Source organism: Triticum aestivum, chromosome 1A, assembly GCF_018294505.1.
Source record: "Triticum aestivum cultivar Chinese Spring chromosome 1A, IWGSC CS RefSeq v2.1, whole genome shotgun sequence".
In the NCBI taxonomy this organism is placed as follows: Eukaryota; Viridiplantae; Streptophyta; class Magnoliopsida; order Poales; family Poaceae; genus Triticum; species Triticum aestivum.
This window is the reverse complement of record NC_057794.1, coordinates 125576997-125649085: the sequence shown is the minus strand read 5'-3', so window position 1 is coordinate 125649085 and position 72089 is coordinate 125576997.

The window sequence follows — 72089 nt, the reverse complement described above, 5'->3', positions numbered from 1 at the left end:
TCCTTTCCAGTTTATGGCTCAATTTCAAAATCTCTCCAACCAAGATAGACGGTGAGTGGTCGAATTAATTTCGTAGTTTGCACAAGTAATTAGTACGCTCGTTTTTCTCAAGAAGTTATGTTTACCGAGGCATTAATTAGAACGAATGCATGAATGACCACTAAATTTCCATGAACTTGTACATGCATTGGTCAGTTTCCTCTTGACACTGATTGCGTCGGGTGATCTAACGCACCTCAAAATCCAACATGTAATGGTACTACTACTAGTATAGTAGAATTGAGACTTATCAAACGGAAAAAACGAATGTTTTTAGATGAGCCCTATAAACCCTAGTGGGTACGTACTCCGTAAAAACAGATTTTTCCAAAACTAAGTCGCTCCCTTTCATGAATTCTGTAGTATACTCCTCCATCGATGCTCCCTTTCATGAATTATGTACTTCCTATCGCCGACATGTGGGACATATAGCAACAGGGTCGACGTGTCAAGCACCAAATAACAATGCAAAATAGCAGGGGGACGCACCCCACTCGTACCGGCCCAGTAGTAGTAATGAGTAATGAGACGTCAGATCACAATGCCGCACCTTCCCAGACGGACGAAGCAACCATTATTTCACACTTTGGTTCGCCATCATCTCAAACCACGTAGTATTGCTTCTGCCTCAAGAGGGACACGCGCATCGCCTTGGTACATCATGACACGTGGGACCGCATGACAGGCCATGCTCCCCCGCCGATCGCTCGGTAAAATCACCTCATTTTTACTATACTTCCTCCGTATCGGTTTACTACATGGCATGCACGTCATTCTAGGTTGAGAATTTAACTGGCTATATATGTGATGAACAGTACTCTAGCCTTTTAAAAAATGTATACTTTTGTACAGTAGTACTATCGATGGATTGCACCATGGAGAAAAATTTGAAATTAAAAAAAGGTGGTACATATAGAGAGCGCTCGTCACCAAATTATGCATATAGTACTATTAAAAAAGCTAGTACGTGCTAAATTGGGGTGCTAAATTCTATTAAAGAAATACTAGTAGTATGTACATACTGAAGAGTTAAAGTAACGAGAAGAAACATAACATAGTTCTGCTGGGGGCTCAGCACAACACACCCCTCAAATTAAACTAAGCACACCTGAAATTAAACTATGCAACTAATCCGGTAGACACTGCATTAGAAGTTTAGAACCACCATGAGCAACGACACTGCCACCTTACTCGGAGTCCTCGTCCACGTCCTTGACTTTGTCCTTGTCCCTCTCTCTCTTGGCCGATACTTCTTTGCTTGAACCGCACACTTGGCTGTTGCTCTTCATCCAACCCTTGTAGATATTGAAGCAAAGGTAGCCATCCATTGCATCGTAGTGGATGTGGTCTATATCTAGTACATTCCACTGCCATGCATGACGATGAAATGTGTATGGAGGTTTCTCCAGTTTACCATATGAAGGATGAACCATGGCTCCTGCCAGGGTCAGCATTGAAGGCTGATGAGAGGACACCAGCCGATTCTTCTGGAGGTCGAAGGGGTTGCCTACAACGAGACCTATCCGACGCAGGACATCCCTGTCGTTCTTAAAGTCTACAGTAACGAATTTCACTGTTTTGTCCTTGAGGAAGTTCTCAAAATCCTGGCACTCAACGTCGGCATGGCATATGTGGTAGACCAAGCAAACGTTATGTACGCAAACCTGGATCACGGCGGGCTTCTTCCTCTCTTCGTCCTTTAGATCCTTCTCTGGTCCCAGGACTATGGTGTACTCAACATCTATCCCAGCGACCCACTCATCATCTGAGTTTTCGAACATGTGTCTGAAGCGAGAAAGGCATCCTTTCACCATCGCGGAAGAACGGGTGTAGATGACATCGAACTCATAGTCGGTGATCGTTCTAACCTTGTACTCACCGCCAATCGTGGAGATTTTGGACGCCATGGATTTGGGAGGAGGGTTAGGATTAGTGGAACTGCCGTAATGTGAATGGACGGCATGACTAGGAGCGAACCGCCGTAGTATTGAAGGACGTGCGGGGACGAGTAGGAGCAAACTGCCAGCGTGCGAACGGCAAGGTAGTGGCTTTCCATTCTCCCATGATTCGGGCTTCCGAGAGCCCTTGGATCTGAGATCAAATGGTTGCATGGCGTGATTCTAGACCTATGGGTGAATATCCTATCCTGGAGGGTTATTCTGCAAATTTTCAACAACTTACCATGCGACCGTTTGATCTCAGATCCAAGGGCTGCCAGCAGCCCATATCATGGTCGCGCCTACCATGACCGTCACGTCGCTCGCGCGGTCGTGCCCTTGGAGATTTAACACAGTGCGTTAGGCTATCTGATGTTGGTATGTCATACATAGTCATCACTTAGTTACTCATACTACACAAGGTTGGCTATAAGGTTGCCTATAAGTGTATTTTTTTACTCCTTTCTATCTCTTTCTTCGTAATGGAGGTGGTCAGGAATCGGGAGACTCACGCCGGTCGTAGTGCCACAGTTAAAATGATAATGGCAAGTCAAATCACGAGGCACCACCTGTCCAGCAATAACTCGCTGTCAAATCACACAGCCCTACGTTTGCAGTAGCCTACTCCCTCGTCTTCTCGCGTCTCTGTCGAACCGACTAGGCGGAACTGCCTTGCCTACCGCGCAGTAAAAGCCCCGCCCTCGACTTTTAAATACAACTACATCCGCTTAAGAATCCAATGATATACTTTTTGTGACATAGTAACTAATATTTAGTTAGTCAAATGGATGACCTAGAACTACGTGCAGGCCCTATAAACCGAGATGCCTAAAAATAAAAAAACCAAGACGGAGAGGGTAGTTCAGCACGCATTTTTAGATCAATATAGTCGGGATTCACCAAGGAGCAAAACCAAGTGGTAGGCTGCTCCTGTCGTGTTGGCGTAGCAACTCAAGCAGGGTCAGTCCGCACACGAAATGGCGACACACTTAACAGGACCCCTTTGGCCGACATGTGGCTCATCCACTATCTTGTTCCACGTGTGATGCACCAAATTACAGTTCGGAGCAATGGTTGGAATTGGAGGCACCCCGGTCGTAGCGCCGCAGTAGTAGAAAATGAGCGATGAGGGGTCAAATCACAAATCCCCACCTTTCCCGCATTAAGCTGGACGGACGAAGCAATCATCATTTCACTCAAGGGCGCAAGAGCATAAAGAAAAGAGAAAACAATGATGCGTGCAGCAGCTACCTAGGGCAGCCTAGGGTAGGGGTCTCCACTTCAGATCCTTTTTTTGAAAGCGCCTCCACTACAAATCGGCTTCTCCCTCGTCCTCTTGAAGAAAACCGATGATGAGTGCGGCGGTAGGGTTTGCAGGAGTACTACAGCATGCGGGGCCACGTGTAGTAAATAGGTTCGAGTCGACGCCTTAAATATATGTGGGCCGCTTGGTTTTACGAGAACGAGGCAGCATTTTGGGTTCGGGGACTAGTGGAGATATAGTACGTACAAAAAATTGTGGACGTAGGTTTGACCGAAAGGCAATGATGCATGGGCCCTGCATTTTGATATACCCGGGGCCGCACGAAATTTGCTACTCTACTCAAAACTAGTAAGGTACACATGAGGTTTCGAAACCAAATTATGAATAAATACACACTATAGCATGTAAAGCTTTGAGTCATATATGCATGATGTAGATGTTCGTTTAGTTCCTATAGTTATCTCATTCAAAATCAATTAGTTTTATAAAAATGTTAAGATTCATGGGGTTGTGCATTGTAAATCATAAAGTAAAAAACAAATAATGGCAATTCATTTAGAAAAAATAATCAATTATGATACAGAAGATTCTAGAACAAAGGAGAAGTGCTTGTGTTTTGATGTTTGTGCATTATGCTTAAGTTCAACCATGGAGTCTTCTAAATTGTACATGTGGCAGATCTGGTGGAATGTTGATGATATCCAACGACCAGTAGTGCTCGAATTTGCCTATCTCTGCACTGTCGGGTTAGCTTCATCCATCGACCATCTTTCAAAGTTATTGGCACACTATATAGTTCTTGTGCCATAGTTGCATGTTTTGGAAAAAAGCTACTAATGGGTTGTACTATCTATTTAGGAATAGAAGATGTATACATGGAAGTTGTAGGGAAAGAGATGACATGGAGCATCTCAATTCCTATGAGTAGGGATTGGAAAAGAGATGTCATTTGGTTCACATCATAGGAACTTTTCTATTGAATCTAGAGATGACATGTATCTCAATTCCTATAAGGAGGGATTAGAAAAGAGATGTAATTTGGTTCATATCATAGGAACTTTTATATTGAATATACGCTAATGTTTATTTTCCTTTGAAATTAAGGGAGTATAGGAATCCATTCATATGAACCAAGTGGCTCTAAAGCTATAGAAATGATATCATGTTTATTTCCTTTGAAATGTGGAGTACATGAATCTATTCCTATGAACCAATTGGCTCTAAAGGAAAAAATCCTATAAAAATCATATCATATAGAGTTCCTATGATATTCCTCGACACTAAAGGATGCTTGAAATTGCTGTGGGTGATACGATGGTCTTTCTTTGTAGACTCCTCACCCATCTTTATAGTTACCTCTCGAAGATGAATGAAATGATATATACATGGTATTCTACATGTGCAATTTGGTACACGAAAACTCGGTAAAAGTTTGCGAGGTTCGAATTTTCATTAAAGCTATATGCACTGCATTTTAGAACGGAGGGAGCATACGACAGTTGCTAACACTCACGTGGAAGATTTGTGTGTAGGAGGAGTGGCTGTTCTGTTAAATGACATGGCAAAACTGACACTGTCGGATGCCAATCTAACAGTTCTTACGGCGTTCATCAGGAAAAGGCTTGTGGAAAACGTTTGTTGGATAATGATTTACGGACACATGCATTGCATTGATACGTGCCCCCCCTCTCTCATGCACACGCACCCTCACGAGTCACGACTCTCTCGAGTCCTCTCGCAGACTCGCACGTCGCACCCACCGTCTATCTGCAGGTAGACGTCACACACATATGTGCTCTTCACACCCTACCCTCAGAACTTCTAAAAAACAAAAGACAGTGCGCACATTTTATTTTAGCTCACATGTCACACACTTATACTATTACTCTTGCGGTGAACGTTCTTTGGGCATAGTATATTGTACTCTCATGAAGAGAAGCGGTGCACACACGCACTAGTTCTCCCACACCCACTCGCGGGTACACATAGGAGCGCATTTTTTTGAAGCTGGTACAACAAAATCACTCCACTATATATAAAAGCAGGAGCCTTAGCGCTTGCTTTACTAGGGTTCCTCTTGTTCACTCTCTCATGCTCTCCAGATCTAAGCAACACATAGGTGGCCACACTCTCTCTCAGCTCACGGCTGGTCACAAATCCGGCCGGACAACCTTGACCGGGGCAGGGGTGTAGGTGCATCATTCACGCTGTCGTCGGTGGCGAGGGAGGAGACCAATGACTGCCCGCGCGTCCTGATCAGCGGCCGTGCCGTTCCCTCCAAGAGAGTGCCGGCTCGGGAGGGCCTCCGACCCTGTTGGGGATATTACCACTAGGCATAAACCAGCCTACTTGGGCCGGGTTAACTTCCTTAGTGGCATAAACAGATGAAGGCCCAAGGCCTGTAGTCGGTTAGAACATATAGCCGTGAACCGGCCTGATGTACGACTTGTATTGTAAGTAAGGAATAGAGAGATACCAACCGGAATACGAGTATGAACCGGTTAGGACTCTATGGACCAACGGGTGTCACCCGTGTATATAAGGGGACGACCCGGTGGCGGTTCAAGGGAGACAACCACAACTCGAGCCTAGGCGAAGCTTGTTTGCTCCCTAGCCATCGAGATCATATCAATTCCATCACAACTAGACGTAGGCTTTTACCTTCCTCGAAGGGGCCGAACTAGTATAAAACCCTCGTGTCTTTGTGTCCGCTTTAAACCCCTTCAAGTAAACTCGTAGCGATGGCTCCACAACTAAGTCCTTTCGCTAGGACATCTGCCGTGACAAATCCACGACAGTTGACGCCCACCGTGGGGCTATCGCACGATGGTTTGACGATCTTGGAGGGCAAGCTCAAGGGACTCGAAGGCTATGTTGTGGGCCGGATGACCAAGAGTCGTCGGGGCAAGATCTACATCGACGACGCAGGATGGGGTCCCGAGGCCGATTCGATCGAGTACGGGTACCGGGTCCCCTTTGGTGGCATACACGTTTTCATTGGCAAAATCGGTGAGCCTGGGCCTGAGCCGGACATCTGCACCAACCTCATCGAGACGGCTCAGCGTGCGAGATCTACCCAGGTTAAACCGGCCGTGAAGCGTGTCTTCGTTGGAGTCGTCCACGAAGGAGAGCGTGAGGACGAATCAGAACACGGTAATGAGACCGTCGTCTATTCCGATGACGAGTCCTCGACCGGAGAGACCGAATCGCTATACCAGTTGCAAGACGACCAGATTAGGGGCTGTTCCGATGGCGACAGTATTCCGGACCCCCCGGGCCAGGTCAATCGGGTTGGGATATTCATGGCCGGCACACAGGCGGCGAATCACTCTTCAACCACCGCAGCAATGCTCTCCGGATCAGCAGCGGCAGCCGCAGCAGGGGCAGGAGGCCTTGTGCACCCGCCGGTCCAAGTTCTATCTGAGCTGTTTGATGCACTAGCCGCGCTTATGGCAGAGGACAATCCGGCAGATCAGGAGGCCCATAATGCAGAAATTGCGAAGGTGAGAGAGCAGATTGTGCAAGCCAAAGTGGATCTGGCAGCAGAAAAAGACCGGATGGCTGCAGAGCGGGCCGCTTTGGACGCCCAGGCCTATAAACTCATGCTTGACCAGAACGCATCACAGGAGGTTTTGAAGCGGAAGCACAGATCACGCCTGCAGTTAGGGTTGGACCCCCGAAATCTCTTTCACACTCCAGGAGCTGGACTCAGTAATCCGCCGCGGTACCCGGAGACAAACCGGATTGAGGCACCAGGGCCAGGAGCGACGGTTCAACCTCGCCTGATCGAACCTCCTCACCAAAACATTGCGGTTCCTCCGCCGGTCCAGACACCCCCGGGTCATTATTCGAATCCTATGGACAACCTTGTTGCGGCCACTGCACGGCTAGAGGCCATCCCAGTCGAAGGGGATTCTCCGCAAGCGATAGAGACGCGCCGGGTTAAGGAGCTTCTCCGGACCGCGCTGATTCAGCAGGAAGCATACTCGTACAGCCGTGATCGGATTCACTCTACGCCCCGTCCAAGCCGGAGCTATAGCAGGCGCATGGATGAACCGGCTATATCGAGCAATGCGCGAGGCTGTGAAGCAGCACATGGCAATAGCCCAGCAGGCGGTGTTCGCGAGGCTCAGGATGTGGTGGACCGGGCCCGGACACGGAGGGAAGCCGAGTTAGCAGCGCAGGATGGTGCGGATCAACTTACGCCGGTTCGCCCTACCACCTTTGCCAGACTGGGAGTCGCATCCGCTTTGGGAGTGCCTTGTTTAATCCCCGCTTTACGCAATGTGCGCCTGCCCAAAGATTTCAAGGGTCCACGCAAGGTGCCGAATTACACCGCTGACTTACCCCCCGAAGCATGGGTAGAGAGTTATGAGATGGCCATGGAAATGCTGGATGTGGATGAGGCCGCATGTGCAAAATACTTCACCATGATGCTTGAGGGCACGGCTCGTACTTGGTTAAAGAGCCTACCACCCAATTCTGTCAGCTCATGGGCCCAGTTGCGGGCCTGGTTTATACAGAATTTTAAGGATACATGTAAGCAGCCCAAGTCCATAGTGGACCTGGCGGCTTGTGTCCAGGAGGAAGGAGAATCAACGACCCGTTGGGTGCGCCGCGTTTCGGAAATTTTGCACTCGTCTGACAGGATTAATGCTGACTCTGCGATCTTAACTCTGGAAGGCAACTGCCGGTTTGAGCCTCTAAAATTGAAGTTGGGACGCATGAAGCGGTTCTGTAATGACATGGGAACCCTCATGGCCGCTTTAGTGAAGTATGCTGATTCGGACAGTACCAAGGATCCCGAGCCTAATGATGATGAGGCAGGGAAGGGAAAGAAGAATAGCAATTCCAAACAGCAGCAGTACAAACTAGCGGGTCATGGAAACGGTGGCAAGCGCAAAGCGGATGGCAGCATGGACTTTGTGGCCAACACTAATGCACAGGACAGGGGGCAGCGGTGCAGAGGTAAAGCGGCAAATCGTAATGGGGCTCCCAATCCTAACGCAAGCCGTTTGAACTATTTGTTGAATTAGCCTTGCCCGAAGCACGAGACGAAGGAGGCGCCGGCTAACCATCTTTGGAAAGATTGTTATATCATGCAGGAGTTTAAAAACTCTAATACCTTCCGGTATGACCATGGGTCAGGTGGCGTTTCAGGATCCGGTTTACACGGTCCGGGTCACGATGGAGCTTCTGGTTCAGGTTTCAATCAGGGCGGTCACAATAGCCAGAATAATCGGAACGGCCAGCAGCAGCAACAGTCAGGTTATCAGAGCCAGCCAAAGCAGTTGAGCAATGGGCAATATCATGTTTTCACAACTAGTTTGGATAAACGCGACTGAAAGCTCCACAGGCGAGCGGTGAATTCTGTTGAACCGGCCTTACCACATTACTTACGCTGGTCGGAGCAGCCTATCGTGTGGAGCAGAGAGGATCACCCGCCCCGGATAGATAATCCGGGCCAGCTAGCATTAGTGGTAGACCCTCAGGTGGGGGGTTATAAATTCACCAAGGTACTCATGGATGGAGGAAGCAGTATTAACATATTGTACTATGAGACATTTCGCCACATGGGTTTAACAGACAAAGATCTCAGACCATCGAATACGGTGTTCCATGGTGTGGTGCATGGCAAATCTGCATATCCTGTTGGTAAGATAGCCCTGGATGTGGCCTTTGGGGACGAGCACGACTCCCGGTCAGAAAAGCTGACTTTTGAGGTGGTGAAGATCCGGAGCCCGTATCACGCCTTGTTTGGCCGGCCGGCTTACGCCAAGTTCATGGCGCGGCCTTGTTATATCTACTTGCAGCTCAAGATGCTGGGTTACAAGGGGACCATAACGGTTCATGGGAGCCATAGGGTCGCTTTGGAATGTGAGGAAGGTGATGCGGCTTATGCAGAGTCAGTCTGTGCCATGGAGGAGTTGAAGTATTATAAGGACAATGTTGATCCGACGGATATGACCCCTTTAAAGAAGCCAACTACAGAGCATGATTCAGATCTGAAGTTCAAATCGGCAGCTGAGACCAAGCTTGTTGACTTTGTGCCCGGCGATTCGTCCAAGCAGTTCACTATCAGTGCCAACCTGGATCCCAAATAGGAAAGCGCGCTCATCGAGTTCATCCGTGAGAATCGGGACATTTTTGCATGGAAGCCGTCTGACATGCCAGGTGTACCGAGGGAACTCGCTGAGCACACTCTTAATGTGGATCCTAAGTACAAACCGGTGAAACAGTTCCTCCACCGGTTTAACGAAGAAAGACGCAAAGCCATTGGAGAGGAAGTGGCCAGGCTTCTAGCAGCTGGTTTTATTATTGAGGTATTCCATCCAGAGTGGCTTGCTAATCCGGTGCTGGTTCTTAAGAAAAACGTCACTTGGCGTATGTGTGTGGATTACACCGATCTTAATAAAGCCTATCCGGCAGATCCTTTTGCCCTCCCCCGTATTGACCAGATCATTGATGCCACGGCGGGTTGTGAGTGTTTGAGTTTTTTGGATGCATACTCTGGATATCATCAGATCAAGATGGCGGTTAAGGACCAGGAGAAAACAGCATTTATTACTCCCTTTGGAGCCTTCTGCTATGTATCTATGCCTTTCGGGCTCAAGAGTGCCCAAGCCACCTATCAACGATGTGTACAGAATTGCCTGCATGATCAGATCGACCGCAATGTGCACGCCTACGTGGATGATATTGTAGTAAAATCAAGACAGAAGGAGACGCTGGTGGATGATTTGAAGGAGACCTTTGACAACTTGCGAGCTTACAGGATGATGCTTAATCCGGCCAAGTGCGTTTTTGGTGTTCCGGCAGGCAAGTTATTGGGTTTTCTGGTGTCTAACAGAGGAATTGAGGCTAATTCGGAGAAGATTACGGCTATTACATCCCTAGCTAAACCGAAGTGTATCAATGATGTTCAGCGTTTGGCGGGCCGAATTGCTGCGCTGAGCCGGTTTATCAGCCGCCTCGGGGAGAAGGCTATCCCTTTGTATCAAATGTTGAGGAAGACAGATAATTTCGTCTGGAGTCCAGCTGCTGATGAGGCATTTGAGGACCTGAAGCGGCAGTTAGCCAATCCGCCTGTTCTTGCAGCTCCGGTCGACAAGGAGCCACTATTATTATACGTAGCGGCCAATGCTCGGGCAGTTAGCGTGGCTATTGTGGTGGAACGCAAAGAGGCAGGCAAGGAATATCCGGTTCAGCGGCCGGTTTATTATATCAGCGAGGTGCTTATTGAATCCAAGCAAAGGTATCCACATTGGCAGAAGTTGGTCTATGGAGTTTTTATGGCCAGTCGGAAGTTGAAGCAGTATTTTCAAGGGCACCCCATCACAGTGGTCAGTTCAGCTCCCTTGGGTGATATTATACAGAACCGGGAGGCGACTGGCCGGATTGCCAAGTGGGCTATAGAGCTTGGGCCACATGGACTGAAGTACGTGCCTCGGACGGCAGTGAAGTCTCAAGCACTTGTTGATTTCATCAATGACTGGACGGAGTTACAAGCACCAGAGGACAAGTCGGATCACACATATTGGACTATTCATTTTGACGGGTCCAGGCAATTGGAAGGCTCGGGGGCTGGAGTCGTATTAACTTCCCCACGAGGTGATAAGTTTTGTTATGTTCTCCGCTTAATGTTCCCTTGTACTAATAATGCAGCTGAGTACGAAGCTTTACTCCATGGTCTCCGGATGGCTAAAGAGATGAATTTAAGCCGGGTTAAGTGCTTTGGTGACTCGGACCTAGTGGCTCAACAGGTGTCTGGCACTTGGGATTCTAAGGACCCGCTCATGGCTGCATATCGTCGGGAAGTAGATAATATTGCAGGTTGTTTCAAGGGTTTTCAAGTGGATCATGTGGACCGTCGGAAGAATGAAGCGGCGGATGCTTTAAGCCGGTTGGGTTCTCAGCGTAAACCGGTCCCGCCTAACGTCTTTTTGGACGTGTTGCACAGCCCGTCAGTCAAGCTCCCAGGTGAGGTGGATTTGGCTATCCCTGATCCGGAGGCTCAATTGGTGGCAGCCCTGCATGTTATTCCGGATTGGACAGTTCCTTATCTTGCGTACATGAACCGGGGAGAGTTACCAGAGGATGAGATTCTGGCCAGGCAGACAGTCCGGCGATCCAAGTCTATGACAATTGTCAATGGTGAATTACATCATTGCAGTGTATCGGGGGCGTTTCAACATTGTGTTTCTCGTGAGGAAGGTTGTGAAATCTTAAGAGAAATCCATGAAGGGGATTGTGGACACCATGCCGGTTCAAAGTCTCTGGTGGCAAAGGCGTTTCGTCACGGGTTCTACTGGTTGACAACGCATGCTGATGCGGAGGACTTGGTTAAATGGTGTGATGGATGTCAGAAATTTTCAAGGCGTGCTCATGTGCCGGCTCAAGAATTGAGGATGATCCCAATAACATGGCCGTTTGCAACTTGGGGGCTGGATATGGTTGGGCCTTTTAAAAGATCCAAGGATAAGAAAACCCACCTTTTGGTGGCAGTTGACAAATTTACCAAGTGGGTTGAAGCGGAGCCTGTCAGCAAGTGTGATGCAGCAACATCGGTGCAGTTTATCAAGAAGGTGATTTTCCGTTTTGGTTTTCCACACAGTATCATTACTGACAATGGTACCAATTTATCCAAGGGCGCTATGAAGGAGTTCTGTGAACGTGAGCACATCCGGCTTGACGTGTCGTCAGTGGCACACCCCCAGTCCAATTGACAGGCAGAACGCGCTAATCAGGAAATCTTGCGAGGCATCAAACCCTGGCTCTTGGTCCCATTGCAAAGGACACCAGGATGTTGGGTTGAAGAGCTACCATCTGTATTATGGAGTATCAATACTACGCCAAACCGATCCACAGGATACACGCCATTTTTCATTGTTTATGGAGCAGAGGCAGTTCTCCCTAGTGACATCCGGCACGATTCGCCTCGTGTGGCAGCTTATGTTGAAGCAGACAATGAGACAGCACGACAAGACGCTTTGGACCTATTGGACGAGGAGCGTGATATAGCGGCTGCCCGTTCGGCGATTTACCAGCAGGATCTTCGTCGCTATCATAGTCGCCGGGTTAGAACCAGAACTTTTCAAGAAGAAGATTTGGTGCTTCGATTCATCCAAGATCAAACGGATATGCACAAGTTATCCCCACCTTGGGAGGGACCTTTCGTGGTCAGCAAGAATTTGCACAACGGATCGTACTATCTGATTGATATTCGAGGGCATCAAGACTCACGTACATCAGAGGAGGAGACCAACAGGCCGTGGAATATAGCTCATCTTCGGCCTTACTATACTTGAGCCATCGGCTCTATCTGTGTACATATCATGACAATGTATATATTATCTTTGATATATCAAACCGGAGCCTCAGCTAAAGCGGGGTCTCTGTCTTTCTCATCATGCGAGGTTACACGGAGTGGTTCTGTTTAAAGCAGCCTCCGGTTTACCCCTTGACATTTGTTTTTTATATATCACTGGGGGCCTTGGTCGTGTCCGAACCAACGAACACCCTTTGATAGGCGACAGCCACCAGATCATTTGGGGACATGGTCAAGTCTAAACCAGTCACGCCTCTTGGTCGGCCTAAGGCCACAAAATCACTTGGGGGCATGGTCGAACCCGAACCATTGTCACGCCTCTTGATCTGGCATATATGCCATGAGTCATTTGGGGACCTGGCTGACTTGAATCATTGTCACTCCTATTGGGGGCCTTGATCCTGTCCGAACAGCTGAACAGCTCAGTATAGCATATTTTTGCAAATGGTTTTTATCATTGCCTTTGCTTCCATGTTGTTTTCATGGTTTGTTTGTTCTTTGTTTTTGTTGGATTTCTTTTATGTCAACAAGCATATTTTTCTCCGGTTCAGCCAATGATTTTGATCCCCCTTTAAATCCGAGGAGTCTGCCTGATTTACCTTTTCCTTGTTAACATCACGGAGTAACCAGGGGGCTCGTATTAAGTCAGTACGGTTTGTATGGGAGCTACTTTCTCCCTTTTTGACGGTAATGGTTTATAAAACCACCGCTTCAGGCTTGGCTAAAGCCAGCTTTATGCTCAAACGTGGCAGGTATTTATGTATCATCTATTTGTTGTATTACTGATATACACAGATCATAATCTGGCTGACGATATAACCGCCACCGAAGTTCAAATTTTTCTGATTGCAGGAAATATGAATTAAAGTTTTTCAAGCAAAAAAGCTTCAGTACTTATGCACGAAGGCATATTACAGGCAGAAGTTTTAACTATCCTATTACAAGGCGGCATGGTGCTCAAACAAAATCATTGTTTGGTGGAAGGATGTTGCAAATAGCTCTTCAAACCGGCTTCCGGTTCAAGCCTGCTCCTCATCCTCCGCCGTTTCAGCTTCCTCGTCTCTACCCATTGGCTGGAAATCAACAGTGGTCCAGTCGATTCCCATTAAAGCTTGGAAAACAGCCTCTTCATGGATCAGGGAAGACGGTTCAATATCAGGGGCGTAAGTGTGCTTACGGATTGGAGGAATCAGATTCTCCGCTTCAACAGTTGGGGCCGGAACTCGCTTGTTTTGACTATTATATTCCGCTTGATAATGCGTCAAATCTGCCTCTTCAGCTAGCTGGCAAGCCAGCGGGTGCACTGCACGGTTTATGGCCCTTAAATCCTCTTCGTTGAATTCAGAGCCATCTTCTTTCAGACTGGGATAGCCTTGAGCTGCTTCCACAGGATCAAAGTCGGGCACCCATGCCTTTGCCCGGATTAAGGCATTGATGGCTCCGTTTCGGGCAGCGGATTTTTTTAGCTCCTCAATCTGGGCTGGAAGCATTGAGAGCTTGCTAAGAGTGTCCTGGATTAAAGAGGGCGCCGGGTTGTTGTGAGAAGCTGTGGTGATGATCCGTTGGGCTCCGGTATACAATTGTTCCACCAAGGTGTAGGCAGCTTTCAGTTTCTTCCGCACATCATTTCCTAAATGCCCAATACGTGTGCCTACAAACAAAATTGGAACGGTCTCAAACCGGATTTACGATACAGCAGATTGAAATTTATCACAGAAGTTACAAGGAGCTTACCAAAGATTGCAGCAGTCATGGAGTGTATTTGCCGCTATACGGTCGTCAGTTCATCCACCACCGGTTTAAGGGCCGCTTCAGCGTTTTCTGCTCTTTTGGTTAAATCGGCCTTCTCAGTGGCCCAGTCAGCCCGCTCTTTCTTGAAGCCTTCTTTCAGCCGTTCAACAGTGCTCAACGCGTTGGTTAATTCTTGCTTTGCCTTATCTGTTTCAGCCTGCTGGGTCTTCAGGGCTTCCTGCAAATCGGCAATCCGGTCCTCCCTGATTTTCACCTCAGCCTGCATAAAGATGGCATTTTAAAGATTTGTACAGGCGATCCAAGAAATGGAAGTATCAACCACATAACAAAGTTATATGCCTGATACTTGGGGGCTAATGCACCTTCAAATTTTTTTGTATATTGCTAGCTTACAAAGTCCCAAGTTCAATACAAGTATTCAACTTGGCACTTGGGGGCTAATGGCTATTTGATCAAATTATGTTCTAAGGACAACTTTTTATTTTTGAGCCCCAGTTTACTTATGCTAAGTTAGACCGGCCCTCGAGGGTTATGCCGACGGATTTCAAAAAAAAAATGTTCAGGATCAAGTCCCGGTTTGACCAAGGTCACAAACCGGCCCTTGGGGGCTACAAGGATGAATGCAATGGCAGAAAGGAAAAAAGGAATTTACCTCAAATTTATCCCTCATCATTTTGACCAGGCCAGCTTCACAGTCACGGCTAGTGTAAAGCCGGTTTAGATAGCCAAAGTGAAGATCTTGAGCATTCAGAGCGGCGTATGTCTCTAATTCAACATCCCATTTTCCTTTGTTCAAAGGGGAAGAATCCTCTTTGATGGTATGCCTGGTAAGGGTGGCAGGATTCCCGGGTTCAGAGCGGCCTACGCCGGTAATCACAACATCATCATCTTTTGACTCGCCGGTTTGGGTTGGCGTGGCCGTTTTGTCAGCAGGAGTTTGGGATTTCTCAATCTGAACAGAGCTGGCAGGCGGATCAGTAGAGGCTGGAGTATGAATAAGACCTTCTTCAGGGATAACGTCGTCTTGCAGAGGAGGATCATTGGGGATATCTTCACAAGTAAAAACTTCATGATCCGGTGCTTGGTCATGTTCTGGGGCCACATCTTCTTCAGCCGCTCTATCCAGGCGGGCCTTCTTGCTTGGTTTCGGTTTAGCCCTGAAAGAAAAATAAAAAGTCAAGGAAAAGCGTAAGCCATTGCGCAGTATACTGGAAGCACATGTTCGGTTTAACTTACCCAGCAACTGTTTTCAAAGGTGGTAGCTGGGTGGCCGATGATTCACCAGACGATTAATGAGAAGTGACCTGGTAATCGGAGTTGGATGGATTAAGAGGTTGACGGAAGAAACCCGCTTTAGGATTTAAATCAATAAAAAGGTCGGAGACCTCGGAGCGGCATTTTCGAACCGGACTGTTTGGTAAACCGGCAGAGGTAACTACCTGGCCACTGTGCCGGGTTGTGCGGCGAGCTTCGTGTTGCTGGGTCTTCATAAGAAATTGGGAATCCAGATAAGCAAAAGGATGAGAAAATTTAACTTTCCGGTTTGCCCGGCGAAATTTTGGCAAAGGCAGGATTTCTGAATCGGAAGAGAGAATGGTTACCTCAACAAAACCCGCATTGCTGGCTTCAGCGTCATCCTGACAAGCATTATCATCAATAAGGCGTGTAAAAAGCAAGCCAAGTGAATCAAGTTCTACCTCAAGATCCGGATTACCCACATCATCGTTAATGGCTGGGTCAGATGAAGCGGTGGTTTTTCACTTATGAGCTGGCTTCTTGATAACCTTGGTCTTGGGCCGGGTTGGCCGTCCAGCCTTCTCCGTTTTGTCTTGAGGAAGTTTCTTGCTCCAAAATGGATTATCACCCTGGATCAGCAGTAATTAAATGTTGAGCATATAAAATAGTAACCGGTTCAACAATAGAGCAATTAAAATATTACCGCTGGCGGTTTGTTGGTGGTACAGTAAGGAGGCAGACCGGTTTGAGCACAGAGGTGCTCCGGTTCATTCAGCATCTTTTTCACAGATTCTATGACTTCGTCATCAGGGAGTTGGATTTTAGTGTGTCGGAGTGGGTCATCGACACTATCAGTATACTCACACATCAAATTTGGGCGCCGGCTTAGAGGCAAAATGCTCCATGATATCCAGCAGCGTGCAAGGTCTATTCCTGTTAAACCATTGGCCATGAAGGCCCAGAGCTTGGATAGTTGAGGAGCGTATTTAATTCTCTCCTTGGCGCTTAGCCTTTGTGGAAAAGGGTGAGTGTTGCTGAGCCGTTCCGGACGGAAGCCAGGCAAGGGATTTTCATTGTCAGGAGAGGTATCCTTGCAATAAAACCAAGTTGCGTTCCATTGCTTGGGGTGAGTATGGAGTTTGACGTGGGGATAGGTGATTTCTTTCCTTTTCTGAATGGCCATACCGCCCAGTTCGGTATTAGGGCCGTCAATGAATTCAGTATGGCGGTTCAGATGAAAGAGATCTCTAAATAACTCGACTGAAGGCTCCTCTTGAAGGTATGCCTCAGAAAGTACTTGAAAGTGACATAGATTGGTGACGGAGTTGGGGCCAATATCCTGTGGACGGAGTTGAAAGTTGGCTAACACATCTCGATAAAATTTGGAGCCGGGCGGTTTGAAGCCCCAGGTCATATGATCTGCAAAGACCACGACCTCTCCTTCCTGGGGCGTAGGAGGACATTCATCTCCAGGAACCCTCCAGTGAATCGTGTCTTTGCTATCCAAAGCGCCGATCAGGACTAGATCGTTCAGCTGTGATTCTGTGACACGGGAGGGAACCCAGTTGCACTCGTACACTTGTTTGGCCATGACGAGATCTACAAGAAATAAGTGATCCGGTTCAAGGTCATGCCGGATAAAAAGGTGTTGATCTAATTACGGTAAACCGGAGGCAGTACCCATAAACCGGTCTTCTACAACGCAGCATCAGATGGATTCTGGCGGTTCAACCAGGGGACTAATGACATATATGCCGGTTTAGCAATTTTTTCTCTATGGTGAAGTTAAACCGCCTGGCCTAAGCATCGGAAGCAATTGAAACTATGGACAACTAGTTATGCAGAAACAAGTTTCACAAAATCATGTTACAGCCGCGGATCTACAGCAAGCTCATAAAAACAGGAAATATTTCGAAGACTAAGGCAGAAATAGAAGTGAACCATTGAGCGGATATGTGCGGGAGATCTATGCGCTTGGATGAGAAATAGCAGGCGGATGCTAAAGGGATCGCTACTAAGCACAGCAAGAGTCCACAGATGCATTCAAGGTCAGAGAACAGCTATGAATGCGCAATGAACATAGCAAGAACATGGAACCCTAAGAACAGATCTAGGTTAAGAAGGAGAGAAGACTTACCGGGAACGGAGGAGATGCGGAAAGACGCCGCAACACTCTGGTACGTTCAGGTTGATGCAGCGGCTCGAGACGAGGCAGAGGTCGATGGTGGTGGCGGAGCTCCAAAGCCGGCGACGTGAGGAAGAAGAAGAAGAAGGGACGAAGGGAAGAAAAAGGAAATGACCCTTCGGTCTTATTTATAAGGCAACCGAGCTAGGTCAAACGCGCGAATCCAGGAGCTGTCATTAAGAGGGCGTTAGGAATTTCACAATGACGTCATGCCGGTTTACAGTAACCAAAAGTGATGACGTCATGCCGGTTTACAGCAACCAAAAATGATGACAACATGGAGATTCGCCAATTAACAGAAGATATCCAAGACGCAAGATGGTGTGAAGGATTGACATGAACCAGTTCAAATCAATCTGGGGCCAATGTTGGGGATATTACCACTAGGCATAAACCGGCCTACTTGGGCCGGGTTAACTTCCTTAGTGGCATAAACAGATGAAGGCCCAAGGCCTGTAGTCGGTTAGAACATATAGCCGTGAACCGGCCTGATGTATGACTTGTATTGTAAGTAAGGAATAGAGAGATACCAACCGGAATACGAGTATGAACCGGTTAGGACTCTATGGACCAACGGGCGTCACCCGTGTATATAAGGGGACGACCCGGTGGCGGTTCAAGGGAGACAACCACAACTCGAGCCTAGGCGAAGCTTGTTTGCTCCCTAGCCATCGAGATCATATCAATTCCATCACAACTAGACGTAGGCTTTTACCTTCCTTGAAGGGGCCTAACTAGTATAAAACCCTCGTGTCTTTGTGTCCGCTTTAAACCCCTTCAAGTAAACTCGTAGCGATGGCTCCACGACTAAGTCCTTTCGCTAGGACATCTGCCGTGACAAATCCACGGCAGACCCCTTCTTCCTCCCTGCGGTATTGTGGCCAAGATGCGGCCTCCCGACACCGTCTTTGCCACATGCCGACGACCCTCAGGTATATATTCCTTCGAAACCTGCCTTGCTCTATTGCCCCAGCTCCCTTTGTGTGGATCCTTTTCTACTTCTGTCCGCTGTTCCAAAGCCACCTAGACTTCTACTATTATTAGAAGTAAAGCTAGTTCATACAGTCGACTCAAAGCGTTGGTTCAAACAGGGAAGAAAGTGGGAAAGCTATAGCATGAATCTAGGACTTGGTTCTAAGAGGAAACATGGGAAAGTAGTAATATCTGTCACTGTTTAAATAACCATATTTCGTATTTGCGCAAACAGGGATGTCTATCTCCATATCATTTCGGGATGTCTGTCTCTGTACCGTTTCTATCCGCGCAATCAAAAGCACACACCTTAGTTTTACTACAACTGCGCAAAATGAGATGGCTATCCCTCGTTGCCGTCGTCTAACCTCCCATCCTCAAGGTATCCCTACATTGGTAGTAACTAAGGTAGAATGACCAACGGAATCTAAAAGAAGCTGATTCGTACATTTTACTTCCTGATTGCAGTGCAGGGACGAGCGAAAACAACTGCATCCTAGTCCAGAATGAACTTTCTACCAATTCATCCATGGACCGAGGACTAGCTGGCACAACTGCACGGCGGTTTTTTGGACAGGTGCACGGACAAGAGGCATTGTGGTCTGCTTATTTCTGCAAATAGCGGTGCTTAAATTTAGTGGAATGCATAAGCATTTCAGCTGGTCAGTACACTGCATGGTTCAGTTCAGCATTCCAGCTGAGACCACAATTATAATTGGTTATTCTGGAATGAGAGAACCTAACCTTGAATGGTGGCAACAAGAAAAAACCAAAGTGAACTCCAAGAAATTTAAGCCTGCCGGGAGGCCCTTTGCCCAGAGAAGCCTTGCTTGTTTTTTTCCTGATTTGTAAACCTTCTCACAACTTTGTCTTTTGCTGTGAACTAGTATATGTTTGTTATGTTCTATGAATCATTGAGATGTATAAAATTGCTTAACTTATGCTTTTCAAGGTTTTTATGAAGACGAGTTTAATGTGAGTGTTCCACATGAGCGCTGGACTAGCGTGTGAACGTTTGGAATTTATTACATTGTGGCCTCAATTAACTGCATGAACCACTGTAACAAGATACATAGTTGCTTATATGTCAGACATCAAATTGTTGATTGTTAGCTGGTCGATAGCCTAGTGTTGAAGCGAGCTGAGCCAATGTGCCGTGTTTCACACAATTGCTTACAAGTGGGGTAGCACCAATAGTGTTTACAAGTACTTATGTATACGTCGGCACACGGTTCTCAAACGAGTGCTCTATTTCGTCAAAACACACACTGCTCGTATGATAAACCATGACAACTTATGTCTTACCATGCCATATTCATGAAAAAACTAGTGAGGACGCATCTGTTTCGGCAACAATTATGATGGTTCTCACATGATTCATGGGCACACAAAAGTAGCAGCAGTTCCCATAGACGGATTCAAACAGAGTACTAGCCCCAGAGGGGTCGATAACAGGCAAGGTTCAGATAATTAGACACAATCCAAACTACTATTAAACACTAGCTGGGGCAACTATTTCATGCCTCGATCTAATTTGGGCTGGACACAAGACGGACCTTGCCATGAACATCATCGAGGACGTCCCGCAGCAGCTCAATCCTGTGAACCTTCATGAAGACAACCTTGTGGCCTTGCCACTGATAAACTTGTTTGTGGAGGCATGCCACGTCATCTTCCTGCGTAAGCTTGACAAGAACAGTATGCCTCACAAACGAAGGAGTAGCTTTGAACTTCTTGTGCTTCAGTACACCCTGGACAACACACCTGACAACAGTGAGGCTGGAATACAACTCTTCATTGGTATAACCGCAAATGGCTTCCAGGATCCAACAGCCTAAGAACTCTGTTTTCCCAGTGCGTATATTCAGGTCGTCCGCCTCATAGAGAGTGACATGTACAACCACACAATCCTTGTCTGCATCAGGGCTCTAATTGAAACAGAAACAAATTCTGAATTACTTTTCAGTATAAGAAACACAAGTTATTTAAACCACTATGTATAGCATGGCATCGAAGCTAATAAAATTTTGCACTATTAATCACCACATACTTCCTTTTCTAAAAAAATCACCACATACTTAGATGAAAAACCACAATCGAGATTGGCAAAGAAGGAAATCACCTTGGGCAGCTCAGCGCGGGGGGGGGGGGGGGGGGGGGCACACATTCTCGAAGGGGGAAAACTGCTCCTGCAGTGCCACGGGGGCTGTAACCTCAAACGGGGCTTTGACCATCTCAGTAGTGGCCGTGAGCGTATCTGTGGTCGGCTCGGTGGTTGCCTCCATCTTCTTGGAGCTCTCTGTCTCGTGGGGATCAGCCTCCCGCGTCTGCTCCAATATCGGCAGATCTTTGCCTGGTTCTCCTTGGTCCATCATGAAACTGACGAATACTAGGAGACCACTGAAAGGAAAACACAATCGCAATGACAATGAAACAAAAAAGAGAGTGAGGATCGGTTACTGCTTTGCAAAAGTTCTTTTTTTTCTCTGAACAAAAATATACCAACATCACGGATCTGCTTACCTTCCCTTCATTCGGAGAGAAGAACAGTGGCAGATGCGAGTGTTGCCTTTCTTGAAGACGGTGAGGGAGAAGGGGATTCAACGAAGAGTGAAATGATGGTTGCTTCGTCCGTCAAACTTAGACTGCGAGGAGGTGGGGTTTTGTGATACGACAGCTCATTACTGTCGCGCTACGACCGAGGTGACTCTCCGCCTGCATACTGCCTTCTAATTTGGTGGATGGCATTTGGGCCCGCGCGCTGCATGGCCCGCATGTCGGTGAACAAAAGTATAACGACATTCAGTAGAGGGAGACGTTTCAATGACCTAGGAGGAGCCAGAAGCGGTAGAGTGTCTCCACTATACTAGTAGTAATTGTTTTTCTGGGTAGCTGTAGAGTGTCTCCACTGTACTAGTAGTAATTGTTTCTCTGGGCCCAAGACAAAACAGCCCATCCACACTAGTAAATAGTAAAATCAATTCAAAAGCCCATATATTTACTGAATTGACGGATGGGTATGTCGAAGAGCAAAAAAAGGAGTTTCAGGTGGGCAAAAGAGCTTCTGAACGTGCCGGGCTTCTATTTACAACATATTGTGGTCATAATCCAGTAAATTTTACGACCCAGGATGTTCATTCTATGGACCTGACCGATCCATTTGACTGTGACTACCGAAAACAGTGTTGGAGTTAGATGTTGTTGCCCTTTTCAATCTGGTTTTTTTGTAAACCAGATGAACAATTAACCCTCGTGCTTTTGTACAGTTTGTAAGCTGGAGTTAGATGTTCCTGCCCTTTTCAACTCGTTTTTGACTGTCATATTTTCTTTGAAGCAAGGCAAATGGCTTGCCATTCGTTTAATTTAGAGTGAAATATTGTAACAAATCCCAACCAAGGGAAATAACATCACTCTCGCCGGCTGCTTGAGCTCACTGTGCATTACAGAAGCCAAGTGATTAGCCCCCACCATCACCCACAAACTTTTTTCGAACTAGCACATCAAATGGGCTGTAAATTTTCATAGGAAAGGCTGCATGACCGTGACAGATTTGGATTCTGACATTTGGGACCCACGAAGAAATAGCCTATCCAAGGTGGTGTCAACTTACTAGCCAGTCAACAAACGATTCTGCCTACCAGCCGTTGGATTGACATCCAACATCTGTCGTGCATCTTCTATCTCTTGTCTTCTTCTTCCTCCAGCCGCCCAAACCAAACCACCCCGTCGGCTCCGCCTGCTCCCGCCTCCCATGGCTGGCTGCGCCTCCGCCGCCCTACCGTACGTACCCTCCAATGTTGGCCAGTCCCTCCCTCTATTCCCCCACATGTCCTGTTATTCTCTGGCGACGTCAGCCCCAACACACACCCGCGCCTGAACCAGTCAACCCTCGTACTCCCCTCCGCCCGCGACTAGACCGGCGCATCTTCAACGGCTCCTGTTCATTTCGTCCGAGGCCTCGCCGTCGTCCTCCGCCTTGCGGCCTTGGTTCGCTCGCCGTGCGCGGTGCGCCGCCCTCTTGCGTTGTCAACGTCGTCAACAATCGAGAGGAACAAGGAGATGACTGTACGTGGAGAGGATGACAGTAGGGACCCACCAGCATCATGGCAGTACGCAAGCAAGTGCCTGTATAGTACAAGCCCAAAAATATGGTTCCCCCTAATGGTTGGACATCTGGGGCTCACGCCATTGTCAACATAGTCAATAAAGGAGAGAATTACACTACGAGCGGCGGACACCAGGGACCCAGCAAGTCACGCACTTTTTTGAGGAACAAGCAGTTGTTATTTATACTAGTTTTAGCGACGGATCAGGGTAACAACAGGGCTGTGCGGGGGCTGTGGCCCATCTAGCCAGGGTTTTATTTATGTTTACCACATCATGAGCCCAGTTGTGTTTTTTTCTTACTGAAAATGGCTAGCCCAGTTCTATTTTTAAAAGAAATACCCAAACAAGGCCTACTTGCTTTATCGGCCCTGCTGGGCTGCAAATCTTTCAAGACGAGGAGAGTTTCATTCGGTTTGCCTAGAAATGGGCTGTACATTTTTAAAACACATCAAACTGGGAATTAGTTTCAATTTTTTCATTACAAGATCTTAAATTCCATTGATTTTTATGCGTGGACAATTATTTGAATTTTATATTTATATAAATTATTTTTCAAAATAGTTTGAATGTGAATCGATGTTTCTGGATTAAAAACAGTTGACCGCACCGAAATATGCAAAATTTCGTATACTTTTTAACTGTGGCCACAATATGGGGTGTAATGCTAAAAAAAGATGGGCTCCAAAAAAATTCTTAAGAATTAGCAAATGGGATGTACATTATTAGAAATAATGGCAGATGGGCTGTATGCTGTTTTCCACAGATTTGAGGCTGACTTGTGCGCCTACTACAGGTTGACGCGTATGCTTTCATAAAAAAAAGGTTGACGCACACGCAATGCCCTGTCAACTTAGTCAACACACGAGAGCAGTGACTGTTGGATGTCCATCCAACGGCCGTCGTGCTTTTTCAATCTCTGCTCTTCATGCTCCAGCCACTCAACCAAGCGCCGACGGGACTATCTGCTCCCTTCTCCCGCGGCCGGCTATGCTGCCGCGCAGGCCTCACGGCCCCACCGTGCTCCCATCGCTGGCCTAGCCATCCCTCTACTCACCCACACATGTTGTTATTCTCCAGCGACGGCAGACGAACGAGTAAACCCTCGTACTCCTCCGCGTGGGAAACAACTGCCGAGTATTCCCTGGCTCCGTATCGTTCCCTTCCTAGGCCTCGCCGTCGTCCACCGCCCTGGTGCTCTCGGCATGGCATGGTCAACATGGTCAATGAACGACATCCATCGGATGTGGACTGTACGTGGAGAGGCTGACAGCTGGGTCCATGGCCGCACGCAAGGAAATGCCTCCTTATTACGTGAAAAATAATGATTCCTCCACCTGACAGCTAGGACCCACAGGAAGGGCCTCCGTATTTCACGAAAAAACGTTCCCCCCGCTGACAGGTCGGACCCACCAGCTATATCTTCGAACGCAAGGAAGTGCCTCCTTATTACGCCCAAAAAATGAATACCCCCTACTAGCTGGGACCCACCATATTGTTGGGCTGACTTGTGGACCTACTAAGTTGACGAGGACGAAGGGCTTTGTCAACTTAGTCAATACTCCAGTGACCATATGATGTACATCCAACGGCCATAGTGCTTCTTCAACCTCTGGTCTTCTTGCTCCAGCCGCCCAAAGCAGCGCCGGTTGTGCCGCCTGCTCCTGCCTCCCGTGGCCGGCTGTGCTACCGCGGAGGCCTCACCGCCCCCATACTACTCCCACAACTGGCCAGGCCATCCCTCCACTCACCCACACCCCTTGTTATTCTGCGGTGACGGCAGCCTCACACCGCAGCCGAACCAATGAACGCTCGTACTCCTCTCCGCGTGGGCATCCACTGCTGCGTCTTGCCCGACTCCAGGTCATCCCCTTCCTAGGCCTCGCCGTCATCCACCGCCGTGGTGCTCTCGGCGCGGTGTGGTCAATGTGGTCAACAGCTGACTTTCATCAGAAGAGTACTCTACGTGGAGAGACTGACAGCTGGGTCCACGACAGCCGCAAGGAAGTGCCTCCTTATTACGCGGAAAATAATTATTCCTCCACCTGACAGTGGGGACCCACCAGACGGACCACCAGTATTTTGCGAAAAATCGTTTCCCCCTGACTGCTGGGACCCACCGGACGGGCCACCGTATTTTGCGAAAAAAACGTTCCCCCCGATGTCAGCTCGGACCCACCGGAAGTGCCTCCTTATTACGCACAAAAAAATGAATACCCCCCGCTAGCTGGGACCCACCTTGGTGGGAGGCTGACTTGTGGGCCTACTAAGTTGACGGGGACGAAGGGCTTTGTCAACTTAGTCAATATGAAAGATTCTAGCTCTAGTGACCGTATGATGTCCATCCAACGGCCGTAGTGCTTCTTCAACCTCTAGTCTTCTTGCTCCATCCGCCCAAAGCAGCGCCGGTCGTGCCGCATGCTCTGCCTCCCGTGGACGGCTGTGCTGCCGCAGAGGCCTCACCGCCCCTACTATTCCCACCGCTTGCGAGGCCCTGCGGCGACAGCAGCCTCATACCGCAGCCGACCCAGTGAACCCTCGTACTCCTCTCCGCGCGGGCTTCCACTGTCGCGTCTTCCCCGGCTCCACGTCGTCCCCTTCCTAGGCCTCACCGTCATCCACCGCCGTGGTGCTCTCCGCGCGGCGTGGTCAACATGGTCAAGGAACAACTTCCATTAGAAGAGTACTGTACGTGTAGAGGCTGACAGCTGGGTCCACGGCCACAGCCCAGTTTTTCTGTGATTTGCCAAGTAAGTCGCTTTGTCAGGCCTGTTGGGCTGCAAATCTTTCAAGACTAGGAGAGCTTTCATTCGGCAGGCTGAGAAAATGGCCCATCAGTAATGAGAAATGGGTTGTACATTTTTAAAACACATCAAACCTGCAATTAGTTTCTATTGGGGAACGTAGTAATTTCAAAAAAAATTCCTACACACACGCAAGATCATGGTGATGCATAGCAACGAGAGGGGAGAGTGAGATCTACATACCCTTTTTGATTGACAGCGGAAGCGTTAGCACAACGCGGTTGATGTAGTCGTACGTCTTCACGGCCCGACCGATCAAGCACCGAAACTACGGCACCTCCGAGTTCTAGCACACGTTCAGCTCGATGACGATCCCTGGACTCTGATCCAGCAAAGTGTTGGGGAAGAGTTCCGTCAGCACGACGGCGTGGTGACGATCTTGATGTTCTACCGTCGCAGAGCTTCGCCTAAGCACCGCTACAATATTATCGAGGATTATGGTGGAAGGGGGCACCACACACGGCTAAGAATATGATCACGTGGATTAACTTGTGTCTAGGGGTGCCCCTGCCTCCGTATATAAAGGAACAAGGGGGAGGTGCGGCCGGCCAGGAGGAGGGCGCGCCAGGAGGAGTCCTACTCCCACCGGGAGTAGGATTCCCCCCTTTCCTAGTTGGAATAGGATTCGGGAAGGGGGAAGAGGAGAGAGAAAAGGAAGGGGGGGGCGCCGCCCCCTCTCCTTGTCCTATTCGGACTAGGGGGGAGGGGCACGCGGCCCAGCCCTGGCCACCTCTCCTCTCTTCCACTAAAGCCCACTAAGGCCCATATACCTCCCGGGGGGTTCCGGTAACCTCCCGGTACTCCGATAACATCCTGATTTCACCCGGAACACTTCCGATATCCAAATATAGGCTTCCAATATATCAATCTTTATGTCTCGACCATTTTGAGGCTCCTCGTCATGTCCGTGATCACATCCGGGACTCCGAACAAACTTTGGTACATCAAAATGCATAAACTCATAATATAACTGTCATCAAAACCTTAAGCGTGCGGACCCTACGGGTTCGAGAACAATGTAGACATGACCGAGACACGTCTCCGGTCAATAACCAATAGCGGAACCTGGATGCTCATATTGGCTCCTACATATTCTACGAAGATCTTTATCGGTCAGACCGCATAACAACATACGTTGTTCCCTTTGTCATCGGTATGTTACTTGCCCGAGATTCGATCGTCGGTATCTCAATACCTAGTTCAATCTCATTACTGGCAAGTCTCTTTACTCGTTTCTTAGTACATCATCTCACAACTAACTCATTAGTTGTAATGCTTGCAAGGCTTATGTTATGTGCATTACCGAGAGGGCCCAGAGATACCTCTTCGACAATCGGAGTGACAAATCCTAATCTCGAAATATGCCAACCCAACATTTACCTTTGGAGACAGCTGTAGAGCTCCTTTGTAATCACCCAGTTACGTTGTGACGTTTGGTAGCACACAAAGTGTTCCTCCGATAAACGGGAGTTGCATAATCTCATAGTCATAGGAACATGTATAAGTCATGAAGAAAGCAATAGCAACAAACTAAACAATCGGGTGCTAAGCTAATGGAATGGGTCATGTCAATCACATCATTCTCCTAATGATGTGATCCCATTAATCAAATGACAACACATGTCTATGCTTAGAAAACATAACCATCTTCGATTAACAAGCTAGTCAAGTAGAGGCATACTAGTGACGTTTGGCTTGTCTATGTATTCACACAAGTATTATGTTTCCGGATAATACAATTCTAGCATGAATAATAAACATTTATCATGATATAAGGAAATAAAATAATAACATTATTATTGCCTCTAGGGCATATTTCCTTAAGTTTCAAATATCTTTTTTTTTCATTTCAAGATTTTAAATTACATTAATTTTTATGCATGGAGAATTTGTTGGATTTTATATTGATATACATTTATTTTTAAAATCAGTTTGAATGTGAGTCAAAATTTCGGGATTAAAAACAGTTCGGACCGCACCGAAATATGCAAAATTTCGTATAATTTTTTAACCATGGCCACAATATGGGCTGTAATGCAAACAAAAAGAATATGGGCTCCAAAGAAACCTTAAGAATTAGCAAATGGGCTGTAAATTATTAGAAATAATGGCAGATGGGTTGTATGCTGTTTGGCACAGATTTGAGGCTTTCCTAAAAAAAGGGTTGACGCACAAGCACTGACTGTTGGATGTCCATCCAACGGCCGTCATGCTTCTTCAATATCTGCTCTTCCTGCTCCAGCCGCTCAAACAAGCGCCGGCGGGACTGCCTGCTCCCTCCTCCCCGCGTCCGGCTGTGCTGCCGCGCAGGCCTCACCGCCCCACCGTACTCCCATCGCTGGCTTAGCCATCTCTCTACTCACCCACACCTGCTGTTATCCTCCGGCGACGGCAGACGAACCAGTAAACCCTCGTATAGTCGTACTCCCGTCCACGTGGGAAACAACTGCCGAGTCTTCCCTGCCTCCGTGTCATCCCCTTCCTAGGCCTCGCCGTCGTCCACCGCTGTGGTGCTCTCGGCGCGGCGTGGTCAATGTGGTCAACGACCGACTTCCATCGGAAGAGTACTGTGCGTGGAGACGCTGACAGCTGGGTCCACGGCCGCAGCAAGGAAGTGCCTCCTTATTACGCACAAAATAATTATTCCTCCACCTGACAGCGGGGATCCACTGGACGGGCCACCGTATTTTGCGAAAAAATGTTTCCCTCCTGACTGCTGGGACCCACCAGCTACACCTTCGCATGCAAGGAAGTGCGTCCGGGCAAAAAAAAACAAAACGATTCACCCCCTGACTGCTGGGACCCACCAGCTACATCTTCGCACGCAAGGAAGTGCCTGACAGTCAGGACCCACCTGGTCGAAGCATACGTAGCATTGTCATTCTAGCCGCGAACGTGTATGTACATATATAGTGGTGGATGTAGAGGCGCGCACGTGTCGTAGTAGAGGCGCGCACGTAGCATGTACACGTACGTACAGCGGCCAGGGTGTGATACGTCCATTTTGCATCATTCTTTTATATCGATATTTATTGCATTATGGGCTGTTATTTCACATTATGTCACAATACTTATAGCTATTCTCTCTTATTTTACAAGGTTTGCGTAAGGAGGGAGAATGCCGGTAGTTGGAATTCTGGGCTGGAAAAGGAACAAATATTAGAGACCTATTCTGCACAACTCCAAAAGTCCTGAAACTCCACGGAATACCTTATAATAAATAATGAAGAATCCTCGCCAAAGATGAAGACCAGGGGGCCCACACCCTTTCCACGAGGGTGGGGGGCGCGCCCCCTACCTCGTGGGCCCCCTGGTGGCTCTCCGATGACCATCTTTTGCTATATGAAGTCTTTCGTCAAGAAAAAAACAAGAAGCAACCTTTCGGGACGAAACTCCACCGCCACGAGGCGGAACCAATCTATGGCTCCGGCAGAGCTATTCTGCCGGGGAAACTTCCCTCCCTGAGGGGGAAATCATCGCCATTGTCATCACCAACGCTCCTCTCATTAGGAGAGGGAAGTCTCCATCAACATCTTCATCCGCACCATCTCATCTCAAAACCCTAGTTCATCTCTTGTATCCAATTCTTGTCTCCAAGTCCGGGATTGGTGCTAGTAGGTTGCTAGTAGTGTTAATTATTCCTTGTAGTTGATGCTAGTTGGTTTAATTGGTGGAAGATCATATGTTCAGATCCTTTATGCATATTATTACCCCTCTGATTATGAACATGAATATGCTTTGTGAGTAGTTACGTTTGTTCCTGAGGACAAGGGAGAAGTCTTGCTATTAGTAGTCATGTGAATTTGGTATTCGTTCGATATTTTGATGAGATGTATGTTGTCTAGCCTCTAGTGGGTGTTATGTGAACGTCGACTACATAACACTTCACCATTATTTGGGCCTAGAGGAAGGCATTGGGAAGTAATAAGTAGATGATGGGTTGCTAGAGTGACAGAAGCTTAAACCCTAGTTTATGCGTTGCTTCGTAAGGGGCTGATTTGGATCCATATGTTTCATGCTATGGTTAGGTTTACCTTAATACTTTTGTTGTAGTTGCGGATGCTTGCAATAGAGGTTAATCATAAGTGGGATGCTTGTTCAAGTAAGAACAGCACCCAAGCACCGGTCCACCCACATGTCAAATTATCAAAGTACCGAACGCGAATCATATGAACGTGATGAAAACTAGCTTGACGATATTCCCATGTGTCCTCGGGAGCGCTTTTCCTTATATAAGAGTTTGTCCAGGCTTGTCCTTTGCTACAAAAAGGATTGGGCCACCTTGCTGCACTTTATTTACTTTTGTTACTTGTTGCTCGTTACAAATTATCTCATCACAAAACTATCTGTTACCACTTATTTCAGTACTTGCAGAGAATACCTTGCTGAAAACCGCTTATCATTTCCTTCTGCTCCTCGTTGGGTTCGACACTCTTACTTATCGAAAGGACTACGATAGATCCCCTATACTTGTGGGTCATCAAGACTCTTTTCTGGCGCCGTTGCCGGGGAGTGAAGCGCCTTTGGTAGGTGGAATTTGGTAAGGAAAAATTTATATAGTGTGCTGAAATTTACTGTCACTTGTTACTATGGAAAGTAATCCTCTGAGGGGCTTGTTCGGGGTATCTTCACCCCGACCAGTAGAGCAAAGAGTTGCTCCTCAACCTACTGAACCTATTGAAAATGAAATTCCTTATGAGTATCCTTCGGGTATGATAGAAAAACTGCTAGCTAATCCTTTTACAGGAGATGGAACAAAGCATCCTGATGAACACCTAATATATGTGGATGAAGTTTGTGGATTATTTAAGCTTGCAGGTATACCCGATGATGTTGCTAAGAAGAAGGTCTTCCCTTTATCTTTGAAGGGAGACGCATTGACATGGTATAGGCTATGTGATGATACGAGATCATGGAACTATAGAAGATTGAAATTGGAATTTCATCAAAAGTATTACCCTATGCATCTTGTTCATCGTGACCGCAATTATATATATAATTTTTGGCCTCGCGAAGGAGAAAGCATCGCTCAAGCTTGGGGGAGGCTTAAATCAATGTTATATTCATGCCCCAATCATGAGCTCCCAAGAGAAACAATTCTTCAAAAAAATTATGCTCGGCTTTCTGAAAATAATCGCACCATGCTCGATACTTCTTGTGCTGGCTCTTTTATGATGAAGACTATTGGATTTAGATGGGATTTATTGGATAGAATTAAACGCAACTCTGAAGATTGGGACCTCGACAATGGTAAGGAGTCAGGTATGACACCTAAGTTTGATTGTGTTAAATCTTTTATGGATACCGATATTTTCCGTAAGTTTAGCACTAAATATGGACTTGATTCTGAGATAGTAGCTTCTTTCTGTGAATCTTTTGCTACTTATGTTGATCTCCCTAAGGAGAAGTGGTTTAAATATCATCCTCCCATAGAAGTAAAAGTAGCTGCACCTATTAAAGTTGAAGAAAAGACTGTCACTTATAATGATCCTATTGTTCCTACTTGTTATGTTGAGAAACCACCTTTCCCTGTTAGGATAAAGGATCATGCTAAAGCTTCAACTGTGGTTCGTAAAAGCAATATTAAAACATATACACCTCCTGAGCAAGTTAAAGTAGAACCTAATATTGCTATTGTTAAAGATCTCTTGTCTGATAATATTGATGGGCATGTTATTCAGTTCTGCGGTGAAACTGCTAGAATTGCTAAACCTTGTGCTAAAGATAAACATAGACCTGTGGTAGGCGTGCCTGTTATTTCTGTTAAAATAGGAGAACATTGTTATCATGGCTTATGTGATATGGGTGCTAGTGCTAGTGTTATACCTTATGACTTGTATAAAGAAATCAAGCATGAAATTGCACCTGCTGAGTTAGAAGATATTGATGTCACAATTAAACTTGCTAATAGAGATACTATTTCAGCAGTGGGAATTGTTAGAGATGTTGAAGTCTTGTGCGGGAAAACTAAATATCCTGCTGATTTTCTTGTTCTTAGTTCCCCACAAGATAGCTTTTGTCCCATTATATTTGGTAGACCCTTCTTGAACACTGTTAATGCTAAGATAGACTGCGAAAAGAATGTTGTTACTATTGGCTTGGATGATATGACTCATGAATTTAATTTCTCTAAATTTAGTAAACAACACCGTGAAGAAGAATTGCCTAGTAAGGATGAAATTATTGGTCTTGCTTCTATTGCCGTACCTCCTAGTGATCCTTTAGAACAATATTTGCTAGACCATGAGAATGATATGTTTATGAATGAAAGAAGGGAAATAGATGAAGTATTCTTTAAACAGGAACCTATTCTGAAACACAATTTGCCTGTTGAAATCCTAGGGGATCCCCCTCCACCTAAGGGTGATCCCGTGTTTGAGCTTAAACCGTTGCCTGATAATCTTAAATATGCTTATCTTGATGAAAAGAAGATATATCCTGTTATTATTAGTGCTAACCTTTCAGAGCATGAAGAAGAAAGATTATTGAAAACTCTGAAGAAGCACCGTGCTGCTATTGGATATACTCTTGATGATCTTAAGGGCATTAGTCCCACTCTATGTCAACATAAAATAAATTTGGAAGCAGATGCCAAACCAGTTCGTGATCCTCAACGACGTCTGAATCCTAAAATGAAAGAAGTGGTAAGAAAAGAAATACTAAAGCTTCTGGAGGCAGGTATAATTTATCCCGTTGCTGATAGTCAGTGGGTAAGTCCTGTTCATTGTGTCCCTAAGAAGGGAGGTATTACTGTTGTTCCTAATGATAAAGATGAATTGATTCCACAAAGAATTATTACAGGTTATAGGATGGTAATTGATTTCCGCAAATTAAATAAGGCTACTAAGAAAGATCATTACCCCTTACCTTTTATCGATCAAATGCTAGAAAGATTATGCAAACATACACATTACTGCTTTCTAGATGGTTATTCTGGTTTCTCTCAAATACCTGTGTCGGCTAAAGATCAATCAAAGACTACTTTTACATGCCCTTTTGGTACTTTTGCTTATAGACGTATGCCTTTTGGTTTATGTAATGCACCTGCTACCTTTCAAAGATGCATGATGGCTATATTCTCTGACTTTTGTGAAAAGATTTGTGAGGTTTTCATGGACGACTTTTCCGTCTATGGATCTTCTTTTGATGATTGCTTGAGCAATCTTGATCGAGTTTTGCAGAGATGTGAAGAAACTAATCTTGTCTTGAATTGGGAAAAGTGCCACTTTATGGTTAATGAGGGTATTGTCTTGGGGCATAAAGTTTCTGAAAGAGGTATTGAAGTTGATAAAGCCAAGGTTGATGCTATTGAAAAGATGCCATGTCCCAAGGACATCAAAGGTATAAGAAGTTTCCTTGGTCACGCCGGATTTTATAGGAGGTTCATTAAGGACTTCTCAAAAATTTCTCGGCCTCTGACTAATTTATTACAAAAAGATATACCATTTGTCTTTGATGATGATTGTGTAGAAGCATTTGAAATACTTAAGAAAGCATTAGTCTCTGCACCTATTGTTCAGCCACCTGATTGGAATTTACCCTTTGAAATTATGTGTGATGCTAGCGATTATGCTGTAGGTGCTGTTTAGGGCAAAGAGTTGATAAGAAATTAAATGTTATCCATTATGCTAGTAAGACCCTAGACAATGCTCAAAGAAATTATGCTACTACTGAAAAAGAACTTTTAGCATTGTATTTGCTTGTGATAAGTTCAGACCTTATTATATTGTTGATTCTAAAGTAACTATCCACACTGATCATGCTGCTATTAAATATCTTATGGAGAAGAAAGATGCTAAACCTAGACTTATTAGATGGGTTCTCTTGCTACAAGAATTTGATTTGCATATTGTTGATAGAAAAGGAGCTGAGAACCCCGTTGCAGACAACTTATCTAGGTTAGAGAATGTTCTTGATGACCCACTACCTATTGATGATAGCTTTCCTGATGAACAATTAAATGTCATAAGTACTTCTCGTAGTACCCCTTGGTATGCTGATTATGCTAATTACATAGTTGCTAAATTTATACCACCTAGCTTCACATACCAACAAAAGAAAAAGTTCTTCTCTGATTTGAGACATTACTTTTGGGATGACCCACATCTTTATAAAGAAGGAGTAGATGGTGTTATTAGACGTTGTGTACCTGAGCATGAACAGGAACAGATCCTACGCAAGTGCCACTCCGAAACTTATGGAGGACACCACGCGGGAGATAGAACTGCACATAAGGTATTGCAATCCGGTTTTTATTGGCCTACTCTCTTCAAGGATGCCCGTAAGTTTGTCCTATCTTGTGATGAATGTCAAAGAATTGGTAATATTAGTAGATGTCAAGAAATGCCTATGAATTATTCACTTGCTATTGAACCATTTGATGTTTGGGGCTTTGATTATATGGGACCTTTTCCTGCCTCTAATGGATATACACATATTTTAGTTGCTGTTGATTACGTTACTAAGTGGGTAGAAGCTATTCCAACTAGTAGTGCTGATCATAACACTTCTATTAAAATGCTTAAAGAAGTTATTTTTCCGAGGTTTGGAGTCCCTAGATATTTAATGACTGATGGTGGTTCACATTTTATTCATGGCGCTTTCCGTAAAATTCTTGCTAAATATGACGTCAATCATAGAATTGCATCTCCATATCACCCACAGTCTAGTGGTCAAGTAGAATTGAGTAATAGAGAACTCAAATTAATTTTGCAAAAGACTGTCAATAGGTCTAGAAAGAATTGGTCCAAGAACCTTGATGATGCATTATGGGCCTATAGAACTGCATATAAAAATCCTATGGGTATGTCTCCGTATAAACTGGTATATGGAAAAGCATGTCACTTACCTCTCGAACTAGAACATAAGGCATATTGGGCTATTAAAGAGCTCAACTATGATTTCAAACTTGCCGGTGAAAAGAGGTTATTTGATATTAGCTCACTTGATGAATGGAGAACCCAAGCTTATGAAAATGCCAAGTTGTTTAAAGAAAAGGTTAAAAGATGGCATGACAAAAGGATACAAAAGCATGAGTTTAATGTAGGTGATTATGTATTGCTATACAACTCTCGTTTAATATTTTTTGCAGGAAAACTTCTCTCTAAATGGGAAGGCCCCTATGTTATCGAGGAAGTCTATCGTTCCGGTGCCATAAAAATCAACAACTTCGAAGGCACAAATCCGAAGGTGGTAAATGGTCAGAGAATTAAACATTATATCTCAGGTAATCCCACAAATGTTGAAACCAATATTATTGAAACCGTAACCCCGGAGGAATACATAAGGGACACTTTCCAGAATGTTTCAGACTCCGAAAAGGAATAGGTATGTGGTACGGTAAGTAAACCGACTCCAAAACAATTTTAAGGCAATATTTCTCCATTTTGGAATATTTAGAAAAATAGAAAATTAAGTAGTATTCCGGGAAGGACACGAGGGCCCCACGAGGGTGGAGGGCGCGCCCTAGCCCCCTGGGCGCGCCCCTACCTCGTGAGCACCTCGTGTGCCTTCTGGACTCCATTTTCTTGCACGATACGTATTTTGGTCGATAAAAATTCACTATATATTCTCCCGAAGGTTTTGACTCCCGTATCACGCAAATATCCTCTATTTTTGTTTCGAGCTGTTGCTGTTGCAGATTAGAGCAAGATGTCTTTTCAAGAGTCATTCGGGGAGAGCCGGGTATCTAATTCGGCACCGGAACCAAGGGCAAACAACGACCCTGACCACTTTGGGCCAGCAACGGAGGAAGAGATGTAGGCTGACTTAATGAGGGTAGATGCCATGGAGGATCAAGAAGTCACCTCTTGCTTCCGAGATGGGTTCATGATGGGGGAACTACAGAGCTCAGCTATTCTAAACTCGGTTATCCCTTCCAATGTTAGATTTCTTTCTTATGAAAATATGAAGAGGAGTGTCACTTGTTCTCCCGCAGCTATGAAACACCCTTGGGTGCAAGGAGCTTTAGCCGTCACAGGAAAGCTTCGTAAGGAAACAATGGACCTCAAGCAGCAAGTCAACAAGCTCGAGGAGGAGAATCGTATCCTGAGAGGAATCATCGCCAAGAATATTTCACCAACAACAAAGAAGGAGATATAATAACATGGGTATGGGCACTCCCCTTGGCAACCACCAAGCTTGGGGGAGGTGCCCCGGTATTGCATCACAATCACAACTCCTATATTTACCATTTTCCTTAGTTCGATCCTGTTAGTAGTATTTTGATCTAGTAGAATAAAGTTTATGGCATGATCTAGTTTTAAGTTTTGCTTTATGATCTCTCTATGTAATCGAGTCCGTGAGCTATATAATAAATATTAGTGTTGAGTCAAGAGCTTGATTTTCTTGCTATGATCTTGGGTGAATAAAAGAAAAGAGAAAAAGAATAAGAAGAAACAAAAGTTCATATTGATCTTATTGATAGTAATGACTTCACATAGAAAGAGTGTGATGATTAAAAAGTTATTGGGAGTTGGCAGACATAGCTTTGGTCATCGTTGCAATTAATAGGAAGTAATAAGGAAAGAGAGGTTTCACATATAAATATACTATTATTGACATCTTTTATGATTGGGAGCACTCATCAAAATATGACATGCTAAAGAGTTGATGTTGGACAAGACAACGTAATGGGTTATGTTTTCTTATATCTGAGATAAAGTATGTTGTCATGGATCATCCAACATGTTGAGCTTGCCTTTCCCCCTCATGCTAGCCAAATTCTCAGCACCAAGTAGAGATACTACTTGTGCTTCCAAATACCCTTAAACCAGTTTTGCCATGAGATTCCACCATATCTACCTATGGATTGAGTAAGATCCTTCAAGTAAGTTGTCATCGGTGCAAAGCAATAAAAATTGCTCTAAATATGTATGATTAGTGTGCGAGAAATAAGCTTTATACGATCTTGTGATGTGGAAGTAATAAAAGCGACAGACTGCATAATAAAGGTTCATATCACAAGGGGCAATATAAAGTGACGTTCTTTCGCATTAAGATTTTGTGCATCCAACCATAAAAGCGCATGGCAACCTCTGCTTCCCTGTACGAAGGGCCTATCTTTTATTATTATCTTCTACCTTATGCAAGTGTCATGGTGATCTTCACCTCTCCCTTTTTCATTTTATCCTTTGGCAAGCCTAGCATGTTGGAAAGAACCTGATATATATATCTAATTGGATGTAGGGGGGCATGAGTTATTATTGTTGACATTACCCTCGAGGTAAAAAGGTTGTGGGTCGAAACTATAAGCCCCTATCTTTCTCTGTGTCCGATTAAAACTCCGTAACCACAAGTATTGCGTGAGTGTTAGCAACTATGAAGTACTAGATGATAGTTGAGTATGTGGACTTGCATTTTTAGCTCTGACATAGACTCTTTCTGATGTTATGATAAATTGCAATTGCTTCAATGCCTGAGGTTATAGTTTGTTGGTTCTCAATAAGGTTTCTGATTCATACTTTTGCATTGTGAATAGATCATCACTTGAACATAAGTAATCATATGACAATATCTATGTATGTTGCAGTTATGAGAATAATCATGATGCCCTCATGTCCGTATTTTATTTTTATTGATGCCTCTACCTGTAAACATGGGGACATATTTATTGTTATCGGTTTTCGCTTGAGGACAAGCAAGGTCTAAGCTTGGGGGAGTTGATACGTCCATTTTGCATCATGTTTTTATATCGATATTTATTGCATTATGGGCTGTTATTTCACATTATGTCACAATATCTCTCTTATTTTACAAGGTTTACATAAGGAGGGAGAATGCCGGCAGCTGGAATTCTGGGCTGGAAAAGGAGCAAATATTAGAGACCTATTCTGCACAACTCCAAAAGTCCTGAAACTCCACGGAATACCTTATAATAAATAATGAAAAATCCTCGCCAAAGATGAAGACCACGGGCCACACACCCTTTCCACGAGGGTGGGGGGCGCGCCCCCCTACCTCGTGCCCCCCTGGTGGCTCTCCGATGACCATCTTCTTCTATATGAAGTCTTTCATTGAGAAAAAAACAAGAAGCAACCTTTCAGGACGAAACTCCGCCGCCACGAGGCGGAACCTTGGCAGCACCATTCTAGGGCTCCGGCAGAGCTGTTCTGCCGGGGAAACTTCCCTCCCGGAGGGGGAAATCATCGCCATCGTCATCACCAACACTCCTCTCATCGGGAGAGGGCAATCTCCATCAACATTTTCATTGGCACCATCTCATCTCAAAACCCTAGTTCATATCTTGTATCCAATTCTTGTCTCCAAGTACGGGATTGGTGCTAGTAGGTTGCTAGTAGTGTTAATTACTCCTTGTAGTTGATGCTAGTTGGTTTAATTGGTGGAAGATCATATGTTCAGATCCTTTATGCATATTATTACCCCTCTGATTATGAACATGAATATGCTTTCTGAGTAGTTACATTTGTTCCCGAGGACAAGGGAGAAGTCTTGCTATTAGTAGTCTTGTGAATTTGGTATTCGTTCGATATTTTGATGAGATGTATGTTGTCTAGCCTCTAGTGGTGTTATGTGAACGTCGACTACATAACACTACACCATTATTTGGGCCTAGAGGAAGGCATTGGGAAGTAATAAGTAGATGATGGGTTGCTAGAGTGAGAGAAGTTTAAACCCTAGTTTATGCGTTGCTTCAACATGGGCTGATTTGTGTCACGACCGGTTTTCCAATAAAAATATTTATTGAGAAACCAATCTTTTGAGTCCAGTATGAGAGAAATCCTCCTCACTGGTAGACAATTTCTTGATACAATAAGCCAGTAGCATAAAATATATTACAGGGTCGAACTGCGGTTGCTCAACCAAATTATTACAAGCACGCCAATAATTATACATAATGGCAGACATGACACAGTGGTGTGGAGACATACTACTGACTCGAGGATATGGCGGTGGTGGAAAAACACAGCGGGGAGAGAAATACAAGACTCTAAGTCTATCATCTCATCGAGCGTCGAGGTGAGGCTCGATGAATTTATTTGGTAGCAGAAGCGGATATAAAACAGTGACCAAATCCAGGGTCGCACGAGACTGACTAGGACTCCTCTAAGTGTCGGACTCGCTATCAAACTCTTCATCCAAGAGATCGCCTTCGTCAGCATCTGGCCAAATCAACAAGCCAGTGAGTACTTTGAAAGTACTCGCAAGACAGTTCGGACGTAAGATATAACAAATGCATGCATGGATGCGTCATGAATAAATTCACCAATGTACAGACAAAAATTAACTTAACAAGGTAAGTAAAAGGGAAACGGCGGTAGTCCGCCTGAAATCCCAACAGAACATAAATAAATACCGATCGGGTGTCTGAAGCGACGCCTCGAAAGGTGAACAAATAAATATAAGGAAAAAGATGCCACAGTCGGGCATCTTAGCGACACCACATAAAGGGCTTAAAAAATACCTCAGTCGGACGTCGGGGCGACGTCACATAAAGGGCTTTAAAAGAAATGCCACAGTCGGACGTCGGGACGACATCACAGAAAGGGCTTTAAAAGAAATGCCACAGTCGGATGTCGGGGCGACATCACAGAAAGGGCTTGAAAAGAAATGCCACAGTCGGACGTCGGGGCGACATCACAGAAAGGGCTTTAAAAGAAATGCCACAGTCGGACGTCGGGGCGACATCACAGAAAGGGCTTGAAAAGAGATGCCACAGTCGGACGTCGGGGCGACATCACAGAAAGGGCTTTTATGGACAGGTAAATAATAATCATAATAAACTTTTAATTCATAAGAATAAATGGGTTAGTCCATCCACAGGAATATCATTTAACCGGAATTAGCACTCATGCGAAACACCGGAGTCTCTGTCATCAACACTGTCATTGTTAGGACAAGATAATACGAATTTGGACATGGTATAGAGGATTTGGAGGGGATATATGACTCTGCAGAGTTTGTACAAAATTATTCCCACAGCTAACGGATTTCCGTAGTCACGAAGGACTAGTTCCGTTTACGGTATTTCGGAAGAAAACACAACTAACCAGTACACACCCATCCTACCTCTCGATGCTAGGAATCACCCTAGACATCGTCCAAGAAAAACTTTTGAGACGGGGAGATCACAATCTCGAATAGCATGGGATCAAATTTATATACGCGCGCTCTAAGGGGTGCCCCCCTCTCGGTCCCAACCGGAAACACCCATGCCCCATGACCGGATGACTGGCTTTAATCCAGGGCCATGGAACCATCATCACAGCCTCTCCTTTTGGTGTGTACCAGAAAAGCGGTTTGCAACTTACTAAACCATATTCCTTGCGGAAAACATGTGGTAGTACAGGGAAGAAAATGAGAGGAACTGGACCGACATGGCTTGACACTGAAGTCACATAGTCCGGCATGAGACTGGCATGCTACAACACTGCCATCTCACCCATCCTCATGCCCACACATGGCTATTCATACTCACATCCATCCACTTATGGATCATCGAACTCACTTACCTCATTATCGCATAAAATAACGTTCATCGGTATGCTTCGGTAGCGACTACCCCAACCCAGAGGGAAAGCGCATTCGGCAGAAGACGTTTTCAGAAAACGCTTCGTTTAGGAAGAACAGAGAGGCTGACAGCGGGTCCCGCTTGTCAGGTTTGAAAATATGAACGGGGCGACAGATCTCGCCGGTGCCCGAGAGCCGCGGTGGTCGCCGGCGGCGATCCACGGCGAGGCAGGGGGATCGGAGGGTACCTCCGTGCTCAGGGCACCCTTCCGCGTCGATTGGTGGTGGTGGTGGTCGCCGGCGAGTACCACGTCGACGGCGAGCTTTGCTCCGGCCGACGGCGGCTCGGGTGGTCGAGGGACTCGTCGGAGAGGGCTGCAAAGATCAAATTGACGAGGGGGTTAGGCTCCTGGTAGCTAGAGAGGGTAACGGACGGGGTTTGGGCGCCGGAGGTGGCCTCACCGGAGCGAATCGAGGTGGCGGCCGAGGCGGATCGGGGTGGCCGGAGTTGAGGGGGAAGACCTCCTCGGGGTCCCCCTAGTGGCCTGGCATGGCGTTGGTGAGGTGTGGGGATGAGGCGTGCACGAGGGTGAGCTCGGGGGCCCTTTTTATAGGCGGTCCGAGGCGGTGGCCGTGAACGGGGATTGCCGGCACTGGTTACGGTGGCGCAGTGCTCGGTCGGGGGTGATTAGGGAGTCGAGCACCGTCGTGGGAGTTTACTGGGTCCGTTTAGACGCTAACCGGACTTGGATTAGAAGCTTAGGGCAGGCTTTGGTCGAAACGGGACGGCGCGGGTCCGTTGGCGGCAGAGAGCGCGTCTAGTGCTGTCGGGCCACGGCGACGGTGCAGCGGGGGTGCGCTGGCGTGCATGAGGCCACGTGGAGAGCCAGGGAGCGATGGGCGGCGCGGAACGGCATTGAGCCGCCGTTCTTGTCCCCTGTCAGCCGCCACGGGAGGTCCCGACGCTGCAGAAGCTCCCAACGCCGGCGAGGCTCGCTGCTACCGATGCCAGGAAGGCTCCACGCACGCGTGTGAAGCTCCGGACAGGAGGGAGAGGCTGCGAGGAACGTGCCAAGTGCACTGTCTACGCGTGAGGGGAACTGACGAACGCAAACGACACTGAAAACTGAATTTTTCTGAATTTTGAATAGTAACAGTGCCCGCAAGGTGTTCGACAGAATGAAATTGGCATCTAGGGATTTTTCCTTGAGCAGAAACTTGGTGGAGTGGCTTCTCATTGCTCAAGTAGGCTGCATGATTTTTGGTGGAATTTTTGGAGCAGTGTAGATATGAATTTCATCAAATTTGGCAAATCTGGTCCAAACTTGCAGAGACTAAATTTTGAAAATTTTGAAAAGAGGAGGAGTGGATCAAGATGGTTCTGGGTTGTGGGTACAAAGGACTATCCAGGAGAGTTGGTTTGAGGTCAAAACTCAAATGCAATATGGTACTTGCTTTGAAAATCATTTGGGCTCAAAATAATTTTCAGATTTGTTTTGAGAGGAAAAATAATTAGAATAAAATCCAAAACTTGTTTGGATTAGTTGGGACAGAGGACTTAGGTTGATCACAAGGTGTAGGGGAGGTTTTGGAGGGGTTTTACCACATGGGAACAATGCAAAGTCAAGGGTGGTTCCAAGATATGAAAATCCCCAAATTTTCATAGAGCTTCATTTTAAAAGAAAATAATTTAAACTCAAAAATTAAATTTGAGAGAGAACCAACAGAGAAGAAGATTCAAAAGATCAAACACTAAGGTTTGCAAAAAAAAAAATCCTTGCCAAAGCAAAGGAAGTTTTTAAGTGGAAGGTTTTTCTGAAAAAGAAATTTTTTAAAATAGCCTCTCCTCAAAAACCACAAAGTTTTTGATAAAAACCAAATAAAAAATTTTAGAGTGTCACAACACCTACCCCCTTAGGAAAAATCTCGTCCCCGAGATTTCAGCTGATCCTTAAATAGGTGTGGATGCTCAGTCCGAAGAAAATCCTCGCTTTCCCAAGTTGCTTCACTGTCGGTGTGATTGCTCCACTGGACTTTGAAAAACTTGATGGTCTTTTGTCGGGTCCTCCTTTCAGACTCCTCTAATATTCTTATGGGACGTTCTCGATAAGTGAGGTCTAGCTGCACGTCAATGTTCTCATGGGATACTTGTTTCTCTGGGTTGCTTACGCACTTCCTTAATTGAGAGACGTGGAACACGTCGTGAATGTCGGACAAGTCTTCGGGTAAGTCTAGCTGGTAGGCTACAGTGCCTCTTCGTGCCACTATGCAAAATGGTCCAATGAATCTTGGTGCTAACTTCCCTTTTATCTTGAATCGTTGCAATCCTCTCATAGGGGATACTCTCAGGTATACGAACTCACCGGGTTCGAAGCTGACCCTACGATGTTTCTGATCATAATAACTCTTCTGTCGACTTTGAGAGGTCTTAAGTCGGTCTCTGATTAGCTTGACCTTTTCCTCGGTTTCTCTGAGCATGTCTGGTCCGAAGATGCGGCTGTCTCCGGTCTCTGACCAATTTAACGGGGTACGACACCTTCGTCCGTATAAGGCCTCAAATGGTGCCATTTGTAGGCTGGCCTGGTAGCTATTGTTATACGCGAACTCGGCGTATGGCAGGCTTTCTTCCCAACTGGTTCCATATGTGAGGACACATGCTCTCAGCATGTCTTCTAAAATTTGGTTTACGCGTTCAGTTTGTCCATCAGTCTGTGGATGGTATGCGGTACTGAAGGCTAGTTGGGTTCCCAGAGCCTGTTGTAAATGCTCCCAAAATCTTGAGACGAACTGAGTGCCTCTGTCGGATATTATAGTCTTCGGGACACCATGCAGGCAAACTATGCGGGAAAGATAAATCCTGGCAAGCCTCTGAGTGGTGTAGGTTTTCTTCACTGGAATAAAGTGTGCCACTTTGGTCAACCTGTCAGTGATGACCCATATGGCATCATTCCCGTGTCGTGACCGAGGTAGTCCGACAATAAAATCCATCCCTATTTCATCCCATTTCCACTCAGGTATTTTGTTAGGTTGCAGTAGTCCAGCTGGTCTCTAATGTTCAGCTTTTATGCGTTGACATGAGTCGCAACATGCAATGAAGGCAGCTATGTCCCTCTTCATACCGTGCCACCAAAATCTTTCCTGAATATCCTTATACATTTTGGTTCCTCCAGGGTGGATCGAATATGGAGTGGTGTGTGCTTCAGCTAAAATTTGCTGTTTAAGGTTTTCTATGTTTGGCACGCATAGCCTTTCTCCGTACCATAATATTCCTTCATTATCTATGACGAATTCCGAGGCCTTGCCCATACTCAACTTTCTTTTAATTCCTTCAATGCTGGGGTGACCAGGCTGAGCTTCTTTAATTTTCTCCACAAGGTTGGGTTGTATTTCCAAGTTTGATATGGTGCCTTCTGCTACCATTATCAAGTTGAGCTTGGCAAATTCTTGATGGAATTCGGGCCTCAAGCTGTGCAGATAGTTTCCGTCGGAGCTGGGGTTCCGACTCAGGGCATCGGCCACTACATTTGCTTTCCCTGGATGGTAATGGATACCGACATCATAATCCTTTACCAATTCCAACCAGCGTCGTTGCCGTAAATTTAGTTCTGGCTGCGTGAAAATATATTTGAGACTTTTGTGATCCGTATATATTTCACATCGATTCCCAAGTAAGAAATGCCTCCATTCCTTGAGTGCATGAATAACTGCTGCCATTTCTAAGTCATGAGTGGGATAATTTTCCTCATGCTTGCGAAGTTGCCTTGAAGCGTAGGCGACAACCTTGCCTTCTTGCATCAACACGCATCCGAGACCTTTTCTGGACGCGTCACAATATACTTCAAAATTCTTGTGTATGTCGGGTACAATTAATACTGGTGCTGTTGTTAACTTCCGCTTTAGCTCTTGGAAACTTTTCTCGCAGGCTTCTGTCCACTCAAACTTCTTATCTTTCTGGAGCAACTGTGTCATAGGCTTGGCTATGGTGGAAAATCCTTTAATAAATCTGCGGTAATATCCTGCCATTCCCAAGAAACTCCATATGTCCGTTACGCTGGCTGGTGATTTCCAGTCAAGTACGGCCTTGACTTTCTCTGGGTCCACTGTGATACCGTCTTGAGTCAGCACGTGGCCTAGAAAACCTACTTGTCTTAGCCAAAATTCACACTTGCTGAACTTGGCATACAATTGGTGTTTTCTTAGCTCTCCTAGCACAATCCGGAGATGTTCTGCGTGCTCTTCTGGTGTCTTGGAGTATACCAGAATATCGTCGATGAATACCACGACGAACTTGTCCATAAACTTCATAAATACTTTGTTCATGAGGTGAACAAAATATGCTGGGGCGTTAGTTAATCCAAATGGCATCACTGTGAACTCGTACAGTCCATATCTGGAGGTGAAGGCTGTTTTGGGGATATCTTCCGTTCGTACCTTCAATTGGTGGTATCCTGACCTTAAGTCAATTTTTGAGAATACCTTGGCCTGAGCAAGTTGATCAAACAAATCGTTTATCCTTGGCATCGGGTATTTGTTTTTGACTGTGACCATGTTAAGTGCTCGATAGTCAATACACAATCTCAGCGTTCCATCCTTCTTTTTGGCAAATAAAATTGGTGATCCCCACGGTGAGGAGCTGGCTCGAATGTATCCTTTTTCCAGTAATTCTTTTATTTGCTTCTTCAACTCGATCAACTCGGATGGTGCCATTCTGTATGGTTTCTTGTATATGGGGGTGGTTCCTGGTGCTAGCTCAATGCGGAATTCTATTTCTCGGTCTGGTGGCATGCCTGGCAGCTCTTCAGGGAATACATCTAGAAATTCACACACTACTGGAACCTTGTTTAGCTCAGAAACGTCCACCTTATTTAATCTCGGTTGCCGGGGTCTTTTTCCTTCCTTGGCTGATACTCTTATTGTCTTCCCTTGATGGTGTGTGAGAATCACGGTCCTGTTGAAACAGTCGATAAAACCTTTATTGGTGGTTAGCCAATCCATCCCTAGGATGACATCCAGTCCTTTATTTTCCAATACAATAAGATTTGCGTGAAACTCCAATCCTTCGAACTCAATGACCACATTCTGACAGTAATTGTGAGAAACTTGCTGAATCCCAGGGGACTTGATGATCATGGATTTTTCCAAAGGAAGCATCGAAAACTTATTTTGCAAAGCAAAACTCTTCGAAATGAAAGAGTGAGAGGCTCCAGAATCAAACAAAACCATTGCAGGTATTGTGTTGACAGGAAACGTACCGAGTACGATATCCGGAGCATTTTGTGCCTCCTCTTTGGTTACATGGTTCAGATGACCCTTCGTGTGGTTATTGTTGGGATTGAAATTGTTTCGCTTGGGCGCTGAATTATTGCCGCCGTTGTTCGGCTTTGGGGTTGAACTCCTTGGCTTGGGGCACTGTTTGGCATAGTGCCCTTCTTCTCCACAAGCGTAACAAGTAACGCCGGGGCGATAGGTGAATTCCTTGTCCCTTGCATGAAAATTCTTGATTGGGCGTCAGACATTGGATGTGAATTTGTGTGTCCCACCCTTTTGAAAATCTGTCTTGCTTCGGTGATTGCGAGCGTGATTAGTCTGGTCCCTTTTTCGCTTGCGGATATCTTCCAGACTGCGTCTCTCATTTTCCAGAGTAATGGCCTTGTCTACCAGTGTTTTAAAATCAGGAAAAGTGTGCACGACCAGTTGGCATTTAAGCGCGCGCGCCAGACCGTCAAGGAATTTCTCCATCTTCTTGATTTCAGTCATACGTTCCTCATTGGCGTAGCGGGATAATAGGGTAAATTGACTGTTGTAATCTGACACTGTCATGTTCCTTTGTTTGAGGTCATCAAATTCTCTCTTCTTGATTTTCATAATACTCTTAGGAATATGTGCACCACGGAAACCTTCCTTGAAATCATCCCAGGTTATGTCATTTTCGTTGGGATGCATGTGCAGAAAATTCTCCCACCACGATGCGGCTGCTCCTGTGAGATAGTGTGGAGCATATAGTACTTTCTCGAGATCTGAACACTTTGCAATAATTAATTTCCTCTCCATATCTCGAAGCCAGTCCTCGGCTTCAAGAGGCTTGTCAGTGTGAGAAAATGTTTGAGGACGTGTCTTCTGTAGTTCAGATAACTTGGAATGCTGTTGATACTGTCCATGGTGATTTCCCATGTTGATGACTTGGTTCATCATTTCCCGATGTTGTTGCTGACTCTGCTCATAAAGGCGGCACATTTGTGAAAGTGCCGATTCACTGCCCTGTTGGCTTGACTATCCCTGAGTGAACTCGTTGTTGGGTTGTGTATCATAATCTTCCTCTGGTGGAGTTGGCATGGGGCGTGTCCAAGGACGAGACATTTTTCACTCTGGGGATGTATTTTGTAAAACTCATAAGAAAAGCGGAAAGAGTCGCAAAACAAAACCATAAATGCATAAAGCTGGCAGGTAGAATTAAATAACTCGGCTTACTTAAGAAAAACAAATCGACTTGCGCACGGAGAAGGACTGCTCATTACATATCTTACACGCGGGCGGTAATTATACAATACATCACTCATGATATGCGTACATAATCCTGACATGTTATTTAGGCTAGTGCACTTCTCCAGATCCTACATGATGCGCAAACAGGCTACTTCTCACAACCTATGCACATATCTTACAAAGCGATACAATACACGGCAGCTAAGCGTACTCAGGCAGAGATGTTGACGACCTCCTTTGCCCTGCCGAGGGCGAGGCGTAGCGAGGTTGGGGACTCGACTTCCTCCTCGCTAATAGGCTCGATACGTGTAGTGTTGCGCAGAGTGGACGGAGCGGTTGCCAGGGGCGGAGCAACACGTACAGGAGTGGGCGCGAAGGGTGGTGCAGTGCGCGCTGAAGTGGGTGCAATGACTTGGTTGAATTCTTCGGTAGAAGGAAGGCGACGAGTAGGCGTATAAGATGCTGAGGACGAGACTAAAGTCAGTGGCGGAGCGACGGGTAGGAGCTCCCTCCTGTTGGCAGCACAGCCATGGACTGAGTCCATGCGGGTAGCTACGAAGTCGTCCACCAGGTTGTCGAAGGCTGCCTCCAGGGCCCGGAGATACTCAATGAGCATCTCAAAAGCCTCGTCTCGTTCCCCTCTGGGGCAGGAGTATGCGTAGTGACAGGTGTAAGGCACATGGCACGGAAGATAACGGTAACGACGAGTCTTCATCACGGGAAGGACATCCCTGAGACGAGCTATCGCCTCACGGGCTGCCATCTGCATAGCATGCCTCTCCGTAGGCATTGCTCTTCCCACGAACCGGAAGCGGCGTAACTCACCACGCCTTCCCTTGAACTGCACCGCGGCCTGGTGCATGGTCAGACTGTCATTGACTCGGTGCTGGCAGAGTGTGAAGACTGGGCGCACGGATGGCCCCATCGCGACCTGAACGATGAAAGAAAGAAGCTTGACGAACCCATCGGGCACGTTGGCGAAGGTCTGAGACTCGCAGCTGTTATCGGCCATCTACAAAAGTAGGCAAAAATTCTGCAGGGTCAGATCATAAATTTATGCTGACTGACAGAAAATGACTACAATTGCAAAAATATAAATTAGCTCTATCATGCTAATAACTAATTAGCGATCGCACCTAGTGGCTTCCTCCAGCCAGCCTGGCTCTGGTACCAAGCTTGTCACGACCGGTTTTCCAATAAAAATATTTATTGAGAAACCAATCTTTTGAGTCCAGTATGAGAGAAATCCTCCTCACTGGTAGACAATTTCTTGATACAATAAGCCAGTAGCATAAAATATATTACAGGGTCGAACTGCGGTTGCTCAACCAAATTATTACAAGCACGCCAATAATTATACATAATGGCGGACATGACACAGTGGTGTGGAGACATACTACTGACTCGAGGATATGGCGGTGGTGGAAAAACACAGCGGGGAGAGAAATACAAGACTCTAAGTCTATCATCTCATCGAGCGTCGAGGTGAGGCTCGATGAATTTATTTGGTAGCGGAAGCGGATATAAAACAGTGACCAAATCCAGGGTCGCACGAGACTGACTGGGACTCCTCTAAGTGTCGGACTCGCTATCAAACTCTTCATCCAAGAGATCGCCTTCGTCAGCATCTGGCCAAATCAACAAGCCAGTGAGTACTTTGAAAGTACTCGCAAGACAGTTCGGACGTAAGATATAACATATGCATGCATGGATGCGTCATGAATAAATTCACCAATGTACAGACAAAAATTAACTTAACAAGGTAAGTAAAAGGGAAACGGCGGTAGTCCGCCTGAAATCCCAACAGAACATAAATAAATACCGATCGGGTGTCTGAAGCGACGCCTCGAAAGGTGAACAAATAAATATAAGGAAAAAGATGCCACAGTCGGGCGTCTTAGCGACACCACATAAAGGGCTTAAAAAAAATACCTCAGTCGGACGTCGGGGCGACGTCACAGAAAGGGCTTTAAAAGAAATGCCACAGTCGGACGTCGGGACGACATCACAGAAAGGGCTTTAAAAGAAATGCCACAGTCGGACGTCGGGGCGACATCACAGAAAGGGCTTGAAAAGAAATGCCACAGTCGGACGTCGGGGAGACATCACAGAAAGGGCTTTAAAAGAAATGCCACAGTCGGACGTCGGGGAGACATCACAGAAAGGGCTTGAAAAGAGATGCCACAGTCAGACGTCGGGGCGACATCACAGAAAGGGCTTTTATGGACAGGTAAATAATAATCATAATAAACTTTTAATTCATAAGAATAAATGGGTTAGTCCATCCACATGAATATCATTTAACCGGAATTAGCACTCATGCGAAACACCGGAGTCTCTGTCATCAACACTGTCATTGTTAGGACAAGATAATACGAATTTGGACATGGTATAGAGGATTTGGAGGGGATATATGACTCTGCAGAGTTTGTACAAAATTATTCCCACAGCTAACGGATTTCCATAGTCACGAAGGACAAGTTCCATTTACGGTATTTCGGAAGAAAACACAGCTAACCAGTACACACCCATCCTACCTCTCGATGCTAGGAATCACCCTAGACATCGTCCAAGGAAAACTTTTGAGACGGGGAGATCACAATCTCGAATAGCATGGGATCAAATTTATATACGCGCGCTCTAAGGGGTGCCCCCCTCTCGGTCCCAACCGGAAACACCCATGCCCCCTGACCGGATGACTGGCTTTAATCCAGGGCCATGGAACCATCATCACGGCCTCTCCTTTTGGTGTGTACCAGAAAAGCGGTTTGCAACTTACTAAACCATATTCCTTGCGGAAAACATGTGGTAGTACAGGGAAGAAAATGAGAGGAACTGGACCGACACGGCTTGACACTGAAGTCACATAGTCCGGCATGAGACTGGCATGCTACAACACTGCCATCTCACCCATCCTCATGCCAACACATGGCTATTCATACTCACATCCATCCACTTATGGATCATCGAACTCACTTACCTCATTATCGCATAAAATAACGTTCATCGGTATGCTTATCAACATGCCATGAAACTAACTAAATGCAAAACATGCCAAGACACTCATCATATCAAAAGTTCAAACATGCTTGCCTGGTTCAGAGTAGTCAGAGCCTAGCTCGGTGAAGTTCGCGGCTCCGTCACCTCCTTCGATATCTACGGTATAAAGAAAGTATATGCGCTATCATAAATACCAAGGAGTGCACAGCAAGTATACCAAATATTTTTCAAATAAATCTGATAAAAAACTAGACAAAATTTTAAAGAGAACAGAAAAAGAATCAACTAAAAATACCTTTCTGTTTAAAAGTTATAAAGGTTTTTGTCCAGGGACTCATCTGTAATGAAACAGAAGTTTTCTAGGGGTTAGATTATAAAAACAGAAAGCACTTCGGTAGCGACTACGCCAGCCCAGAGGGAAAGCGCATTCGGCAGAAGACGTTTTCAGAAAACGCTTCATTTAGGAAGAACAGAGAGGCTGACAGCGGGTCCCGCTTGTCAGGTTTGAAAATATGAACGGGGCGGCAGATCTCGCCGGTGCCCGAGAGCCGCGGTGGTCGCCGGCGGCGATCCACGGTGAGGCAGGGGGATCGGAGGGTACCTCCGTGCTCCGGGCACCCTTCCGCGTCGATTGGTGGTGGTGGTGGTCGCCGGCGAGTACCACGTCGACGGCGAGCTTTGCTCCGGCGGACGGCGGCTCGGGTGGTCGGGTTAGGCTCCTGGTAGCTAGAGAGGGTAACGGACGGGGTTTGGGCGCTGGAGGTGGCCTCACCGGAGCGAATCGAGGTGGTGGCCGAGGCGGATCAGGGCGGCCGGAGTTGAGGGGGAAGACCTCCTCGGGGTCCCCCTAGTGGCCTGGCGTGGCGTTGGTGAGGTGTGGGATTGAGGCGTGCACGAGGGTGAGCTCGGGGGCCCTTTTTATAGGCGGTCCGAGGCGGTGGCCGTGAACGGGGATTTCTGGCGATGGTTACGGTGGCGCAGTGCTCGGTCGGGGGTGATTAGGGAGTCGTTCGCCGTCGTGGGAGTTTACTGGGTCCGTTTAGACGCTAACCGGACTTGGATTAGAAGCTTAGGGCAGGCTTTGGTCGGAACGGGACGGCGCGGGTCCGTTGGCGGCAGAGAGCACGTCTAGTGCTGTCGGGCCACGGCGACGGTGCAGCGGGGGTGCGCTGGCGTGCATGAGGCCACGCGGAGAGCCAGGGAGCGATGGGCGGCGCGGAACGGCGTTGAGCCGCCGTTCTTGTCCCCTGTCAGCCGCCACGGGAGGTCCCGACGCCGCAGAAGCTCCCAACGCCGGCGAGGCTCGCTGCTACCGACGCCAGGAAGGCTCCACGCACGCGTGTGAAGCTCCGGACAGGAGGGAGAGGCTGCGAGGAACGTGCCAAGTGCACTGTCTACGCGTGAGGGGAACTGATGAACGCAAACGACACTGAAGACTGAATTTTTCTGAATTTTGAATAGTAACAGTGCCCGCAAGGTGTTCGACAGAATGAATTGGCATCTAGGGATTTTTCCTTGAGCTGAAACTTGGTGGAGTGGCTTCTCATTGCTCAAGTAGGCTGCATGATTTTTGGTGGAATTTTTGGAGCAGTGTAGATATGAATTTCATCAAATTTGGCAAATCTGGTCCAAACTTGCAGAGACTAAATTTTGAAAATTTTGAAAAGAGGAGGAGTGGATCAAGATGGTTCTGGGTTATGGGTACAAAGGACTATCCAGGAGAGTTGGTTTGAGGTCAAAACTCAAATGCAATATGGTACTTGCTTTGAAAATCATTTGGGCTCAAAATAATTTTCAGATTTGTTTTGAGAGGAAAAATAATTAGAATAAAATCCAAAACTTGTTTGGATTAGTTGGGACAGAGGACTTAGGTTGATCACAAGGTGTAGGGGAGGTTTTGGAGGGGTTTTACCACATGGGAACAATGCAAAGTCAAGGGTGGTTCCAAGATATGAAAATCCCCAAATTTTCATAGAGCTTCATTTTAAAAGAAAATAATTTAAACTCAAAAATTAAATTTGAGAGAGAACCAACAGAGAAGAAGATTCAAAAGATCAAACACTAAGGTTTGCAAAAAAAATAAAATCCTTGCCAAAGCAAAGGAAGTTTTTAAGTGGAAGGTTTTTCTGAAAAAGAAATTTTTTAAAATAGCCTCTCCTCAAAAACCACAAAGTTTTTGATAAAAACCAAATAAAAAATTTTAGAGTGTCACAATTTGGATCCATATGTTTCATGCTATGGTTAGGTTTACCTTAATACTTTTGTTGTAGTTGCGGATGCTTGCAATAGAGTTTAATCATAAGTGGGATGCTTGTTCAAGTAAGAACAGCACCCAAGCACTGGTCCACCAACATGTCAAATTATCAAAGTACCGAACGCGAATCTTATGAACATGATGAAAACTAGCTTGAGGATATTCCCATGTGTCCTCGGGAGCGCTTTTCCTTATATAAGAGTTTGTCCAGGCTTGTCCTTTGCTACAAAAAGGATTGGGCCACCTTGCTGCACTTTATTTACTTTTGTTACTTGTTGCTCATTACAAATTATCTCATCACAAAACTATATGTTACCACTTATTTCAGTACTTGCAGAGAATACCTTGCTGAAAACCGCTTATCATTTCCTTCTGCTCCTCGTTGGGTTCGGCACTCTTACTTATCGAAAGGACTACGATAGATCCCCTATAGTAGTGGGTCGTCAGGGTGCAAGAAAGAAAATATGGCCACGTATGTGTACATACGGGCGGGGTCTTGAACGCCTACTCGCGCATACGTACGGCCAGGGCTCGTTGACATGGCTGGGTCGGAACGGAGAAACAGCGTCATTGTCATGCTCATGGGGGAGGCAACGGAATGCGTCGTGTTCACAGGGAGGCAACGGAATGCGTCGTGTCCATGGGGAGGCAACGAAATGTGTCGTGTTCATCGGGAGGCAACAGAACGCGTGGGAGCCAACCGACTAGGTCGGAACGGAATGCGTGGTCGTGTTCATCGGGAGGGCTTGGATGGAACAAGCGATGGAAACGAGGCCTGGTGTACCGCACAACGGAGGAAACGACCTTGTGTTTGACTGGCCATGTTCGAAACAGGATCCTGTTCATCGGGAGGGGTCTGGCGTACCGCAAAATGGATGAAACAGACCTCCTACGGTCGAAACAGGGGTCCTATTGATCGGGAGGGGTGTGGCGTACCGCAAAATGGACGAAACGGACTTGTGTTGGAGCGCTACGGTCGAAACGGGGGTCCTGTTCATCGGGAGGGGTGTGGCGTACCGCAAAACGGGACTCCACGGGATATTGTTCATCTCCACCGTCGACCTCCTCCACCCTCCACGGGCTACCGTCGACCTCCTCCAGCCTCCATGGGCTCCTGTTCATCCAGCCTCCACCGCGCGCTACTCCACCGGCTACTGTTCAACCACCCCTCCACGGGAACCCCTCCACCGTCTACTGTTCATCCAACCCTCCACACCACGGGGTCCTGTTCAACCACCCCTCCACGGGACCCCTCCACCTTCTACTATTCATCCAGCCCTCCACCACACCACGGGGTCCTGTTCATCCAGAGGCAACGCCACCGCTCACTGTTCATCCAACCCCCCGCAATGCTCACTATTCATCCCAGAGGCAGCATCGACCAACTTCAGTTAGCAGCAGTAGCAAAGTAATCGCTCAATCGGGTTCAGCTAATAGCCATCGATCGATCGCTCGGGTTCAGTAACGCGTAGCCTGCAGTGCAATCGCTCGGGTTCAGTTAGAGCCCAACGCCTCGCTCGGGTTCAGTTAGAGCCAACGCCTTGCACACATGCGCGTACGTGTACGAGAGAAATGTGCATCGCTCGGCCCCCGACCTCCCACTGTAACCGGGAACTCCCCAAAATTTTCCTCCCCCTCACTTCTACCATGGTTTTTTCCATCATGGACGGCCCAAAGAATGTCATGCAGCTGCGTCTCCGGCCCGCCCAGGACGAAAAGCCCATTTTCTGTCATGATTTTTTGTCATAGAAGTAGGAGCCCACCACATCTGTGATGATACCGGGTTTTGTCACAATTATCGTCATAGAAGTGTCATATGTATGACATAATTTTTTATCGTTCGGCCCAAAATGTCACGGATGTGTCTTTTTTTTGTAGTGCAACCAAACACTGAGCACTTTGAATTTTCTGCATTGAATAGGCAATGCAGTAGCCCCCGAGACACTGGTCGGGTGGAAACACCAGATTAGGGGATCGATACGCCCCTTTTAATTTTAGTGAATGATAAGCCCGAAGCCCAGTAGCCCCAGATCCTTAATGTGGGAACGGGTGGCCGAATTAAGGATCGATATCCAAAGTAAAATCACAAATCATGTGTAATGATTCTACGTATCCAAGTACTTTACATCAATAATGCTTGGATCCGCATTCTACAAAACTTTGTTGACCGATCATCGGCTTCAACCTCCTCGGCCAGAAGCCGGGGAGTGTTTGTCCTACTTTATAAAGCTGTTATAAGGGCAAAGATTTATGGAAAACAGGGCAATCCGGCCATACAGTTTTATAAACAAAGGTACGCAGAGAGATATGGAACATCTTCCAAAGAAAATAATCCCGCTATCGGTTCCTTTCTTTGGGTTGTCATGCTGATCATGATCATGAAACCTCACCTCCAATCAATGTGGGAGGAAAATATTGAGGATTTAGTTCGGGGAAAGTTCCTAAACTCTATGGTATTAATGAACCAAAATTTTCACTTCCGGAGTTGCCGACCAGTTACATCCTTTAAGATTGCTAGCTTTCGGCTTCACCCAGTCTGAGGTACTAACTTGGATGACCCGGTAGTAACAATCACAGAGGTGCTCCCTTTACCGCCTAGCCGAACAATCGGGAACGTAGGGGTAAGCACAGGAGCCAGGCAACCCAGCTTGGCCAAAATCTTAAGTCAAATTGATGCATATTTATGGCTTTATAACGATGATTACGGAAGGTAGCCCTCGTATATAAAATGCGAACGCCGATGATATATTTATTTTGACTCTGTTGCGACCGTTTATCACTTGAAAGTGGCCCATTGTCGGCTTCCACCCCCTTGTAGATGCTACGCAGGGTGTTTCCGCAATAAAAAGACAACCCTTAGCCGACGTCTCGGTGCCCGAAGGCGGTTGTGTTAGCAGAAACGAGGCAATTAGATATGCGGGCTTTATAACTTTCACTTAGTCATAGGAGCTTTAAACTGGGGAAGCTAGATACGAGCCCCCGGTTAGTGTTCGGCACCGACCGAAGTCTAGCCATTATCACTTCGGCCAATGTTATGAAAGGCCCATCGTTTAACACAGGGTAATCGGTATCGATCTATAGTTTGATACCGTCATCGGATCGCTGACCAGTTTACGCCCATTGTGACAGTCAGTTTTTGGCTTTCTCCACTGAGGTGCTTAACCATTTGAGCTTGAAGCAAAATCACAGTGGTTTTCCCTTTGCACACCTAGCCGAACAAAGCGGAATGTAGGAGGCAAGCACGGGAGCTGGGCAACCCAACTATTGACCAAAGACACAATTTGAAACTGATGCATATATAGCAATATCCGAGAATTTTTGTGCCGAGTCTATAAAGGTGTCCAGCGCTGCACTACGAGACTTATGCTTGAAACAAAAAAATAGTTTAAAAGTGCCATAGGCTTGAAAAGCCAAAAAACTTTAGTAAAAACTTTACGCCCGAACTAAATCAAGTCATTTGGCGCCAATCTGAAAATTGGTCTTACTTTTGTGCTTCTGTCATGCATTAATATGACACATCCGATCTCAAGACTTCAAGCGGGTCAGCCTACAGCTGCAACCTCCTATCCCGAAGGCGGATTACTACTTGTTAGACCAGTTTAGCGAACTAAACTCAAGTGGTCACTAGAGAGAAAATGGGCTATCCGGCTATTGACCACACACTCGCATCGAAAAAGGGGTGATAGAAAAAGATTTTGCAACGACTCGGAAGAAAACACATTTACTATAAAACGACTCATATAAATTTGAGAGCCCCCAGTAAACTTGGGTAAAAGAATTTTATGTATAATGATTGTATGTACCGAAGTACTTATATCATATTTGTGTTCACCCGAACTTTTAAACGCGTCTTAACCGACCGTCAGCTTCTCCCTCTTCGATCAAGGGCCGAAAAGTGTTATGCACTCCACCTGTCAAGAATTTCGACGGTGCTTCCGATAACCAGGCAATCAGGCCATAAGGCTGTAACAGACAAAGCATGCTCAGGGAACTTATGCTATATTACTAACGAAGTGTAAGAAGCATCTTCGAAGAAAATAGTACCCCCATCGATACCTTTCTTTGGTTGCTCATTGTTACTATGAGACTTGTGCAATAGATTTTTGTACTCATGAGTTCCGTTGTGTGCCAACCATGATTGAAAACAATAAGACCGCTAGCTTTCGGCTTCACCCAGTCTGAGGTCCGAGCTCGGATGACCCAATCGTGACAATTGCAGAGGTGCTCCCTTTACTCCCAAGCCGAACAATCGAGAACGTAGGGGTAAACACAGGAGCAAGGCAACCCAGCTTGCAGAACACTTAAGTCAACATGGTGCATATTATGGCATAATACACGAACAAGGGACGAAGCCATACAAGTATAATCATATGCAAGAGGAAATGCTTCATAAAGGATGCCCCCAAGTAAATGGGGTATTTGAATTTGTGTGTCACAAACAAAGTTTTGACAAGGAGGTTTTTCACAAACAACTTTTTGCCAAAAAAGTATAATGCTTGGTCGAACCAAACAAAATTGAAAACTAAAAGTTTTTGAGCATGAAAGCGACTTAGCTGGTTAATGTGCTCGGTATTGATGACGTGGTCCGAGCTTACGGCGGGATGAGCTCCCAGCCCCAAGCCGGTCCTGAGGTGGTAGACCAAGGAGCTCGAAGCTCCGAAGTGACGACATAGCACGACCGATGCAGGCCGGCAGTGTGACGCCGAAGTACCCGCCGTGAGTTAATGAAGTGATGACAAAGCCCCTGGTCCAGCCGAGGTGACGTGGTATGTCGATACGCCGAGGTGAAAGCGCTGCCTAATCCGGATCATTTACCCATGCACAGAAGATAGTGCAAGCCGGAGATAGTAGTAGTAATAATAATTTTTTTTAAAAGGATGCATGATTAATAATTTATGCAAAGTGAGTAATAATAGAAATATGGCCTATGTGCCAAACACTCGATGAGGTAGAGCTCCCTCAGCGATGCCGAAGTCCCAAGGCAACCGAACATGTCGGTATGGCAATTCGACCAACAAGGTGATCACGCGAGCCGATTTAGGCTGATTGGGACGATGACTTCGGCTTGCCGAAGTGACCGTGTGATGCAGTCGAAGTCGATTACCTACACATGTAAAATAGTGTAGTCCAACAATAATAATATAAATATATAAAAATCCTCGCGTAATTAATTAACACAAAATAATTTATTTAAAGATATGTGGCTTGGCGTCGAAGTCAATGTCGATGCAGGGCGTCGGCGTGATGCGGTAAAGGCATGGCAAAGCCGAACCACTACGCGACCGTCATTAATGCGGCCACCATTTGATAGACCTGTGTACAGATGATGGAACAAACCAGAGTAATAATTCCTCGAGAAAAGTAAACCCAAACAAGCAAAATTACTAGGATTAATAGCACCTAGTTTATTTGTTGTAGCAATCCGAAGAAAGGTGACTCCCATAATTGGGACACGATCCGCACACCCATTGCCTGATGGGCGATAAAGCGATGGCATGGCGACACTGGCAAAGGTTGGCTCCCCGAAGCAAAGCCCCCGGTCCAGCTAACGTGACGAAGCTGGTCGGCTGGTGACGCCGGAGTCACCGGAGTATGTTGATGAAGAAATAACAAAGTTCCCGATCCAGCCGAAGTGTCGAAGCCTCCATGTCAGCCGATGAGTCGAAGCAGGTCGGCTGGTGACGCCGAACTCACCAAAGTAGGTTTGATGAAGATATGGTGAAGCCCCCAGTCCAGCCGAGGTGACGGAGCGGGTCGGTAAGGAGAGGTTGCAGCTGTCATGTCAGCCGAGGTGTTGAAGCAGATTGGCGTGATGGACATCGGCTTGAAGAAGCAATAGTGTGGCCATGCCGACGCAGGTCGTAACTTGTGACGCGGTCAATGCCGACTTGATGAAGTGACCATGCAGCGATGCCGGTATGCCCGCTCCCTGTGATCCGTAGGGTGGTGATGTTGGTGATGATTTATCCTTTGAGATTCCGAACTCTTTGTTTGGCTCGCCGAGATGATGATCCAAAGAAGTTGAGCTCGGCTCAACAAAGCGACGACGTGTCTTATGCAGGTCGGCAACCGTGAAGCAATATTGCCGGACTGGTTTGACACCAGCATGACGGTGAAGATTACCTCTGAAAAGGAGCAAAATTCATGAGCATGTGTTCGGAAACAAAACACAATATCCTAGAAATAGATTCTTCCAAAAAGGTTTTTCAATATCTCGTTCATGAAGAGAGATGATCTCAGGTCGGATTCGTATTCGCGTAGAAAACAGATCCGAAAAGTGATGCACTAATTGGAAGGTTCCCGGAGTTTGAACGGTCGGATCGAACTGAAATTGTGAGAGGTGGTAGATATGGAAATCCCGCAGCAGATGAACGGTTGGATCTTCCAAATAACTGCCGAGATGGGCACTGGAGACCACGCCCTAAACTCGTCCTGATTCCCGTTCAGACTCGAGAGGGCTCCCGTATATCGGAGATCGGATGAGATTGCTCCATCAGAACGCGACAAAATTTTACAGGGTTGTTGTAGACTCAATTCCGCACAATTCCACCAAAGGAATCGTCAAAGAGATGCTCGAGGAGGTGGTGGAAGCGGATACAAGTTTGCTGTTCGGAAGAACAACATAGTCGCCCAAGGGCAATGTTGACGTTGAGCCCCCGAGCTCCAAGGATGATTCCTCCATGATCGTGATAGAGATCGGAGTTGATGTTTGATGAAGGCCCTCATCCAAACATGACTATTGGAGGCAGGGCACAGTCCTCGGTCAAGCTAAGGTGACCAGTCGAGCCGGCGACGAAGGCGCCGGCATCACAGTTGATCTGCAGGCGAGCCATTGATCCTTTGTCGATCTCACAGTGAAACTCTCAATGAAAACACCATTGTCGGTGTCAAAACTGTTAGATCTCGGGGTAGGGGGTCCCGAGCTGTGGATTCTCAGATCAATGGTAACAGGAACGAAGGAAATGATGTTTTACCCAGGTTCGGGCCCTCTTGATGGAAGTAAAACCCTACGTCCTGCTCTTGTTTATATTGATGGAGTATCAAGTATAGAGTTGATCTACCTCGAGATCATATGTTGTGGTCTAAAACCTGAGGGTATGATGAATAATGTCATAATAATCTAAGGACTAGCCTGGCCTCAGCTTATATAATGTATCGGAGGCCTAGGATAACAAGAGTCCTAGCCGAATACGTTGGTGGAGAGGAGTCCGTGTCATGATCATCAAGTCTTGTGGAATCTTCCTCGTGTGCGGCATGGGCTGCCCGAAGTGTCCCATGAGTTAACCGCCATGGGGGTCCTCGGCCCGATCCAGCTGGTTGGGAGACGACGTGGTGAGTACCCCCTAGTCCAGGACACCGTCAAACGACAGGGAGCCAGGGAAGACTCACCAGTGGTTGCCCATGTGGTGGGGAGTACGAGGGTTTACTGGTCCGGTTGCCGCCACCAGAAAAATAACAAGAGGTGTGGGTGAGTAGATGAATGGCCTGGCCAACAATGGAGTAGGGTAGGGCGGTGCGGTCTGTGCGGCAACACAGCCGGCCACGGGAGGCAGGGACAGACAGTCCCACCGGCGCTGGTTTGGGCGGCTGGAGCAAGAAGATCAGATATTGAAGAAGCAGCACGGCTGTTGGATTAACATCCAACGGTCACTGCTGCTAGAATCATTTGTGGACTAAGTTGACAAAGCCTTTCGTACACGTCAACCTAGTAGACCCAGAAGTTAGCCTCCAAATCTGTCCCAAACATCATACAACCCGAAATTTCTAGCCAGATTCAAATTAATTTAAAAACTAAACATACCTTAATTTAAATCCTGTGAAATTTCACCCGCACAAAAACAATGAAATTTAAAATATCAAAATCCAAAAGAATAAAGTATTTGGAAACTATGCTTGTTTGCTGTATTTTTTCATTTTACAGCCTATTTATTATTACTTATAGCCAATTTCTTATTATATATAGCCCATTTTCTGGGCAAACCCGAATGCATCCCTCCTCGTCTTGAAAGATTTTCAGCCCAGCAGGGCGTAGAAAAGAAAGTAGGCCTATGTTGATTATTCTACAAAAAACAAAATAGGTGGGCTAGCCATTTTCAAAAAGGAAAAAAATAAACTGGGCTGGTCATGTGGTAAACATATGAAATAAAAGTCTGGGCTAGACGGGCCACAACTCCCGCACAACCCAGTTGATACCCTTCTCTGTCCCAAAGAAACAAAATTACTGCATGCACTGCTGGGTCCCTACTGTCATCCTCACCATGCACAGTCATCTCCTTATTCCTCTTGATTGTTGACCATGTTGACAATACCAGAGGGTGTCGCTGCGGCTAGCGAACCAAGGTGGAGGCCGATGGTGAGGCCTCGGACGGGAACGAACAGGAGCTAGGGAAAATGCATAGAGTTTTAGGGTGCGATTTGGCCATGATGCGTGTCCGGCAGCACAACCAGACGTGGGAGGCGGGAGAAGGCGGTCCCGCTAGCGCTGGTTTGGCTTTGGCGGCTGGAGGAAGAAGAGACTGAAGAAACACAAAAGATGTTGAATGTCAATCCAACGGTCAAGGTTGGCATAATCGTTTGTTGACTAAGCCGACGCCAAGTTGAGGGAAATATGCCCTAGAGGCAATAATAAAGTTATTATTTATTTCCTTATTTCATGATAAATGCTTATTATTCATGCTAGAATTGTATTAACCGGAAACATAATACATGTGTGAATACATAGACAAACAGAGTGTCACTAGTATGCCTCTACTTGACTAGCTCATTGATCAAAGATGGTTATGTTTCCTAACCATAGACATGAGTTGTCATTTGATAAACGGGATCGCATCATTAGGAGAATGATGTGATTGACTTTACCCATTCCGTTAGCTTAGCACTTGATTGTTTTAGTTTACTGCTATTGCTTTCTTCATGACTTATACATGTTCCTATGACTATGAGATTATGCAACTCCCGATTACCAGAGGAACACTTTATGTGCTACCAAACATCACAACGTAACTGGGTGATTATAAAGGTGCTCTACGGGTGTCTCTGATGGTACTTGTTGAGTTAGTATAGATCGAGATTAGGATTTGTCACTCCGATTATCGGAGAGGTATCTCTAGGCCCTCTTGGTAATGCACATCACTATAAGCCTTGCAAGCAATGCAACTAATGAGTTAGTTGCGGGATGATGCATTGCGGAAACGAGTAAAGAGACTTGCCGGTAACGAGATTGAACTATGTATTAAGATACCAACGACTGAATCTTGGGAAAATAACATACCGATGACAAATGGAACAACGTATGGTGTTATGCGGTTTGACCAATAAAGATCTTTGTAGAATATGTAGGAGCCAATATGAACATCCAGGTTCCGCTATTGGTTGTTGACCAGAGACGTGTCTCGGTCATGTCTACATAGTTCTCGAACCTGTAGGGTCCGCACGCTTAACGTTCAGCGACGAGCGGTATTATGAGTTTATGTGATTTGATGTAGCGAAGGTAGTTCGGAGTCCCGGATGAGATCGGGGATATGACGAGGAGTCTCAAAATGGTCGAGCGTAAAGATCGATATATTGGACGACTATATTCGGACATCGGAAAGGTTCCGAGTGATTCGGGTATTTTTTGGAGTACCGGGAAGTTACGGGAATACGGGGAAGAAGTATTGGGCCTCATGGGCAAAGTGGTGGAAGAGAGGAGGCAGGGCGCGTGCCCCCCTAGCCCAAACCGAATTGGACTAGGGGGCCGGCTCCCCTTTCCTCCTTTCCCCCCTCTCCTTCCTTCTCCCTTTCCTCCTTCCTTTCCTCCTCCTAGTAGGAGTAGGAAAGGGGAGTCCTACTCCTACTAGGAGGAGGACTCCTCCTCCTGGCGCGCCCTACAGGGGCCAGCCGGCCTCCCCCCTTGCTCCTTTATATACGGGGCAGGGGGTCACCCTAGAACACACTAGTTAATTGTTCCAAGCCGTGTGCTGTGCAACCTCCACCATAATCCACCTCGATCATATCGTAGCGGTGCTTAGGCGAAGCCCTGCGTCGGTAGAAACATCATCACCGTCATCACGCCGTCGTGCTGACGAAAGTCTCCCATGAACATCTGCTGGATCGGAGTTCATGGGACGTCATCGAGCTGAACGTGTGCTGAACGAAGAGGTGCCGTGCATTTGGTACTTGGATCGGTCGGATTGTGAAGACGTACGACTACATCAACCGCGTTCTCATAAGACTTCTGCTTACGGTCTACGAGGGTACGTAGACGATACTCTCCCCTCTCATTGCTGTGCATTACCATGATCTTGCGTGTGCGTAGGATTTTTTTTGAAATTACTACGTTCCCCAACAGTGGCATCCGAGCCAGGTTTATGCGTAGATGTTATATGCATGAGTAGAACACAAAGGAGTTGTGGGTGTGGGTATATACATATTGCTTGCCGTCACTAGTTGATTCTTGATTCAGCAGCATTGTTGGATGAAGCAGCCTAGACCGACATTACGCGTACGCTTACGCGAGACTGGTTCTACCAACGTTCTTCACACACAGGTGGCTAGTGGGTGTCTGTTTCTCTAGCTTTAGTTGAATCGCATTCAATGAACATGGTTCTTTCTAAATATCAAAAAGCAATCACTATACCGCATTGTGGTTTTTGATGCATAGGTAAGAATGGTTCTTGCTTAGCCCATAGCAGCCACGTAAAACTTGCAACAACAAAGTAGAGGACGTCTAACTTGTTTTTTCAGGGCATGTTGTGATGTGATATGGTCAAGACATGATGCTAAATTTTATTGTATGAGATGATCATGTTTTATAACATAGTTATCGGCAACTGGCAGGAGCCATATGGTTGTCGCTTTATTGTATGAAATTCAATCACCATGTAATTGCTTTACTTTATCACTAAGCGGCAGCGATAGTCGTGGAGGCAATAGTTGGTGTGATGACAACGATGCTTCGATGGAGATCAAGGTGTCAAGCCGGTGACGATGGTGATCATGATGGTGCTTTGGAGATGGAGATCACATGCACAAGATGATGATGGCCATATCATATCACTTATATTGATTGCATGTGATGTTTATCCTTTATGCATCTTATTCTGCTTGATTGACGGTAGCATTATAAGATGATCTCTCACTAAATTTCAAAGTACAAGTGTTCTCCCTGAGTATGCACCGTTGCCAAAGTTCGTCGTGCTGAGACACCACGCGATGTGGGGTGTGATAAGCTCTACGTTCACATACAATGGGTGCAAGCCAGTTTTGCACACGCAGAAATACTCGGGTTAAACTTGACGAGCCTAGCATATGCAGATATGGCCTCAAAACACTGAGACCGAAAGGTCGAGCATGAATCATATAGTAGATATGATCAACATAGTGATGCTCACCATTGAAAACTACTCCATTTCACATGATGATCGGTCATGGTTTAGTTGATATGGATTGCGTCATCACTTAGATGATTAGAGGGATGTCTATCTAAGTGGGAGTTCTTAAATATGATTAATTGAACTTTAATTTATCATGAACTTAGTACCTGATAGTATTTTGCTTGTCTATGTTGTTGTAGATAGATGGCCCGTGCTGTTGTTCCGTTGAATTATAATGCATTCCTTGAGAAAGCAAAGTTGAAAGATGATGGTAGCAATTACACGGACAAGGTCCATAACTTGAGGATTATCGTCATTGCTGCACAAAAGAATTACGTCCTGGAAGCACTGCTAGGTGCCAAACCCACTGCAGGAGCAATGCCAGATGTTATGAACGTCTGTCAGAGCAAAACTGATGACTACTCGATAGTTCAGTGTGCCATGCTTTACGGCTTAGAACCAAGACTTCAACAACGTTTTGAACGTCATGGAGCATACGAGATGTTCCAGGAGTTGAAGTTAATATTTCAAGCAAATGCCCGGATTGAGATATATGAAGTCTCCAATAAGTTCTACAGCTGCAAGATGGAGGAGAATAGTTCTGTCAGTGAACATATACTCAGAATGTCTGGGTACCATAACCACTTGATTCAACTGGGAGTTAATCTTCCTGTTGATAGTGTCATTGACAGAGTTCTTCAATCACTGCCACCAAGCTACAAGAGCTTCGTGATGAACTATAATATGCAAGGGATGAATAAGACAATTCCCGAGCTCTTCGCAATGCTAAAAGCAGCGGAGGTAGAAATCAAAAAGGAGCATCAAGTGTTGATGTTCAACAAGACCACCAGTTTCAAGAAAAAGGGTAAAGGGAAGAAGAAGGGGAACTTCAAGAAGAACAACAAACAAGTTGCTACTCAGGAGAAGAAACCTAAGTCTGGACCTAAGCCTGAGACTAAGTGCTTCTACTGCAAACAGACTAGTCATTGGAAGCAGAACTGCCCCAAGTATTTGGCGGATAAGAAGGATGGCAAGGTGAACAAAGGTATATGTGATATACATGTTATTGATGTGTACCTTACCAGAGCTCACAGTAGCACCTGGGTATTTGATACTGGTTCTGTTGCTAATATTTGTAACTCGAGACAGGGACTATGGATTAAGCTAAGATTGGCTAAGGACGAGGTGACGATGTGCGTGGGAAATGGTTCCAAAGTCAATGTGATCACCGTCGGCACGCTACCTCTACATCTACGTTCAGGATTAGTTTTAGACCTGAATAATTGTTATTTGGTGCCAACATTGAGCATGAACATTATATCTGGATCTTGTTTCATGCGAGACGGCTATTCATTTAAATCAGGGAATAATGGTTGTTCTATTTATATGATTAATATCTTTTATGGTCATGCACCCTTGAAGAGTGGTCTATTTTTAATGAATCTCGATAGTAGTGATACACATATTCATAATGTTGAAGACAAAAGATGCAGAGTTGATAATGATATTGCAACTTATTTGTGGCACTGCCGTTTAGGTAATATTGGTGTAAAGCGCGTGAAGAAACTCCATTCTGATGGACTTTTGGAATCACTTGATTATGAATCACTTGGTACTTGCGAACCATGCCTCATGGGCAAGATGACTAAAACGCCGTTCTCCGAAACAATGGAGCGAGCAACAGATTTGTTGAAAATCATACATACTGATGTATGTGGTCTGATGAATATTGAGGCTCGCGGCGGGTATCATTATTTTCTCACCTTCACAGATGATTTCAGCAGATATGGGTATATCGACTTGATGAAACATAAGACTGAAACATTTGAAAAGTTTAAAGAATTTCAGAGTGAAGTGGAAAATCATCGTAATAAGAAAATAAAGTTTCTACGATCTGATCGTGGAGGAGAATATTTGAGTTACGAGTTTGGTCTTCATTTGAAACAATGCGAAATAGTTTCGCAACTCACGCCACCTGGAACACCATAGCGTAATGGTGTGTCCGAACGTCGTAATCGTACTTCAGTAGATATGGTGCGATCTATGATGTCTCTTACTGATTTACCGCTACCGTTTTGGGGTTACACTTTAGAGACAGCTGCATTCACGTTAAATAGGGCACCATCTAAATCCGTTGAGACGACGCCTTATGAACTATGGTTTGGCAAGAAACCAAAGTTGTCGTTTCTTAAAGTTTGGGGCTGTGATGCTTATGTGAAAAAACTTCAACCTGATAAGCTCGAACCCAAATTGGAGAAATGTGTCTTCATAGGATATCCAATGGAGACTGTTGGGTACACCTTCTATCACAGATCCGAAGGCAAGACATTTGTTGCTAAGAATGGATCCTTTCTAGAGAGGGAGTTTCTCTCGAAAGAAGTGAGTGGGAGGAAAGTAGAACTTGATGAGGTAACTATACCTGCTGCCTTATTGGAAAGTAGTTCATCACAGAAACTGGTTCCTGTGACACCTACACCAATTAGCGAGGAAGCCAATGATGACGATCATGAAACTTCAGATCAAGTTACTACCAAACCTCGTAGGTCAACTAGAGTAAGATCCGCACCAGAGTGGTACGGTAATCCTATTCTGGAGGTCATGTTACTTGACCATGATGAACCTACGAACTATGAGGAAGCGATGATGAGCCCAGATTCCGCAAAATGGCTTTAGGCCATGAAATCTGAGATGGGATCCATGTATGAGAACAAAGTGTGGACTTTGGTTGTCTTTCTCGATGATCGGCAAGCCATCGAGAATAAATGGATCTTCAAGAAGAAGACTGACACTGACGGTAACGTTACTGTCTACAAAGCTCGACTTGTTGCGAAAGGTTTTTGACAAGTTCAAGGAGTTGACTACGATGAGACCTTCCCACCCATAGCGATGCTTAAGTCCGTCCGAATCATGTTAGCAATTGCCGCGTTTTATGATTATAAAATTTGGCAAATGGATGTAAAGACTGCATTCCTGAAAGGATTTCTGGAAGAAGAGTTGTATATGATGCAACATGAAGTTTTTATCGATCCAAAGGGTGCTAACAAAGTGTGCAAGCTCCAACAATCCATTTATGGACTGGTGCAAGCCTCTCGGAGTTGGAATAAATGTTTTGATAGTGTGATCAAAGCATATGGTTTTATACAAACTTTTGGAGAAGCCTGTATTTACAAGAAAGTGAGTGGGAGCTCTATAGCATTTCTAATATTATATGTGGATGACATATTGTTGATTGGAAATGATATAGAATTTCTGGATAGCATAAAAGGATACTTGAATAAGAGTTTTTCAATGAAAGACCTCGGTGAAGCTGCTTATATATTGGGCATCAAGATCTATAGAGATAGATCAAGATGCTTAATTGGACTTTCACAAAGCACATACCTTGATAAAGTTTTGAAGAAGTTCAAAATAGATCAATCTAAGAAAGGGTTCTTGCCTGTGTTACAAGGTGTGAAGTTGAGTAAGACTCAATGCCCGACCACTTCAGAAGATAGAGAGAAAATGAAAAATGTTCCCTATACTTCAGCCATAGGCTCTATCATGTATGCAATGTTGTGTACCAGACCTGATGTGTGCCTTGCTATTAGTTTAGCAGGGAGGTACCAAAGAAATCCAGGAGTGGATCACTGGACATTGGTCAAGAACATCTCGAAATACCTGAAAAGGACTAAGGATATGTTTCTCGTTTATGGAGGTGACAAAGAGCTCATCGTAAATGGTTACATCGGTGCAAGCTTTGACACTGATACGGACGATTCTAAATCGCAAAGCAGATACGTGTTTATATTGAATGGTGGAGCTGTCAGTTGGATCAGTTCTAAACAAAGCGCCGTGGCGGGATCTACGTGTGAAGCAGAGTACATAGCTGCTTCAGAAGCGGCAAATGAAGGACTTTGGATGAAGGAGTTCATATCCGATCTAGGTGTCATACCTAGTGCATCGGGTCCAATGAAAATCTTTTGTGACAATACTGGCGCAATTGCCTTGGCAAAGGAATCCAGATTTCACAAGAGAAACAAACACATCAAGAGACACTTCAATTCCATCCGCGATCAAGTCCAGGTGGGAGACATAGAGATTTGCAAGATACATACGGATCTGAATGTTGCAGACCCGTTGACTAAGCCTCTCTCATGAGCAAAACATGATCAACACCAAGGCTCCATGGGTGTTAGAATTATTACTATGTAATCTAGATTATTGACTCTAGTGCAAGTGGGAGACTGAAGGAAATATGCCCTAGAGGCAATAATAAAGTTATTATTTATTTCCTTATTTCATGATAAATGCTTATTATTCATGCTAGAATTGTATTAACCGGAAACATAATACATGTGTGAATACATAGAAAAACAGAGTGTCACTAGTATGCCTCTACTTGAGTAGCTCGTTGATCAAAGATGGTTATGTTTCCTAACCATAGACATGAGTTGTCATTTGATAAATGGGATCACACCATTAGGAGAATGATGTGATTGACTTGACTGCTACCTCTTGAGCACTGCGTTGGTTTTCCCCGAAGAGGAAGGGATGATGCAGCAAAGTAGCGTAAGTATTTCCCTCAGTTTTTGAGAACCAAGGTATCAATCCAGTAGGAGGCTACGCGCGAGTCCCTCGTACCTGCACAAAACAAATAAATCCTCGCAACCAACGCAAATAGGGGTTGTCAATCCCTATAAGGCCACTTACGAGAGTGAGATCTGATAGATATGATAAGATAATAATTTTGGTATTTTTATGATAAAATGCAAAGTAAAATAAAGGCAAAGTAAATAGCAAAGGAAATAACTAAGTAGTAGGAGATCAATATGATAAAGATAGACCCGGGGGCCATAGGTTTCACTGGTGGCTTCTCTCAAGAGCATAAGTATTCTACAGTGGGTGAACAAATTACTGTTTAGCAATTGACATAATTGAGCATAGTTATGAGAATATCTAGGTATGATCATGTATATAGGCATCACGTCCAAGACAATTAGACTGACTCCTGCCTGCATCTACTACTATTATTCCACTCATCGACCGCTATCCAGCATGAATCTAGAGTATTAAGTTAAAAACAGAGTAAAGCCTTAAGCAAGATGACATGATGTAGAGGGATAGACTCATGCAATATGAAGAAAACCCCATCTTGTTATCCTCGATGGCAACAATACAATACGTGCCTTGCTGCCCTTACTGTCACCGGGAAAGGACACCGCAAGATTGAACCCAAAGCTAAGCACTTCTCCCATTGCAAGAAAGATCAATCTAGTAGGCTAAACCAAACTGATAATTCGAAGAGAGTTGCAAAGATAACCAATCATACATAAAAGAATTCAGATAAGATTCAAATATTATTCATAGATAGACTTGATCATAAACCCACAATTCATCGATCTCAACAAACACACCGCAAAAAGAATATTACATCGAATAGATCTCCACAAGAGAGGGGGAGAACATTGTATTGAGATCCAAAAAGAGAGAAGAAGCCATCTAGCTACTAACTATGGACCTGTAGGTCTGAGGTAAACTACTCACACTTCATCGGAGGGGCTATGGTGTTGATGTAGAAGCCCTTCGTGATCGATGCCCCCTCCGTCGGAGCTCCGGAACATGCCCCAAGATGGGATCTCGTGGATACAGAAAGTTCCGGCGGTGGAATTAGGGTTTTGGCTCCGTATCCGATCGTTTGGGGGTACGTAGGTATATATAGGAGGAAGGAGTACGTCGGTGGAGCAACAGGGGGCCCACGAGGGTGGAGGGCTCACCTCGGGGGGGGGGGGGTAGGCACGCCCCCAACCTCGTGGCCTCCTCTTTTCTTTCTTGACATAGGGTCCAAGTCTCCCGGGTCTTGTTCGTTGAGAAAATCATGTCCCCGAAGGTTTCATTCCGTTTGGACTCCGTTTGATATTCCTTTTCTTCGAAACCCTAAAACAGGCAAAAAACAGCAATTCTGGGCTGGGCCTCCGGTTAATAGGTTAGTCCCAAAAATAATATAAAAGTGGATAATAAAGCCCAATAATGTCCAAAATAGTAGATAATATAGCATGGAGCAATCAAAAATTATAGATACGTTGGAGATGTATCAAGCATCCCCAAGCTTAATTCCTGCTCGTCCTCGAGTAGGTAAATGATAAAAACAGAATTTTTGTCTTCTCCACATAACCCCCCTCATTATATTCTATTTTTATGGCCTTTCCCTTTTATGGTCTCCAACGTATCTATAATTTTTGATTGCTCCATGCTATATTATCTACTGTTTTGGACATTATTGGGCTTTATTATCCACTTTTATATTATTTTTGGGACTAACCTATTAACCGGAGGCCCAGCCCAGAATTGCTGTTTTTTGCCTGTTTTAGGGTTTCGAAGAAAAGGAATATCAAACGGAGTCCAAACAGAATGAACCCCCCGTAGGTCTGAGGTAAACTACTCACACATCATCGGAGGGGCTATTGTGTTGATGTAGAAGCTCTCCGTGATCGATGCCCCCTCCGGTGGAGCTCCGGAACAGGCGCCAAGATGGGATCTCATGGATACAGAAAGTTGTGGCGGTGGAATTAGGGTTTTGGCTCCGTATCTGATCGTTTGGGGGTACGTAGGTATATATAGGAGGAAGGAGTACGTCGGTGGAGCAACATGGGGCCCACGAGGGTGGAGGGCGCGCCTGGGGGGGGGGGTAGGCATGCCCCCTACCTCGTGGCCTCCTCTTTTCATTCTTGACGTAGGGTCCAAGTCTCTCGGGTCTTGTTCGTTGAGAAAATCACGTTCCCGAAGGTTTCATTCTGTTTGGACTCCGTTTGATATTCCTTTTCTTCGAAACCCTAAAACAGGCAAAAAACAGCAATTCTGGGCTGGGCCTCCGGTTAATAGGTTAGTCCCAAAAATAATATAAAAGTGGATAATAAAGCCCAATAATGTCCAAAACAGTAGATAATATAGCATGGAGCAATCAAAAATTATAGATACATTGGAGACGTATCATTGACCCATCCCGTTAGCTTAGCACTTGATCGTTTTAGTTTACTGCTATTGCTTTCTTCATGACTTATACATGTTCCAATGACTATGAGATTATGCAACTCCCAATTACTGGAGGAACACTTTGTGTGCTACCAAATGTCACAACATAACTAGGTGATTATAAAGGTGCTCTACGGGTGTCTCCGATGATACTTGTTGAGTTGGCATAGATCGAGATTAGGATTTGTCACTCCGATTGTCGGAGAGGTATCTCTGGGCCCTCTTGGTAATGCACATCACTATAAGCCTTGCATGCAATGCAACTAATGAGTTATTTGCGGGATGATTCATTACGTAAACGAGTAAATAGACTTACTGGTAACGAGATTGAACTAGGTATTGAGATACCAACGATCGAATCTCGGGCAAGTAACATACCGATGACAAAGGGAACAACGTATGTTGTTATGCGGTTTGATCGATAAAGATCGTAGAATATGTAGGAGCCAATATTAACATCTAGGTTCCGCTATTGGTTATTGACCGGAGACGTGTCTCGGTCATGTCTACATAGTTCTTGAACCCGTAGGGTCCGCACGCTTAAAGTTCGGTGACGATCGGTATTATGAGTTTATGTGATTTGATGTACCGAAGGTAGTTCCGAGTCCCGGATGAGATCGGGGACATGAAGAGGAGTCTCAAAATGGTCGAGACGTTAAGATCGATATATTGGACGACTATATTCGGACATCGGAAAGGTTCTGAGTGATTCGGGTATTTTTCAGAGTACTAGGGAGTTATGGGAATACAGGGAGGAAGTATTGGGCCTCATGGGCCAAGTGGTGGAAGAGAGGAGGCAGGGCGCGCGACCCCCTAGCCCAAACCGAATTGGACTAGGGGGCCGGCCCCCCTTTCCCCCTTTCCTCCCTCTCCTTCCTTCTCCCTTCCCTCCTTCCTTTCCTCCTCCTAGTAGGAGTAGGAAAGGGGAGTACTACTACTAGGAGGAGGACTCCTCCTACTAGCGCGCCCTACAGGGGCCGGCCGGCCTCCCCCTTGCTCCTTTATATACGGGGGTAGGGGGGCAGCCTAGAACACACAAGTTGATTGTTCCAAGCCGTGTGTGGTGTCCCCTCCACCATAATCCACCTCGATCATATCATAGAGGTGCTTAGGCGAAGCCCTGCGTCGGTAGCAACATCATCACCGTCATCACGCCGTCGTGCTGACGGAACTCTCCCGTGAGGCTCTGCTGGATCGAAGTTCGTGGGACGTCATCAAGCTGAATGTGTGCTGAACTTGGAGGTGCCGTGCGTTCGGTACTTGGATCGGTCGGATCGTGAAGACGTACGACTACATAAACCGCGTTCTCATAACGCTTCCACTTATGGTCTACAAGGGTACGTAGACGATACTCTCCCCTCTCGTTGTTGTGCATCACCATGATCTTGTGTGTGCGTAGGATTTTTTTTGAAATTACTACGTTCCCCAACACAAGTAGCATACTTTTTTTATATATATAGGAAGAAAAGAAAAATTGGGCTCATTCCACTGATAACATTCCCGAAACTGTCACCGTTCGATCTTGCGTCGCAATTAAAACTGCAAGGAAAATGCGTTTGTCTGCCGTCCTCCTCCCAGGGAACGTTCACCACATAAGTGACTAGCACCCCTGGTTTTCAACCAAGAGGTTTTGGGTTCGAGTCCCAGGAACTCTTAATTTTGTCCTCCTTCCTTCCTCACAAAAAATGAAAGAAAATCGAAGACTTGAGAAGGCGTACAGAATAAGCTGGTGTACCAGTAAAGAGACGTTGCCGAGTTTTAGAAAAAAGAGAGATGTGATCCTGTATCTAGTTCAAATTCAAACCTAGACTATGACTATATATGGTGCTATGCTACTCTGCAAGTAATGAAACAAACATATCCAACATTCGCTTATCCTCTTCTCTACTTACTCTGCCTA